The sequence below is a fragment of the Vulpes vulpes genome, chromosome 2 (assembly GCF_048418805.1).
Source record: "Vulpes vulpes isolate BD-2025 chromosome 2, VulVul3, whole genome shotgun sequence".
Lineage (NCBI taxonomy): Eukaryota > Metazoa > Chordata > Mammalia > Carnivora > Canidae > Vulpes > Vulpes vulpes.
In genome coordinates, this window is record NC_132781.1 from 12005235 (window position 1) to 12066182 (window position 60948).

Genomic DNA, 60948 nt, shown 5'->3' on the forward strand with positions numbered 1-60948 from the left:
GAAAATTGCTTCTGGGCCAGAGGATGCAGAGGGAGGCAGTCATCAAGGGCCTCAAAAGTAGACATCCAACAACCCCCCAATGAGGGTGTGTACCCCATCTCAATGCCGTGTTTGCCCCTCTTTTCACGATCATCGCTAAAGGAAAACATACAGCAGTCGGTTACAAGCCAGCGGGCCTCAGCCTCGGTGGCACCCTGAAGCCCCCCAGGGAGTCCCACCTCCCCCCCCCATTAGGTCCGAATCTCTGCCGGTGGGCGCCCCGGCATCAGGTTTTAGAGTTCCCCCGGGACTGCTGAGGCGGTGCCGGGCATGAAAGGCCAGCTGGAAGCTCTGTTCCTTCATTAAGGAAAAAAATAAAAATAAAAAAAAATGGAAGTGGCCAGAGCCTCACTCCAGGCAGAGGAACAGAAAGCAGGAAAGAACTGGCTTCTCTTTGTGATCTTGCTCCAAACCTCTTTTTCTCTCGCTGACGGATTCTCCCGGCAACCTCCTCCAAGCAACCAGCCAAGAGACGCTGCCCTGGATTTGCAGTTCTCGGCTACAGAACAAAGAATTCTTTGGAGTTGAAGAAGAGGCTCTTGAGCTCTCTGGCCCCTGGGCTACCCAGATCTAGAGCGAGCGTCCGGGCTGCGCCGTCTAGAACACAGCGGGCCTCGGAGCTGGCCTGGCAGGCTGGGGGCCTCCAAAGGCGGCATCTCAGCCACCTCCAGCCACCCCGAGTGATAGATCCGTGAAAGAGAAGCTCCAGGAGATAAAAGCCAGCCTCTCCCCCCATAGGGCCCCTGCGCCCTGTTAGGGTCCCAGGCAGTGAACCTCAGACCCCAGCCCCACCCTCCCTCCACTGGAGAGAAACCTGCTGGAATGGGACCGGGCAGCGGGAATATTTCTGCTTGTCAATGCCAAGGTCTCTCAGGGCTCCCGCTCCCCAACTTCGGTCCCTGGGGATGCTCACTGAAGCAGGCAGAAAGCCAGTTTCTCTGAAGTGGTCCTGAAGCCCCCTGTGCTGGGGAGTCTGGAGGATAGGAAGTGAGCGCCAGCAATGCACTTGGGTCATGGGAACGGGGTGAGGGGTGGAGGGGGCATTTCGCTCCACCTTTCCACTCTCTCCAGGCTCGGTGGCAGGAAAGACTGAGCGACAGTCCAGAAAAAGTTGACCCCTCCGAGCCTTAGTTTGGGACACTTCTAATCATCCTTCTCATTCCTGCAGTTCTAATGGCTTGCTCTTAGCTGGGTCCTCTGCACTTGCCTCTCTGCATGTTCACTCCTCTCCGGGGTCCATCTGTCTGGACCCTACATCTTCTCCCATCTTACTTGCTCTTTCGGGATCCTTACCTTCTGCTCATGCCCTGGTCCTTCCACTGGTGGTTCCCTCTGATGACTTCCCAGGCCCAAGGCCCACGGATGTTTCTACTTCTCCCTCCCAGTATCTCAACTGCCCTGGATTTTTGGCCCCACACGTTGCAGTTGTGGCTGAAGGGGTTCAGAAGTTGCATATATGCACGCAGGTCTGGCACAGTGTTCAAACTGTTCCTTCTCTTTCTCCCACTCAGCTATTGCTCTAGAGAGTTGGTGGCATTGGATGTATCTGGGAGCCCAGTGCCGTGTGGTTCAGCAGTGGCTGGGGAGGGCCATGGAGGGAGGGAGATTCCAGAGAGGACAAATCAGCTCCTAGGCATTGGTTTGAGGCCTGATGAAAGTGGCCATCCCTGACCTCCTTGGGCTGCCTTCTTTGAAGACCACCACCACCCTTGGAGTAGAAAGAGACATTGAGATGTCCCTTCTTTGTCTTTCCATAGAAGCAGCACAACCAGAAACCAGGATGTCCCCGTCTTCCCAGCAGGGCAGGGAAATTAAAATAAGGAGGCAATTTTTCCTCAGTCCTTTGGGTTAGTTTGCAAGGGAGCCGGTAGCCTGGTTGTCCAGTTTTAAGAACGGATAACCCTGGAAGAAAACACCAACTAAGAAAACAAAACACCTAAGGAAGTCAGGCAAAGGAAAGACTTAAATTCATATTTTAAAAAAGCGGGCCGCAACACTTTATATGTATTAGAAGACAAATCGAGTTAAAGAAAAAAAAAAAGAAAAGAAAAGAAAGAAAGAAAAGCTAAAGGAGTTTGGGAAGCTATGCTCCTCCCTGAGCCAAATCCTCAGCCAGATGGATAGACTGTGTGAGTGCTCCCCCTGGATCTTTGGCCCACGCCCTTGACAGAGGAGACAGGGCCCTGTGATCCACACAGCTCACCAGAGTCACACGGTGTGGGGTGAGGAAGTCCCCCAAGGGAGGGACTACAGGATAAACAAATATATACACGTTTGCAACTAAGGAAGGTGACTTTGGTGGTGGTTGGCGGTGGGGGGCTGAGGGGTGGGCAGAGGGACATGGAGGCTGTGCCATCTGCCATCTTGGAATTCCCAATGGGAGTCTAACCATGTGCTCAGACAGCCACCTACAAAGCTTTCTTGTACCCTACAAAGCAGGGTACAAGAAACTAATTTTTTAATGTTTCCCAAAAGCTTTGAAGGAAGGGAAAACCAGAAATTATTGATTTCCTGATTTTTATTTTGTCATTTAGTATTGTATTTATTTGACAGTTGAGTATTGTTTTTCTTTTACTGATTCCTTATATTCAATTTGTGGTTTAGTATTGTTTCTCTTTTGAATTAAATGTGGCAGGGCGAGGATGGGGGCACAGTCATAGTCTGGCCCTCATTATCGCTCTGTGTCACCCCCAGACTGCTGGGCAGAGTGTGATCTCCAGCCCACTGAGAGGAGAAGGGCAGCTGCAGGAGCCCGGTCCCCCCACCAGGGAACCGAAGGATCGGAAGAGAGACACAGCCTGGAGAGTGTGCAGGGAGAGTGCCAAGGCTCTCAGACCAGAGCTCAGTACAACCCCCAGAGGGTAACAGAGAGGAGAACAGAGAGCCAACATTGGGGGGGGACATGGACTCAGGGGACCCTGAGGTGCTCTTCTGTGTCTTCAGTGTGGTTTTTATGCCAACACCACCTCCTGAGTACCCTCACCCCGCTCTCTACCTCCAGGTCCTAATGTGCTGGAAGCATTGAAGCCAGCTGGTGCCGCAGAGAAGACATGAGGGAAAGCCCCCGAGGTGGGTGTCAGAAAACCCAGGTCTCACACAATGACACACTTGTGTCCAGGCACACTGGGTATGAGGCTTTGTACTGGGAATTTTTATTTAGGCCCTCACGTAATCCTCAAAGCATTCCTGTGAGGTTGGAATGGTTCCTCTCTCACAGAGTAAAGGAATTGCGTCGGCCCAAATTAAGGGAAGGGAGGAAATAAACATTTATTAAGTACCTCCTGTGTACCAGGCTTTACATACGTAGTTTTGACAGCAGTCTTGTTTTTGCTTTGTTTTCTTCTAAAATTTTATCGACGAGGAATGGAGGCAGAGAAGACGAGCACATTATACAAGGTAAGTGGGGAAGGTGAGTTCAAATTCAAGCCTATCGAGCCTCAAAACTCACTTTCTTCTTTCTCCCTACTTATCAAATAATTTACTCAGGGTCACCCAGCTTGTAGGATAACAAAAATAACCAGTAAAGGAGCCAACCTTCACTGGGCACTTTCTTTATGCTCAGGGTGACATGGGACCTGCTCTAGATCGAATGTCTGTGACCCTCCAAATTCATATGTTGAAACATAACCCTCAAGATGATGGCAGGAGGTGGGGGCTTTGGGAAGCAATTAGGTCATGAGGTTGGAGCCCTCATGAATGGGATTAGTGCCTTATAAAAGCAAAAGCATTCATAACTGCCCTTGCCCCTTCCATCATTGTGAGGTGACAGCTAGAACCTGTCATCTCTGAACCAGAAAGTGGGTTCTTGTCAGACACTGAATCTGCCAGTGCCTTGATCTTGGACTTCCAACCTCCAGAAAAATGGAAGAGAAGTGATTGTTGCTTATAGGACACCCAGGCTGTGGTATTTCATCAGCAGTCTGAACGGATGAAGACATATCATGTCACGTATTCCTCACACTAACCCTCTGAAGAAGGTTGTCATATTCATTCCCATGTTACAGATGAAGAAACTGAGAATCACAGAGAAGTTACCCATGGCCACCGAGGTAGCAGTGGCAGATCAGTTTTCTTAAGCTTGACCCTCCCACCCTCTTTGCCACCCCTGGCCATCGCCTCATAGGTGCCCTTCCTTGTCTGCTCCTCCAAGTTCTTTGGGGCTAAGCGACAATGGTGATGGGAAGTTGCCTGACGAGGTAAGAAATGTGCAGGGGGTCCGCCATCTTGTCACTATGACCGGGACAAAGCGCCATCCTGTCTCATGTGTATCAATTCCCAAGGGCTATTGTAATACAATCTCACAAATGTGGTGGCTTGAAACAAGAACTTAATTTCTCACAGTTCTGGAGTCCAAAAGTCCAAAATCGGGGTGTCAGTGGACCACGTTCCCTCTTCTCCAAAAGCTCAAGGTGAAGATTCATCTTCATCTCTTCCAGCCTCCAGGGTGATCCCGACATCCCTTGGCTTGTGGCTGCATCAGTCCAATCTCTGTCCCTGCCTTCACACAATGTTCTTCCCTATGTCTCTGTGTGTCCAAATCTCTCCTTCTTGTTATTTAGACCCTGGTCATTGGATACAGGCACCACCCTAAATCCAGGATGATTTCATCTCAACATCCTTAACTAATTACATCTGTAAAGACCCTATTTCCAAAGAAAGCCACTTCCTAATTTCCTGGGCAGTTATGAATTGGTAGTGGGGGACATTTTGCCAGTTACCACACCAGGGTTGTTGAGATAGGCCCCTGTCCCTTTAAAGATTGTGGTCAGAATCATGTACTTGTGGGCATCGGGTAGGCACAAGAAAACCCACTCAAATAAATAAATAAATCTTTTAAAAGAAGATAAGAAAAGCTTAAGCACTATTTTATACAGTCTAGGCTCCTGCTTCCCAAAGTGTAGCTCAGGGACCAGAAGCATCATCATCACAAAATCCCCACTGGTTCATATGCACATTCAAGAAGCACTGGGGATGGGCCGCCTGGGTAGCTCAGCAGTTGAGTGTCTGCCTTTGGCTCAGGGCGTGATCTGGGATCCAGGATCGAGTCCCACAGGGGATTCCCTGCATGGAGTCTGCTTCTCTCTCTGCCTGTGTCTCTGCCTCTCTCTGTGTGTCTCTCATGAATAAATAAGATCTTTAAAAAAAAAATACTGGGGATGTTGTGATACTGTAAATCCTGATTTGGTAGGTCTGGGGAGGGCCTGAGATTCTGCATTTCTAACTAGATCCCTATGGACCTGTTACTGCTGAAGTCCGTGGATCACACTTGGAGAAAAAGGGTCTGTTTCCATCCACTGAAACATAGGAGCAGGTTGCAGCATGCCCCCTCCCTTCTCACCTGAGGGAGCAGGGCTCACTCTCCCCAACCTGTATTCCACAGCCTCTTACCTACTACACCGCCAGGCTCCACCATCAAGCCCCACCCACCTCTTCAAGTTTAGATCCTCTCCATTGCCTCCCCCACACTTTCACTGACACATTCTCATGACATTTGCTCTTCCTTTTCCCCACGACTTCCTTATGAAACAACCCTAAACAACCCTTCCTTATGAAACAATTAGGCATGGCCTCAGATTTCTCTCTCTCTATGCTAACCAGATTGTCAAAAATTACTAACAACCTCTTAACAACTATTGATCTTTTCTTAGTCTTCTTCTTTGACTCTCTATCCCATTAAATGTTAAAATGTCATTGGCCAAACCTACACAGCTTAGCATGAAATTTTTACCCTGGCTTACCCTGATTGCCTCCCACATCTCAGGCCTGTCTCCTTCATCCCAATTCTTCATCTCTTCCCAAAACTGTATGTCTACTTGCAAGTTCAACTGATATGCAAAACTAAAACTTTAGCCCCAATTTCTCTCCAAATTTTGGATTTAGAGCCACGCATTTCTGATTCCTGAAACTCAAAGTCTCAAAAGAAACTCATTATTTTCCCATTTAATTCAGTGAAACTCAATAAGCAAGAGTGGCCAGGTACCATGCCATGAAAAACCCCCATTTCCATGTGGGGTTCCCAAGAGCAAGCCCTCCGGAGCCGGTTGGTGTGCTGGCAAACCAGCTTTCCTAAAAAGAAAGCCCTTATTTGTCGCATTTGCCAATCTTCATGATGTGAATATTCCATGACGGCTGATATCAAGCTTCTAACATAACATTACTAAACACGGAGTTGGGATGAGAGGCACAGAATCAGCTCTCCTGAGCTGGTATGAGCCAGCTCCAACACACCACTGCATGACCTCCACATACATACTGGCTTTTCTCCCAGTCACCCACTCTCAGATCATAGAAGCATGCTTGACATTCTTCTCTCCCATTCACCCTCATATCTAGTAAATCAGCAAATGTCATGATTTGCAAATGAGGCCCTAAAATTCTTTGAAGGTAAATGTAATCAGTTAAGAAAAAGAATTAACAGCAGGTAGAAAAAGAATAGCAAGATGGTAGAGACTTAAACCCAATCATGCTGATAATTATATGAAACATAAATGGTCCAAACACTGTAAGGGGCAGAGATTAGCATCAAAGTGGATTCTAGAATTATTTGTTGTCTATAAGAAACACACTATAAATATAAAAACATAGATGAAAGGTAAAAGGATAGAAAAAGATATAACACATAAGAAAGCTAGCTATATGGATATCAGACAAAAGTAACTTGAGGACAAGGAATATTATCAGGGCTAAAGAGAGACATTTCTTAATGGTTTAAAGGTCAATTCATCAAGGCACATCAATCAAAATGTGCATAAAATAACAAAATTAAGGCAGAAATCAAAGAAATCCACAACTGTAAGTAAAAATTTTAAGCCTCTTTCTCAGAATTGGTAGAGCAAGTTGTCAGAAATTCAGTAATGATGTAGAAGACTTGAATAATGCTACCAACCATATTGACCTAATTGACATTAATAGAACACTCTACCAGGCATCAGTGGGATACACATTATTTTCAAATGCACATGGAGCATTCATCATGGTAGACCAAGGTGATGTTTACAGCATCTAGAATAGTGGCATTGGGCACTTGATAGTAGGACCCAGCTCTGCCAGCTTCTCACTAATTCTCATTAAAAACAACAGAGAAGATAAATAAAATATTAAAAAAAAAAAAAAAAAACGGGCAGCCCAGGTGGCTCAGCGGTTTAGTGCTGCCTTCAGCCCAGGGTGTGATCCTAGAGACCTGGGATCGAGTCCCAAGTCGGGCTCCCTTCATGGAGTCTGCTTCTCCCTCTGCCTGTGTCTCTGCCTCTGTGTGTGTGTGTGTGTGTGTGTGTGTGTGTCTCATGAATAAATAAATGAAATCTTTCAAAAAAATAAAATTAAAAACAGAGAAAGAAAGGGTATCTGACTGGCTCAGTCAGGAGAGCATGTGACCTTTGATCTCAGGGTTCTGAGTCCAAGCTCCACATTACAGAGAGTACTAAAAAAATAAACTTAAAAATTGAATAAAGTAAAAAATAAAAACCAACTAATGTAAATCATCCTATTAATACAATAAAGAGGAAAAATCAGATAGTCGAATCAACAGATGAGAAAAAAGTATTTGACAAGTAAAACTTACATTCATGCTAAAAACTGTGAGGAAACAGATATACAAGGGAGCATCTTCAATCTGTTATAGAGTATCTACAACAACTCTGCCACTAGCATCAAATCTAATGATGACTGAACACTTTCTACTTAAGATTGGAAATGTGCAAGGATATCTGACCTTTATTTAACACCTTTAACATATGCAGGTCCTAGTCAGTGCACAAAATGATTGTGTACATAGAAAATCTTCATGAAACTGTTTTTTGAAAGAAGACAAAAATGAATGAATTTAGCAAAAGCATATGGTACAAGGTCAAAATAAAAAAATCAAGTACATATCTATATACTACCAAAGAACAATTTGAAAATATCACTTAAAAATACCATTTATGATAGCATTTTAAAAACCCATAAAATACTTAGGAACAAATTTAGCAAAATATATCCAAAGTATGTACACTGAGAATGACAAAATAATTACATTAAAGAAAAGCTAAATTAATGGTAAGTTATGCTGCATTCATGGGTTGGAAGACTCAGTGTGGTTAAGATGTTAGTTTTACCCAAAATTGATCTATGGATTCAGCTCAGTCCCAGTAAAAATTCCAAGGCTTTTTGGTAAAAATTGACAAGCTGATTATAAAATTTGTAGAGAAATGGAAAGGTCCTAAACTAGCCAAGAACATTGTTTTAATGATTATTAAAGGTGAAAAACTTAGGAGGATTTATACTACCTGATTCCAAGACTTATTATAAGGCTACAGTAATCAAGACAGTGTGGTATAGCATAGAAAAAGATTAACTCATTAACAGAACACTCTAGAGAGTCCAGAAATAGATTCATACGTATGTAATTGATTGATTTCTAATGAGAATCGTGGGATAATTCAACAGGGAAGGAATAGCCTTTTCAAAAATGATGCTAGAAAAACTGGATACCCACATGAGAAAAAAATGAACCTTATATCTTACCTTATATCACAGATAAAAATCAACCTAACATCAATCACAGAGCTAAACTTTATAAAAGCTAAAATCATTTAAAAAAAATTGGAGGAGAAATAGGGGGGAAAAAAACCTTTTTGATCCTAGTAGAGATGAACATTTTTTTAGAAAAAGCATACAACACATTATCAAGAAAGAAGAAATTAATAAATTGGACTTCATCAAAATTTTTAAAATTTGCTCTTCAAAAATACCATTAAAAAGTTGGAAAAGAAAGCCAAGGTAGAAAACATTCCAAGTACAAGCATCTGATACAGGACTTGTATCCAGAATACACAAAGAACACATAACTCAATCATATGAAAACAACTGACTCAATTTTAAAAATAGGTAAAAGATGAAATCAGCTATTTCTCCCAAAAGAAGACCTACTGATGCTCAGTGGGCACACAAAAAGGTGATCAGTGTCATTAGTCATCAGAGAAATGCAATGAGCAGCACTACACAGGCACTAGAAGGTTCAGGATGAAAAAGACTTATTCCAAACGTCAAAGAAGATGTGAATCACCTGGAACTCTCATACATTTTCTTTTTTTTTTCCTCTCATATATTTTCATACATTTTTAATGGAAATATTAAATGATAAAACCACTTTGGAAAACAGTCTGGCAGTTTTTTATACAGTTAAAAAATATATTTTACATTCAACTCTATGATTTCACTTCCTACTGCAGAGAAGCGTAGACATACATTCGTAGACCCGTAAGCAGATGCCCCTAGTAGACTTGTTCACAATGTCCCCATGTTGAAAACAACATGAGCGCCCATCAACAGGTGAACAGATAAACAAGTTGGTACAACCCCACAATGGATGAATGTTCAGCAATTAAAAGGAACAAACCATTCACCCACAACTAACAGGGATGAATCCCCAAAACTTGACCGAGCAGAAGAAGCTAAACACAAAAGAGTACATATTGTATGATGCATTTATATGGAATTCTGGAATTCTCACCTGTGGACAATTTTGCCTTTCAGGGGACATTTGGAAATAGCTGGAAACATTTTTGGTTTGCCACAAGTTGGCATATGCTACTGGCATCTAGTCGGTAGAGGCTGGAGAAGCTGCAGTGCACAGGTCAGCCCCACAGCAAAGCATGACCTGACCCAAAATGTCCTTGGTGCCAAGGTTGCAAGTCCTTGGCTATGTTCATCTATAGCGACAGACAGCAGATCGGTGATTGGCATTGGCTGGGAGGGGTGGGAGAGGTTGCCCGAAAAGAAGTGAAGAAAGTGATTTATATCTTGATTGTGGTCAAACGAAGCAGTATGTCTTACGGAAATTATTCCTCAGGAAATTGATTTTTTTAGAAAAGCAACTCTGAACGCCACCTTGAAGTACTTTCTTGTCCTTCCCAACCATCAGGTAACAAAAAGTGCATGGTTCTTACTGGGAATGACCAGCCATTTATTTGCACATATGCCATTTGCATGGTGCCCGATGCAAAGAGATATATGATGAGCATTAATAACATTCACCCCAACCCCACACTCTTTATGCTTTCATCTCTACACCCATCGCTGTTTTTTTCTTTTTTTTTTTAACTAGTCCATATTTCTTTCCTTTTTTTTTTAAGATTTTATTTATTATTTAATCACGAGAGAGAGAGTGAGAGAGAGAGAGAGAGGCAGAGACACAGGCAGAGGGAGAAGCAGGCTCCATGCAGGGGCCCGATGTGGGACTCAATCGCAGGACCCCGGGATCACGACCCGAGCCAAAGGCAGATGCTCAACCGCTGAGCCACCCAGGTGCCCTCATCGGTGTTTTCCATAAAGCAAAAGGCTCCTTGACCTTTTAGCAGAGGGTACGGTCTTTTGGAACAAAAGAGCTCATCCTCTGCGGTGATGATGGCATTAATTACAATCTTGGAGACTTTGTCAGCGGTGTCCCTGAACTGGCTGTTTCTGTTTCAAATCAAGCACGGCGGGAACATTTACACCAGGGCAATTGGCAAATTCTACAAATCAGGGCTTGTTCCCCAGGGAGCTGGTGGTTGGACTGCTGGCCAGCACACCACTGCCTCTGACTCAGAAAGAAAGGAAATTCATACCGAATAGAGAATGCACATGGGTGTGAACATGGACATTGTGGTTTGGGATTTATGATTTTTCCTCTTATGTCATAAACACAGTTGCAACTGCCCTGGAGACCCATCTTCCCGTAAAACAAGGGGGTGGGGTAGGGGTGCGGGGAGCCTGGATATGTCCCATACAGTGGGTTATTACTTATTTATTTATTTGAGAGAGAGAGAGAGCACAGCATGGGGAGGGGCCAGAGGGGGGTGCAGACACTGGCTGAGCAGGGAGCCTCAACCCAGGGCCCTGAGGTCATGAAGGAAGCAGAAGTCAGACCTTACCTGCTTCACCCACTGAGCCACCCAGGCGCCCCCATACAGCAGTTTAAAAGAAAATCATAACCGGCAGCATTGGGGGCATAGGTGAAGCACAAAGAAATGTTTATTTTTAAAATCTGTTCTTCGTATTGGAGATAAAGCTGAAAGAGGGTCCACGGTTGGGTGAGATCTGAGGCCGTGACCTCAGAGGAAGAGCAGAGGAGGCCTCGTTTCAAGGAGGTTCTGGCCACATCTTTGGATAGTTATGCCTTCCGGTGGTCGGTGATCCCGCAAGGAGCCTGTGCCTGGAGCTGGAGGAGCCAGAAGTGCTCCAGGGGGAGCTGAAGCCCCCTGTGCGACTTCTGGCACTTTGCTCCTTGACTGGTTTTCCCAGCAAGGAAGGCCAGGGAGGAGAGAGGGTCTCTGGTGAGTTGTAGCTCTGTCCTGAGCCCGCCTCTGGCTTTCTGGGTGCTGGCCTGGCCCGAGAGAGAGACACGGGTGGGGGGGGGGGGACGAGCTCCCCTCTGGCATGAGGAGCAAGGGGACTGACCCAATGGCCCAAGCACAGTTTGGTCAGTATCAGCAAAACTGAGGCCTTGGAGGTGGGAGCCAGAGAGTCCTGGGGTTTGAAGGCTCTCCTACAATTTATTTAAACCACCTTTAAAATGTGGGGTTTGGGGATCCCCGGGTGGCTCAGCGGTTTAGCACCGCCTTCAGCCCAGGGCATTATCCTGGAGTACCAGGATCAAGTCCCACATTGGGCTCCCTGCAGGGAGCCTGCTTCTCCCCCTGCCTGTGTCTCTGCCTCTCTCTCTCTGCGTCTCTCGTGAATAAATAAATAAAAAATCTTAAAAAAAAAAATAAAGAAAAAAATAAAATCTGGGCTTTTTTCAAGGACCAGTATGGGGTCAGTACAAGATACTGGTCCATGTCCCTGGGCTGGGAAGTCAGGCCTGGAAAACAAGGCCTTCTCTGAGCCCCTTCTGAGGGCAGGTGCTGGCCACGGGCAATAAGGAAGAGCAGTGAGAGCCCACCTGCCCCCGCCCTGCTCCCAGCATCCTGGAGCTGGGCCCAGAATCTAGGCCGGCCTCTCCCCACCTCTGAAAGAACCCTGGGATCCTATGGGTCCCATGGAACCCGGGACAGGGTCCTCAGCAGCTTGGCACCCCCACCCCGAGCAGTGCTCTCCTGCATGGGACAGGGTGGGTGGGGGGCAGACCTGTCTCTCTGCTGCCATCGCCCTCTGATAGTGGGATTTTTAAAACTTGATCAAAAAAATAAATTTAAAAAAAAAAAAAAAGAAAAGCAAGCAAGCACAAAAGCGGGGGATGGGGGGTGTGGGGGGAACCCTAGGTAGAAATCAATGAAGCCTTTAAATCTTCCACACTGAAAAAGTCTGCATTTCTCTGTTGTCTTTGGGAACCCGCTGAATGGCTGGGAAACTGTTTTTAATAAACAAGAGTTCAAACGCTGAGGCTCCGTAGCCAGCAGTCACGCCTTAAACTCTAAACTTTACATGAAAACTCTCCCAGTCCCTTTGAACTCGCCTTCCCTCTCCGGCGGAGCATTCCAGTGTTTATGCATTTTTTGAGATTGCTGGCAGGATTGCTTTGAATACTTTCCCTCTTTAGCAACCTCCTCCCTTCAGAACCCATTAATGCCCCACTCAGCAACATCAAGGTATTGCTTTGAAGTCCCTTCTGGCTACGGCCGCTCACACTCTTTGGTTACTGTGCAATCAAATAATTAAATGGATTCTCAGGGAAAAAAAAAATCATTCTTTTCCTTGGTAATTAAACACTCCAGGTTGGACAGGAGTGCTGGGTTGCCAAGGGAGTGAGGATCTATAAAGACTCGGAGCCCAGAATTCTTTGCTTGTGACCCCCAGGGGAGAAAAATAATAACAGGAGACTCAGCTCAGGGCTCACTTCCCTTCTGTGCGGGCAGCTTCCCTGGGCCCAGGGCTCTCTGGTCTCAGGACCTCCCTTCTGTGAGTGGGGGTAGGGAGCATCCCCCCCCAGGAGAGTTCCTTTTTTGGGGGGGATGGAGGGGATGGCCAGGGTTGTGGGGGGCATCTCTTGACCAAAATAAGCCTGTGAGAGATTGCAGCTGCTGGAGGGCAGGGACGGGTTCATCCCTGGGGGGGACTATGTCCCTAATATGGTTGGGGGTGGGGGGGAGGTGGGGGGAAGGGGAGGGGCAGGAAAGGGAGGAGAAAGAGAGATGGAGGAAGAGATTGGGAAAGGCTAGGGGAGATGGGAGGGGGAAAGGAGGAGAAACAGGGGTGGAGGGTGGGGGAGAGGTGAGGAGGAAGTAGAGAGGGAGAAGAGAGAATTCAGAGGGACTGAGTAGGGAAGGAGAGGGGAGGTCTGCTCCCATGGCTGTTGGGGCTCCTGGGTTGCAGTCTCTCGGGCCTCCACCAAGGTTAGCTTCTCTCAGATTAAAGGGCCCCCAGCCTCAGCTGGGGTACAGCTCAGCCCTGGAAAACCCCAGGGTACCCGTCGCCACTTGCTCCATTTCGTGGCCCCCACTGTCCCTCCTTCTTACCCACCTTCTTGCATCTCCCAGGATTGCCCTTCCATCATTCTCCTGATGGGTCCCCAGGACCCTACAAGTCCCAGCCTGGACGTGGCCCTCCTCTGTGCAGCCCAAGCTGAGGCGGTCCTCCTCTGGGTCCCCATACAAGCTCTATTCTCACACTGAATTTTAATGTCTCATCCCGGTGCTGCTCCAGCTTGGGGGCCATGTCTTAATCGGCTGTATCCCCCACCCCCACCCCTGACACAGGCACATGGTACCTCTCAGTAAGGGTTGGTGGTGAGGATGTTCAGCAGAGGACAGTGAAACTGAGCTTGAGTCCCAAGAGTCATGTTACATTAAGGCCATTATATAACCTGAGCCCTTGGTTGCTAGCATCTCAACATGGCTTTCTCCATAACTTGAACTTGAGGCATCTCTTCATCATTCCATCTGTTTCTCAAAGCCACCAGTTTCTCCTCTTGAATTTCTCTCCCCCCATTTCAGGCCATGTAATACCCACACCTAAAACCCTGGGAACAGGGGCTCTCTGACATCCATATTGGCCTTGAGAACAGATCCTCCCTCCTCCAGGACAGGAGCTGTATTATTAGTCAAAATTCTTTTGGTTGAGTGTGACAAAAACCCAAGTCAAATTGACTTAAGAAAAAAACAAATGACAGGATTTGCTGACTCACATGGTGGGGCTCATGGGCAGTTGAATCTGAGGATGTGAGGGATGCTGACAAAACTTGATCTTTCTCTCTGCCCCCACCCCTTCATCTTGTGGCTCTGAATTTCTTCGTTGGCTTCAATGGCAGGTAAGTATTCTCCACTTCTTGGCCTCCAGAAGCATCAAGATTTTGACCATTTTAGAAGCCCCAAAAGAAAGAGAGCTCTCCATTCTCCAAATTCCTGGCACAAGTCCCTATGGCTTATTGGACCAACTTAAGTTGTCTCATTGGGCCAACTTAAGTCACATGTCCATTCCTGAGCCACTCATGGTGGCCAAAGTGATGGACTATATGAATTGGCCATGTCAAGCGCCATTTTTGTAGCTGAGTGCTGTTCCCCAAAGGAAAACCAAGGTGCTGGTATCAGGAGATGAGGACATGGATGCTGGGCTGAATAAAATAACAGGTAACCACTGCCAGAACAAACCTCACTGGCGTCATTTATGGAGATTCTTGGAAGGAGGTGACTGGCAAAACACTGTGTGTTAGAGGCAAAAGGGTGGAGATAAACCAGGACAAGAAACAAGACCTCATCAGATGTACAAAGGTGGGAGGCAGGACCAGTGGAACCCGAGGAGCTGCAGAGAAATCAAGCTGCTGTGATCAAGGAGCAGGGCCTCCCATCAGGTAAGGGGCAGGGCAGGGCAGGGCAGGAACTCCAGGCTATTCTTTCTGGGTCTGGAGCATATCCTACAATTCTTAGAGAATCAGGAGCCTGTGTGGGGCCTCACCTGTCTCCCTGCCTCCAAGTAGGAGAGGTTGTGCTATGCCTCTTGTTGGAAAAGGAGGTTCAGGGGGAGGGATCAAGGCAGATCAGTACAGTGACCAGGGCAGTTTGCAGAAACGGCCACTAAGTTTGCTGGAAACAATGAAAGTACTCACATATGTCATGATTTACCCTGAAAAATTAGGAGACGCTCAGAACACTTCACTGAGCAAGAGAGCATGCCATATATTAGAAGGAAATACACCAAAATATTATCAACTGGTATCCCTGGGTGGTGGGATTATAGGTGGGTTTCTTTGTCTTTTGTGTAATTCTGTGCATTTTTCCATTTTTTTTCTCATGACTATTTCTGTCGAGGTGGGGGATACAAATTAAAAGGAAAAACCTCTAAGCTGCTCATATCAAACACTCCACAAGCCAACATTTTCCTACCATAATCCACTCTTCCATTTAATTCATTTTCTTACTGTCTCTCTGTCTCTCACCCTGGGGACGTGGCTGTCCCTCAGTCTGGATAATTGGCCTCCGGCCGACTGGGAAGCAGGTGGCCCAAGCAGCCCTGTCCCCCAAAGTGAGGTTGGGAGGGGTCTCTGCTTATCAAGGAGAGGCTGGATCCCACTGAGCCTGGCGAGTGAACTGGGCTCAGATGGAAGGCAGCTGTGCCCCTCCCCCAGCGCTCGCCCCTCCCCCTTCCTTCACCCCCTGAGCTTTTTTGGGCTGGATGAATGAACAACAAAGGCCTGTGGCCATCTCAGGCATGCCAAGAAGTGGGTGTCATCTGGAGGACGCTGCAGCCCAAACCTTTTATGTTGACAAACCATGTTGATCAGAAGACTAATTGCTTCTTGCTGTCTTCAGCCCACCAAATACTTGACAATGACTCACAAATCATTTATACAATTGATTATCGCAAGAGATTTTACCCTCTTGGAAACAGACACCCAGGTGCCCACTGCCTGGTCGAGGATGGGAGCCCAGGCTCAGTTAGCCAATGAAGGGTCCCTGCCAAGATACAAACCCTCCCCTCAAAGTCCATAAGAACTACCCCCTCATCAACACCACCACCACCGACCGTCTGGGAGCTGATCCCTTATCTTGGGATCACAAGCCTGTGCCACACTCAGAAAGCCAGGGAGGAAGAGGTTTGAACAGCTCACATCATCAGGATGCAGCCTCCAGGCCAGAAGAGGCCCAGAAGCCATGGAAGGTGTATTGGCTTTATACTCTCCACCTAGAAATCTTTGGAGGTGGAAATTCCGTAACATCTCCCAGTGACCTATTTTGGGGTTTTATAGCCTGGTAGCCAAGATAGTGTTTGGAGAAACAGTTACATCTCCTGCTTTTCATACTGTTTTATTGTGGACACAGGAGTAAAAGGCTCAGGTTCAGGCTTTTTCTTCAGGTGGATAAAGAAAATGCAGGACAGCAACCTGGATTTTCTGGTTTGACCCGGGCTGAGTAGAAATGAAACTGGAGGTGTGTGGAGTAGCCAGGATGGAGTGTGGCCAGGATACCTGGCTTAGTCTGCACAGCTCTGTGAAGGGACGTGGGCAGGGAGGATGCACTTACGTGGGATGTAGCGATGAAGTGACTGGCAGACAGGGCAAGAACAGAGATCTCTTGCATGGTCACAGTGCATTTCTCGTTGAGGCGGTTCCCGAAGCTTTTCTCGTTGAAAGATTTGTGTTTTTCTTTTCCTGTTAGGACAGACAAAATGATAGGAGTCACAATTTTATCAGCCAGGAGACAGACACCACTCAAGTATTTGTTATGGGTTGAGTGGTGTCCTCCCCGCAAAAAATCTATGGTGAAGTCCTAACACCCAGGACCTCGGAATGTGACCGTATTTGGAAATGAGGTCTTTGCAGATGTAAGTTGAGGTCAGCTGGGGCCCTGTCCAGTATGAGTGGTGCTCTTATAAAAAGGGGATGTTTGGACACAGTCACAGAAAAGTATAAAGGAAAGACTGTGTGATAAGATTCAGGGAAAACAGAAGGTGGGAGATGCTGCTGCAAGGCCAGGAATGCCCAGGCCACCCGAAGCCAGAAGGGGCCAGAAACGCTCCTTGCCCTACCGGTTTCAGAAGGAGCATGGCCCTGCTAAAACCTTGCTATCGGACTTCCAGCAACCAGAATTGAGACCATAAATTTTTGTTGTTCAAAGCCACCCAGTTTGTGGTGCTTGGTTCTAGCAGCCCTATACAACTTTTTAACAGAGAGTAAATTCCTACAAGGTGCTTAGAAATTTGTTTAAGGAGTTAACAAGTGGAATAGTTTGAGCCTTTGGTCATGACTTCCCCCGCCCTGCAGAGCTCTCCGGCCCAAGGAGGGTTTACAGAGATGCTGCTGGGGTCACAGCTCCGTGTTCAGGAAGCAGCCACAGCCACTGTGTATCCAGGAGCTAGTGGTGGGACACCGCAATGGGGAATCTGGATGTCTCTCCCAGCTCCACATCTCTCAGGACCCAGGATGCTGGGAACAGATGTCTATGTGGCGCCGTAAAGCCCTGTGACTCTGTGACTTTGCTTGTTAGCAAACAAAACCCAAAAGGAAGACGCCTCTCTCTCATAGTTGAGCAAATCTTAAATGATAGAACCCATCCGAATCTGGACACCAAGCAGTCCAGACAACTAGAGTTTGGCTTTCCAATCTCTGTAGTATAAGAAAGCACATGAGAAGCAAAGAGGAAGGGAGGTTGATGGGCAATCCAAAGCACCTACCGCCACTGGAGTTGCCAGATTAAATTTCCAGATGCCCAGTTAAGTTTGAACTTCAGATAAACAGACATGTTTCTAGTATAAGTATACCCCAACTACTGCATAGGACATACTTATCCTAAAAAACTATTCATCATTTATATGAAATTCAAGTTTAACTGAGTGTCCTGTATTTTAATTTGCTAAATGGGGCAACTCTTAACCGCAACACTGTTCATGATTGGTTTCCAGTCTTTTCTCATTGAGATCATTGGGAGACGGTGGAAGAGAAAGCCAACCTCAATGTCTGTGACCATCAGATCCTCCCCAGACCCTCTCCATGTACCATGTCTGATACAAACAGCAGAAAAGGCTGATGGGCTCCCAACAACAGAATTTTGTTCAAAGTTGAGTTTGGGAAAATGGAGCAAAGTCCATTTTCAAACCCAAAATGGTGGGTTAAGGAGGGTAGTGTGTGGTCACAGGATATCCGGGGAAGTCTTACCCGGCATTTTCTATATCACTCAGGGTGACTTTTTTCTGTAAAGCTCTTTTTTTTTCTTTTAAAAATTTTATTTTTATTATTTTTTAAAAATTTTATTTATTTACTCATGAGTGACACAGGGAGAGAGAGGCAGAGACACGGGCAGAGGGAGAAGCAGGTTCCACGCAGGGAGCCCGATGTGACACTCGATCCCGGGTCTCCAAGATCACGCCCTGGGCTGAAGGCGGCGCTAAACTGCTGTGCCACCCGGGCCACCCTAAAAATTTTATTTTTAAGTAATCTCTACATCCAAGGTGGGGCTTGCACTCAAAACCCTGAGATCAAGTGTTGCATGTTCGACCAACCGAGCCAGCTAGGCACCCCGATCCATAAAGCTCCTGACATCAAAGTCTGAGCCACAGACTCAGGGGAGGAAGAAGAAAAAATAGAAGTGACCATAGGCTGAGCACCAGAGAAAGTCAGGATCCTCCTGGATTCTGGAGGGGAGGCCAAGGGAGGGTGGGAGGAGCAGGGGTGTGCCACACTGGGGCTTGTGTATCCCAGGTGAGAAGAAGGAAGGAAATGGCTGGGGAGAGTCCGTGGATGGTGGGGATCAGCAGGTGATCATAGTGGCTGACGTGTATGAGGCCTTTATCACGGGTCAGACTCGCCACCAGGCATCAACACCATGAAGGATGCTTGGAACTCTCCTCAGTTTACAAAGAGGCAAAGCCAGGTAGAGGGACGTTCATTGCTCAAGGCTACCCAGCTTGAGAATGGAGATCATACCAGAAAGGCAGACTTGGCTCCAACTGAGGAGAGTCTTGACTGTCCGGGCCTGAGATTTAAGTGGATGGCGTAAACACGGCTCTAGTGCCAACCGTGAGCCAAGCACTGGAGTGAGACAAGCCAGTGTCTCAGACAGTCTGGCAGGATGTGGCCAAAACCCTAAAAAAGGACCTTTGATCCAGAAATTCTACATGGAAAACCTTCATCCTAATAATTAAGGACTCTTTAGCTATGAATACCGAGAGAGTGTTTAGCTAGAAAGATTCATTACAATGTGACTTATAATTACAGAATTTGTAAAGTGTAGAAACGTCCCAACCATAAATGATTAAATAAATGCAGCCGTACGTTTAAGTCATGTTGTGGAACAATACAGGAAAATATTATTGATATGGAAATATGCCAATGACATGTTACTGAGTGAAAACTATAGATTACAGAATAACGTGCACCATATGGTCCTATGCGTGTGTGTGCACGCACATGTGCGCATGCGTGTTTTAATAGTGATTATTTTCATTATAGATGATACTAAAATTGCTTTTGGCAATTTCTATTTTCTTTTTTGCTTCAATTCAATCAATATTGAGTGCGTACTAGCTGCCAAGCATCATGCTGGCTGTTATATACATAAGGGTGAATAGAAGCATATTTACTCCCTGCCTCATGGATGAATAAATAAATGGGCAACAAAATCATTATTGTATCGTTATAAACGAGAATGTGCAGTGAACAGATGAAGGAACTTCTGTGACGGGGAGGATCAGGCGAGGGCATACATGGACCTGATGGTCAGGGAAGACCTCTGATATTTAATTTCGAGACCTGAAGGCTGAAAGGCAGACAGCCTCAGGAAGGGTGGAGGGGTGGGGGGGGCTGTGCCCAGCAGAGGGAACAGCATATGCCATGGCTCTGAGCAACAGAGCACATTAGGGGAATTTAAAGATTGGTGTAGATGAAGCCCAGGGAATTTATGTTTCCAGAACTGGGTATTATCCAGGTGGAGGACCCCTTCCTGGGACAAGCCATAGAGTACAGTAGAGGCTCACTCTCATATCAGATTTTTAGTAAATCTGGTTGATGAAGTGAAATAATGATGCTAAGGAAGGTGTGAATCACTCTTTTGAATCATCTACATGATTTGGGGAGTTTCCATACAACCAAAGTATTTATCAAAGGGTAAAAAAAAAAAAAGGGAATACTTTTCTTTACCAAGAATAACAATCAGGAAAACAACGACAATAAATCTTACTGAATTATCCAGATAGACTGGAATATTTTCTTTGGGGTAATTGTCAATTTCTTTCTTATGGACAGCACGGTTACGATCCTAACATATTTTGGGGTAGAGGGAAGAGTAGAACAGGATCCTGTTTCCAAAATCCCAGATTTCAAGTTTCTCTACGTGTACCGTCAACCCCAGGTAAGTCCACACAGAATTTCTGGGGATTGTATAAAGTCATAGATTTAATAAAAATTTAAAGATGCTCTGGGGCCAAGGCTCTGCTCTAGCTCAAAACCCCCAATCTCACAGCCTACCGACCCATTTGCCCACCACCCTCCTGGTTTTGTGCCAGGGGCAAGGGAAGCAGGATGCCGGAGCCCAGATGTTGCAGCAGGAATGGGAGGTGCGGAATTTCCAAATGAGGAGCTAATAACAGAGGTGGTAAGGGCGGAGCCCAAGTACCTGGAGACCCCAAGCGAGATCCTGAGCCCCCGCACCTCCCTCTGCCATCACAGCAACCCTGGAAAGTACGCACATTTATTATCCCCACTTGGTGGATGCAGAAGCCGTGGCCCCCCAGGCTGAGCCCCAGGTGGACTCAGCTCCACGGTCTACGCTTCACCTCCGATTAGCTGGTTAACCACTGATCCGAGAAATAAGGCCCGAGCACGAGGAAGCACCAGGGAGTGAGCACTAAGTGGGTGGATCCAGCTGGAAGCTGAAGTTCAGAAAGGGGAAGATCCAGGAGCATCTGAGCCAGTGCAACTCTTCCGGGAGAGGCTGGACTGGCACAGGTCCTGCCCTGTCGGTGGGTCTGGGGAGGGCGGCTGCTGCAGCGGGGGCTGAGGGGTTCTGAAGAGCTGGCTCTTAAATGATTTGGGGGCACGGAACAAAGAGCAGAAAACTCAAACCATATTTTAGCTTTTTGAGTCAGAGATCCCTGTAAGAACCTCATAAAACTGGGGCACCTGAGTGGCTCAGCAGTTGAGCGTCTGCCTTTGGCTCAAGTCGTGATCCTGGGGTCATGGGATCGAGTCCCACATCGGGCTCCCCATAGGGAGCCTGCTTCTCCCTCTCCCTCTGCCTATGTCTCTCTCTCTCTCTGTGTCTCTCATGAATAAGTAAAAATCCTTTTTTAAAAATCTAATAAAACTAACGACATTTTTCTCAGGTAAAGACACAGGTGATTCCACAAAGTTGAGGGTTTAGCAACCCCAGGTGCCCATCCAGGCCAGGTGAGGAGCACCTGATTGTTAAAATGCGAGAGGCAGAGAGAAACAGGCCCTCTTGGAAGACACAAGTGGTCGGCGCCCACGGTGCCCTGGAGCATGGTGGCCCCGGGACTTGAGCCCACGGTGGTCGGAGTCCCAGCCTTGTTCTACCTCCCTATGCTCCTGGGATGAATCAATAGACCTGAAGATTAAAGCCTAAATGCCCCACCCACACCACCCACAGCAGGTTAAATCTCTTTGTCCTTTCAGATTGGAAAGAATCTTCCAATTTGGAAGTGGGTTGAGCCCCCATTCCAGCCCAGAGGGGTGGGTGCAGCAAGCCGCAGCACTAGGACCAAGATCAAGGACTCCTGCCGCCCGCTGTCCTGTTCCCTCGCGCCCTGGCCTGCCCGGCCGGCCGCCCAGTGCCTCCTCACCCTGCGTGGCCAGGGCCCTGGCCTTACTTATCTTGCCCTTGTCAGCCCCACGGGTTCCAACAGCGACAGAAAGCCAACCAGATTTGCCGCAGACCGAACCCCAGGAAAACTGCACGCGTGAGAAGCCAAGTCCAACGGACCCTTTGTTTCTAAAATGGGCTCACGATAGGACCCCACTAGATGGACAGACCTGCTCTCCCAGATGGGAAACACAGCCCGGCCTCCGGGGGCTCAGCGCACTGGGAGGGGACCCGTTTGTTGAGCGAACGACCGCCAGCCGACTTCCGTGGCCACACCAGGTCAACGGTCCAGCAAACCACGCAGTTTTCTTGCTCAACCACCTGTTTTTTTCCTTATCACCTTTCTGGCCCAGACCCTCGCCGAAGGCATCAGCAGAGATCACATAGCCACAGACACAGTGGCTGCTTATCACCAAGCTCAAGGCTCCTCAGCTCCACTGGACACTCCCGATCTACCCACTGTTTTCTGGAAATTTTCTCCCGGTGCTCCTAGGAGTAACGCGCATCTCCGCTCCTTATCTCCTGGACTTACCTCGCCAGGTGAGTCTTGCCTGCGAGGGAGAGGCTGCAGAGAAGTGGTCTAGGGAAGGGGACATGCGAGGATGTGGTCTAGGGTCTGCTGGAGGACAAGAAAACCCTCAGCCGGTAACCAGGGGATTTTGAAGAGAGAGCTCTTGAAAACGTCAGGGCAGGGCCGGGTTGGGTGAGAGGAGGTGGAGGTGGGTCAGAGAGAGGCTCAGGCAAGGTGTGAAATCAAGCACAGGTGTTCACACACAGGGGGCAGCCTCTGCCCTGCTCCCACCGCGGGGACTGAGAGACGAGGCCAACGTTTTGAAAAATATAAAATTTTAATAAAGGCTACATCTCTTAATTACAATAATTATTGTACCAAGTAATTTTCCTTAAATGAACTCTTTATAATGCATAATTTACAGTATAAGTAGAACAAAATGCCATGGCAAAAGTCATTGAGTACAAGACTTGTAATAAAAAGGCATAAAATATATTTATACATAAACCCCTTTCAAAAAACAAGGGAAAGTTGGAGCCCTCAATATAGGGCGACACACGGAGCGGGGCGCCGTGCAGGTACAGGTACTGTACTGATTTCAAGTCAAGCACTAGAGATAGTGGATTAATACTCTTCTGTCGTACAATATATACAGACGTATAGTACAGGTAACAATGGCAAACAGAATGTACAGATTAACTTAACACAAAAACCCGAACGTCAAAATGAAGGTGTCTGGAGGAAAGGGTGCTGCTAGGTCTTCCCACAACTGTCCGCTTCTTTGCAGGGTAAGGGGGTGGTGGTGGTTTCCAGAATGGTGGTGGTCCAAAGACTAATTTAAAAATGAAATCAACCAACCAACCCTCCAAGGAACTGTTGTTTCGATACAAGCACGAGTTGAACTACAAGGTTCTAGGGGGCCTCAGGCACTGGGCGCTGGGCCTTGGTGGGGAGTTAAGAGAAGTTACTGAGTTAATCTGGGGTCCCCCAAACGAGGCTTCCCCCCCTCCCACCCTCACGATGGATCCAATCCCACACGATGGCCCCAAATGGCGGTGATGTTGCAACATAAATCAATCCTCAAGACCTTTAAGACAAAACAGAGCAGCATAGGGGAAAAAAAAAAAATGCACCAATTTCTGCGTGTGTTAATGGTAGGGCACCATTTAAACAAGTCTATCCTTACTCGGAGAAATGCAGGGCCAAGCATAATAATTTCCCTCTTAACGAAGAAATCATTAACGCGCCCCTCGCTCCACTCCCAAGTTGGGATAGATAGGACAATTAAAACTTCCCCTCCTCTCCCCCTTCCGTGTTTAAAGCAGCATATCCATAAACTGGGGGCTGGGGGGAATCAATTGTTCAATAAATAGCAGTAAGGACTCCTGTTCAGGTAAGCTATACACAGTTTCTCTTAGTTTATGGATTTCAGATCCCTAGGCAGTCATATATTATGTATGGCAGTCTCTCAAATACAGTCAGCATCATCAATAGCCAAGAGTGGTCATGTTTTTAATAAATAGTTCAGGCTTTTCTTATCTCAGTACCCAGCTCGTGAATAATGAAAACCAACCTCCCCCCTCCCCGCCCTCCCCGCGTGGCCAGTGGCCAAGTCTTCCCTAGACTCTGTCTTCTTCATTGGTTTCGTTTTCCTTCAAAAGGTCTCGTCGCGGTCGGTCATGGCCCAGGCTGGTGGCGCGGGCAGTGGCCCCGCGTCCGCCGGGGCCCAACCCCCGAGGCTCAGTCGATCCTCTCCACCTTCCCCAGAATCCTGCCTTCGTACATGGGGAGCACCGCCTCATCGTCCCAGATCTCCTCAAACACCGCTCCGCAGGCAAACTCGTCGCTTGCTTTCTTGAAGTAATACCTTAAAAGGAGAACCCAAAGAGCGTCTTGGTTAGCCGGCGTCTCCTGCTTTGCTTCACGGGAAGGTGATGCCACCGCTGAGCACTCGGGGGTCCGGAGGGTGCTGCCGCTGCAGGTGTGCGTGTGACCCGCTGCTGCCCGCGTCTCATGGACCACGGTCGATGGGGCCGGCCCGGGGGCGTGATCGGGGCGGGGGGGGGGGGGGGCGGTTGTCACCTGGGAGGTGCCCCAGGGAACGGCAGGTGGGGCAGCCTCCCACCTGCACCCTTCGGCCCAGAGCGCTGCTGCCACCCTCCTCGTGCGCTGGGCAGAGCGCACCCTGCGGCGGACAGCTGCCGGCTTCGTTCTCCCCCTTTGGGGAGGGGTGCAGGCGGGAGGGGCAAAGCACGCCTGGTCCCTTTGCAGCAGCAGCAGCAGCCAAGCAGGGGCGCCCCCTCAAAGAGGCCCCACACCCAGCCACCCCAAACCTGCAGAAGTCCGTGGAAGGCTGACACCTCCTGTCCTCTCCACCCTCCAGCACCCACAGGCCACTCCCCTCAGTGGCCACTGCGGGCGGCGGCCAGCCCCACCTTGCTTCCTTGGTCCCCTCTTCTGTGTCCCTCCTGCCCCCACCCACAGCCCACCGCATCCCTCCAGGGTCAAACACCAAAGACTCTTCTATTATGCCGGTTGATTATAAAGGTTCCTTTTACCCCCTCAACCCCTTTCTTTCTTCTAAGGCTAATTGTGTGGACGCAAATGACCGGCCTCTCTCAGGAGAGCCACGTTCAGAAAACTGTCGTCCCCAGCCCCTTGTGTCCCTGGGCCTGGCCAGGGAGACCCCTCAGACCGATTAAACGTGCCCCTGCAAGTGGTCACCTCCAGCCAAGAAGGGCCCCTCGGGGAGGGAGGGTCACGGTCCTCTGGGGGGTGGGGGACAGCTCTTTAAAAAAAGTGGACTTGGGTCTCAGGGTTACAGTTGTTTTTTGTTCCTGTCTTTTCATTTAAAAGAAAAAGGAGGAAAAAAAAAAGAATTCCCCTCGGTTAGAGAGCTCAACTTCTTTGCTCTGTGATGAAAGCAAGCCAAATACTTTCACAGGAGATAAGGCTAAATAAAGTGAACCAGCTGGGTTTAGTCAAGGTTCCTGGTTGTTAGCGGTCCCAGCTGGGCCACAGCGCCGGGGCGAGCGGCAGGCTGGGCCCGGGCAGCGCGCAGGACGCTTCCTATGGAGCGGGGCGCTTGGGAGAGCCCGGGGGTGGGGGGTACTGCACAGAGGGGCCCCGCACGGTGGAGGGGGGAAGGCCACGGTTCTGATGCCACCCTCCACCGTGTCCCCTGGTCCCCAGCGCGGACCCCTTGGCTCTACCGAGTGGGGCTTTCGTGGCACCTCTGAGCCAACACGCAGTGACCTTTTACACAACTGTAACCTCTTCCAGGGAGGGGAGAGGCCACATTCCCCAGGCCCCGGCCCCAGGACTTCAAACGCACTTGTGCTGCCCTCGTCTTCTCCAAGAAACGGGCTTTTCCACTGCAACATGCTTTATGTGGCAAACTTTGCTTTCTTCTGACATCTGGCACCAATAGCGTCTGGCACGTCTGGAGAGACTGTTCTCCTTTTGAACCTCTGCCATGTTGAGATTACTCAGTGCAGCCCAGGTCCCCCCACTCGGCGGCCCCATCCTCGCCGGGCTTTTTATTGGGAGGGTGGGGGGTGGGCGCTGCAGGACGGGAGCACCACCCCTGCTGGGAAGGCCAGGCAGGGCACCCGGTGCCTCCACAAGCCAGGAGGGCAAGGGGTCCAGCTCCGGCCGGAGAGCCAGGCCAGGGAGATAAGGCGGCCGGGAAGGGTCTGGCCACAGCCTGATCCAATCAGTAAAGAATTTGAGAGTCAACCATTTGTGCAAGTCTTTGTGCATTAAAAGGGAGGCCGGGGCTTCAAAGCCAGGCTTATTAAGTGCGCCTTAGAAAAAAAAAAAAAAAATCAGAGCCAGATGTGGCCGGAGTGGCTGAGCGCGAAGCCTCCCCTGTAGCCTCTGCTCGGCGCTCCGTGGCCCTGCTCCCCTGAAGGTCACCTGCAGTTCCACTCAAAGTCCAGCCGAGTCAGAGCTGAGATCAAAATGAATCCCTGGAGGGGCACACTTGTGTAATTAGTTTCACCTTGTGTCTGTTCAAGATAAAAAAAAAAAAAAAAAAAAAAAGAGGAAGAAGAGGAAGAAGCAGCAGCCAGGCCTGCTCCCCAATCCCTTGGATACATTTTCCTGAATTGTCTCTGCCCTGGTGTCAGATGGAAAGATCTAGAGCCCAGCTCCACACCCAGCTCCTCAGTCCCTTACAGGATCCTCAGCCCCGAACCCCATCGTTTCCCAGCAAAAGGAATCCCTCTGGGCCCCTGCCCCAAGCAGCTGCCAGGGCCAGGGGCTCCGGAAGCTGGTGCCCTCCTGGCCGGGGGCTGAGTGCCAAGCAGCTTCTCCACGCCCACCTCCGGCTCCTGGTGGGATGGGCTGGCACCTCCTGAGCACATACTGGACCCCTCCCTGAAGCGTGTGCCCAGCACCTTGATGCCCCTGGCCTGCCCACGTATTCCCTTGGGACGATGGCCACGGAGAAGGGGCAGTGACGACTCTAGATGAACGGAGGTGGGGTCATCACCCACCCCCCCATTAAGGAGAAGGGAACCCAGGAATGGGCCCTGCTCTTGAGTCCTCTCTGGGGCCCTCGAAGGCCCCCAGAAGGGGAAGGGGGGCTGGAGGGAGGTGAGTGCCCATCCTCCTCTGCTACGGATAGAAGAGCTCTCCGGCTTCACGCGAGCCGTTCACCACTGCGAGGCAGTTCTGTGGGCAGGAGGGCTGTGGGCGAGGGAGGAGAGGCGGTCTCTGCTTCCGGGCGGTGGCCTCTGCCCTTCCCCACGCTGGCTGTGTGGACGATCTCTCCTACACCCGAGCTTCCTCATCGTCTGTCTGTCCCTCCCCGACACATATACCGCCCTCTCCCTTTCGGGAAGGGCCTCCGCAAGATGGCCCCAGCCCAGCTCTCCTGGCCGAGCCCCCTGTGCCCTCAGAGTCTCGTTCACCTGGTAGAAAAAGCCCATCCAGGTCCCCACAGAGCCCTCCCAGGGCCTCCCTGCTGCTGCTGCTGTGTTATTTCTGTCAGTGGTGAGGGGAGAGAGGAAATGAGAAGGAGCACAAGCGCCAGGCAGCCCCACGGCTGCCCCGAGCGCCTCCTGAGCCCCTCCCGGGTCCGCCAGGCCAGCGACGCGACTCTGGCTCTTGCTTCTGAGCAAACAAACTCTGGAGCAGAGAGAAGCCGCAGGGCTCTTACCTATAATTTCCCTTTTTGCTGAGCTGCTCTTTAAAGTGGCCCAGGGTCAAGCTCTGAGCCTTCAGCATCCTCCTGTATGGAATTTCTTCTCCACAGAAAAAGTATGTGACGACCAACTCGCTGGCCTGGAGCGCGTGGACCCCCGCCAGCTTCTTTGGCTCTTTGTGACTGAGAAATAAGACGGAATGCAACAAGTTTTAGCATTTGCAGGCAGCAAGTGCACACACGACACACATACGCACAAGCACGGGCTCTCGAACATGTTCTCTGCAGGGAAAGGGCTGCAGCTAGATGCTCAAAGGGGCCTGGGTGCAGGGCCCCCCTATCACAGGGGCCACCGCCTCGGTGGCACACAGCCCCCAGGCACCCAGGAAGGGACAATGTCCTTCGGGCTGTACACGGCTGCTACTGTCCCCCTCGCGACCACCAAATGGGGGGCGGGAAGACGGGTGCGGAATAGTCTCTTTCAGGATGGCACAACCAGGGTGCCTGCCAGTGAATACGAGGCGGGAAGCTGTCACAGAGAACGTGGGTTCACTCAGCCCAACTGGGGAATGCTGCAGAGGCAAACCCAGAGCGGCTCCCGATGCCAGAGCCCACTGGGAGGGTCGGCCCTATCATTCTGACCTCCCTCATTTATTCTTCGAATGTGCAGAGTGGCTTTAAAAAAAAAAAAAAAAAAAAAGCTGCAGGCCTGGATAGCTGGTACACCTAAGGTCAACCAACGAGAAGGGTGGTGGCTCATTCACGGGCTGCAAACATGGCTCACTGCCCAAGATGAACAAGCTAAGGAAGAAAACTTCAATTATTTAGACCACGTTAGACTCCCATGGCCGATTTCTTTCTGAACGCACCCTCCCATAATTAAAAGAAGCCAGGCTACTTGGTCGGCTTTGCAGGAGCGTAAACTTATGGGAAGAATCATGGAACAACTGGGGAAGACACTCCATTCCCCCCAAGCAGAACAATAACTGTCCTCTATCTCTGCGATGGTGGAGAATCATCTTCCGGCTCCCTGCGACGAGACATTTCTGACCCAGCAGCATGCAAGCTGAGGGCAACTTTTGCATCCGGGCCTGGGGACCCCTCCAATCCATGTCTCCGTTCTGCTCAGTGTGTGCCCAGGCACCCCGAGCCACCCGTCACTTCAGGGAGCAACGCCTGTGTACGAGTCACAACATGTTGCCCAGTACAGGCAGGGTTTTCAAGGTCCTAATTTATGGCCACATCTGCATTCACCAGCCCGTGTTGCTACTATTAAAACCAAGGTAGATTTTATATGCTAGAAAAAGTTCTCCAAAATCTCAACGCCAGGGAGTCAAGACCCTGAAACACACGCCCCCTCGGGGGCCCTCAGCCACGTCAGGTGAGGACACTCACTCTTCTGAAGCCAGGCCTGGGTTGGAGAAGGGCGTGGCTCCTGTCTGACCAGTGGCCGAGTGGTTCCTGTCCCTCTGCTGACTGGCTGCACAGCACCTGAGGACAGAGTTGGAGCAGAGGACCGAGAATGAGCCTGCTGTCGCCGGGCAAGCGGGGAGCAGACGGGAAAGCCGTCCTCTGCAGGCCCGAGCTGTAGGCCGGACTTCCATCCCCAGGGAACAGCCATCCTGAGCCCCCGGGGAGCCCAGAATGGGGCAGGATAACACCAGCCCAGACAAAGGGCTGAGGCTCTAGATTCTCCATCAGCCGTGGCTTCTTACGTGCCAGCCCTGTGTGATGGTGATGGGGGCATTTGTCAGGGATGGGATTCGTAAGGAACTACCGCAATTCATCCTCTTTCTGGGCCTGACCTGCCTAACGGACAGATGCTGGCCAGCTCTTCAGAGCAAACAGAAGTTAAAGGAACAATTTCTAGCAGGTGGGAAGGAGACCGGTATGTGGCCAGAAGCCATCCCTTCTCCCTGAGGAGCAACTGAGATGCAGGCCAAGAGGGCCCCTTCCCTTGTGCCACAGGCCAGGGCTCCCCCTCCAGACCCAACCTCTGCCTTCGCATCTGTGCTGTGCTGCTGCTACTCACCGCTGCTTTGGGGGCTTGGACACCTCGGCCAGCCGGCGGCAGGCCTCCTCCAGCTGTGCCAGTGTGTTGGGCGGGGTCAGGGGAGGCATGGCGGGGTCCTGGGTGAACGGGTGGGCTCGGGGGGCGGCACGGGGGTGCCCGTTGCTACCCCCCAGCAGGTGGTGCCGGCCAGCTCGCTCTGCTGGGGACGCACGGGCCGACTCCAAGGGGTAAGCCTTCTTTGTGCTTTGGGCACTGAACATGGAGCGACAGAGAAAGCAGAAGGAAAGAAACTGGGTTAGAAAAACTGGAAAATGTGACCTCAGTAGAAACTTCTCTATCCTGCCTTCAAAGAGAAGAGAAAAAAAATGACCCTACCATCACACGGACAGGGGGTGTTGCCAAAACATGGCATTTTTGTGGTCTGCTCAGTCCACCGTTTAATATTAAGATGGCAGGAGCAAACAGTCACATTTGCTTTCGGCCGACTGCAAAAATAGCCAACCCCACAATACCTCCGTGGCGACTGCCCGTGACCCTGGCCGCGGCGGCGGTGGTGTTTACCTAGGGGGCTTGGGCTTGCTCTGCCGCTCACTCTCCAGCATCCACTGCCAGACATCCTGCGACCTGTCTCCTTCCTCCCCGGGAAGTTGCAGGACCCCAGCTCCGCCTGGGGCCCCTCCTTCCCTGGCGGGCAGGGCCAGGCCCGGCTCCACGCTTTTCCCATTTCGTTTGGGCAGGGTACTGCCTCTGCTGCTGCTGCAGGGAACCAAGACCCACACCCGTCCCAGAGGCCCCGTTACATCTCTGGGACTCCTCCAATCGGCCGGTTCAGCGAGTGGCGGGGTGACACGGAAGACCCATGCACCTGCTCCCCCTGCCCCGCCCCACCGTGCACCTCCCTCCTGGAAGCTAAGTGCCTGTGACCTCTGGCCCCCACCTCACACCTGCCCCAGCTCTGGGTGGGGTGGGGGAGAGAGAGAGAGAGAGAGAGACCCCCACAGGGACACTCCAGTCTGCCCAGCACTTACCCGAATTGCTCCGCCTGCACGGGCTCCAGAGCCTTGGGGTGGCTCCTACACTTTGAATAGCAGTAATACTCGGTGCCCCCGGGGCAGAAGCAGCGCACCCTCTGTGCCGCCTCTGCCTCGATCTCCTCCTTGGTCTTGGGGAGGGCGTGGTGGTGGATGTAGTGGTGGTGGACATGCTTCGTCGTCTGCTTGGTCACGAAGCCCTTGGCTCCAAGGAGGGGGCAACCGGCCTGCGAGGCTGCCACAGGGGGCAACTTGCCCCCGGGCGGGAGCAGGGGGTGGTACTGCTGGTGGTGGTGGTGGTGGTCGGGGGAACGGGAGCGGGGGCTGTAGCGGCCCACACCCGGCGACTGGCAGCCCGGGGTCTTGAGGACCCTGGACAGGTGGTCGTCCAGAATGGTCTGCGGGTCCTCCTCATAGCTGCCGGAGGGCAGGAGGGAGAGGGGGTGCGGGGTGGGCCCCCCATCCCTGGAGCTCAGCGCTAGCTCGGAGGCCTCCTTCTCTTCATCCTGGAGGGGCGGGCAGCAGAAGGGGGCGCCGGCCGGTAAGCAGGAGGGCCTGGCCCGGGGCGCCGGGGGTGGGGGTGCGGGTCACGGGGAGGGGCGGCGCCCCGGAGCGCAGGTGGCAGGGCGGGGCGCGGGCCGGCGGCACTACCTCTCGGATCTGCTGCAGGCGCTCCTCCAGGCTGTGGCGGCTCTCCAGCTCCAGCTTCAGCTTCTCCAGCCTGGAGATGAGCTCGGCCGCGAAGGTGGCGGGCTCCACGGGGGTCATCTCCTTGGGCAGGCGGTGCGTTCTCTACGGGGCACGGGGAGGGAAGACACGACGCCGCGTTCAGCGGGCCAGCACGGGGCACCCGCCGGAGCTTCCCGGGCCCGACGGCCACGGCCACGGCCGCGCGGGCGGAGAGCGGCGGGCGCGGCGCCCGGGCTGCTCGGGAGCTTTATGCGCCGGCGCCGCGGCCTCATGGAGAGCCATGGTCCCCACCAGCGTTTGCCTTGGGCAGGAGCAGTTGGTCGCACTCCGAGAGGCCCCGCTTGTTCTCTCTGTAGTACAACCAGCCCATCAGTAGCTACTCTGAAGTAGAAAATCTTCAAAGACTGTTGTCAAACATCAAAAAAAAAAAAAAAAAAAAGAAAAAGAAAAAGAAAAAAAAGGCAGCCCTCTGAGGTGGGAGGGGAGAGGCACCAGCTCAACTCAAGGAATAAAAAAAGTAGAGCCTAAACAGAAAGGGAGCTGGAAATTTAAAAAAAAATAATAATAATAAGATTGGAAGGGAGGTGGGGGTGGGGGAAGAAAAGGGGAAAAAAGGGAGTCACACGGCCGGATCAGAAGAAGTGGTAATTTATTTCGTGGCCACACACTGCGCACCTTTGAGGTGGTGTTGTCTCAACACTGTCCTAGATCTCCCCGGCTCTCTCCACCCCTCCTCCCCGGCTCTTTGTACAGAAAATGAAGGAAGATGCTGCGGGCTAGCAGCAGAGCACCGCTGAGCTTGGCTGCCTGAAGCTCGTCTATCAAGGGAACGGGGAACATCTCCAAATCAAGTACAGAATATAAAAAGGCATCGAGGGTGCCTGCCAAAAGCAGCAAACAGAGGACTCCCACCGCCCCGGCGCTCTGTCCTCCTGTCCCCCCGCCACCTCCTCCCCTCGGCTGTCTGCTTCCTCCTTCCTCAATTTCCCTCTTGCTCTGCCCTCCCCTCTAGGGTTGGGGGGTTGGGGGGTGGCAGAAAGCCGACCCGTGAAGGCCCGCACTCCCCCTGCGGCTGGGCTGGCCTCCCCCTGGCCCCCGGGGCCCACTTAGCCTCGGAAGTGCAGGGGCACGGAGGGAGGAGAGAAGGTCCACCCCCCCCAACACACCCCCCAGAGGAGCCGGCCGCTCTCACACCAGCTCGGCGCGGCCCCCATCAAAGCACTGCCCTATGGAGAAAGTCGATTTGCACACCCCAGGACAGGATCATCTAATTTACAAGCTTGTGCAGTAGAACTTTTATTCAAGCACATACTCCACTTCCCGGCACCCCCACAGCCCTGCCAAAAAAAGTCTATCATCCACACTGTTGTATTTGTTGGGGTGATGTTATGGAGGAAGGCGGATGCTGAAGGCCCCAGGAAAGCATGGTGACAGGCTCGATTTTAGGACCCAGGTAAGTCTGCCCTGGACGGTGTCAGGGGCTCTCAGCAGGGAGCTGCTCTAGCAACAACCACCCATGCACTAACGCAACATGGGATTAGCAGGTCGACGTGTTAATTTTCTGAATGTGGCATCACTGATGGACTAATTGAATACTCGGGAGCTGGCAGGAAGGATTCAGGAAGAGACGCCACTCGAAGCTGGGCACGTTCTTCCCCTCCCTATTCAACAGGCTTCTTGCAGTCTTGGGTATCAGGGTATTGCAAGAAGCGGAGCTCCTACAACGCAGGCAAGGAGGCTCTGCTGAGTTTTATGGGGGCCACACACTGGCTGCCCTCCCAAGACTTGGAAACGTAAGGGGAGGTACCAAGAAAGGCCCTCCATGCCATGCTGGCCTCTTGTCAATCACAGGGAGAAGCTGTTCGTGAGATCCTAACCTCCAAACCCTTCCTCCATTCAGCATTCATTAGGTGCAGATGCAACAGCAGGGATGAAGCCAAGTTCTGGGGTTGGAAACAGGCAAGACGGGACAGCTGCCCTCCAGGGCCTCAGAAGTCATCCAGAGAAATGTCCAGGGATATAATTTCCCTTCTGCAGGAGGCAGAGCTTCCTTCAGCCTCCTCATTCACCGACTCAATTGAGTCTTAGTAAGCACCTGTTACGTGCGGGCCACTGTTCCAGTCTCTGCAGATGGGGCATCTAACAGAAAAGCCTCGCTGCCCTCAGGAGGCTTCTGTTCCAGTGGGAAGCCAACTAGAAACATGGTTTAATTCCCACCATTTCTTGGTTTCTGGAAAAGAACCGCTCTGGTTTCTCATGCAGAATTTTTTTTCAAACTGAGAAAATGTAGAGATTCAAGGTCATCTTGAGCTTCACTCTGCCCGGCATCAGACCCCAAGGAACCATGGAACACCTCTTGCCTACTTCCCCCTTCCTTCCCTTCACCCTGGCAGACCCAGCCAATGCTCCTCCTCTTACCGGAGACCTAACCCCCCCCCTCCACCTCCCACCCCTTTTCTTCAAGACTCAACATGGCTGAAAATATCCGCCTTTCCCCTCCAGGCTATACTCACCGGGAAATGAGGTAGAGACACTTGGCCATTGGCCTTCACACTGCGATGCATTTCTCTCTGGAGCTGTTTCTTACTCCCCACACGGTAAGGAGGGATTCCATCTCTGAGGGAAGGGCAAAGACAGAACCCACAGGCTCGTGAGGACGCTTCCAGCACATGGGCTAACTCACAAGCTATCCTGAGATCCCACCAATGGACAGGACCATCACATGCCTCCCTGCAAGTGTATCCCAGTCCTGGGCCCCATGGCTCTTCCCAAGGGGAATGATCAATCCAAGATCAACCTGCCAAACCCCCTGCCCATCACCTCTGTAAACTGGGGCTCCCTCTCAGATTCAGGGTGGACAACTTGGAGCTTTGCAAGCTCCCCTCACAAGCTCTGCCTTAGAACAGGTTACACTCTAGCCAGCCCAAAATGAAGACTCCCCTATTTCATCTCACAGGGGCCCAAGCAGGACAATCTGAGGCCCCTTTGGTCCTCCTTCCAGTCCGCTGTACTGCCTCAGATCAGGGCCTTGTGGAGCACACCAGGGAAAAATACTGTAGGAAGAGGGACCACAGCCAGAGAGCCGAGCCAGGCAGTAATGAAAGTGTGCCTAATTCTCCAACAGTCAAGCCCCTGATTGCTTCCAAAAGTCTTCCTTCTATAAATCACCACCACAGGACTATCTTTGGGTGCCTTTCCTCCCTCAGCTCCAAACCCTGCCACCCCCAGACTAAGGAATTCCCAAGGACACGTGACCAACATGGGCATAAAGACAAAGCCCCAACTACATGGCACTCTGTACAATTTCAAATATTTGCATACCTACTATGTGCCAGACCCTGTTCCAGGCACTGGGCAAGACAGCAGTGAAGGCAGGGGGTAAAAATGGAGACGACCACCCTCACAGGGCTTCCATTCTAACGGGCAGTAGGCAATAAGCAGAAAATGTAAAAGCCAAGTCTACAGCGTGTTAGAAAGTGCCAAGCGCTAGGACAAAATACAGGGCAGGACATGGGAAGAAAGGATGGTGTGGGAGGTGAGGAGCTCCAGTTTTTCAAGGGTGGAGTGGGGGAGGGAGTACCAACAAAGTCCTCGCTGTGATGGTGACCTTTGAGCAAACACCTGAAGGCAGGATGAACCCTCCTCCTTCATCATACTTAATTTAAAAAAAAAAAAAAAAAGAGGAAGTGGTTGAGGTAAGAAAAGCCTCCACCCCAGCTAGTCTTCACTAAAACAGGACCTGAGGTTGCTATGATCTTTTTTTTTTTTTTTTTTTTTTTTTTTTTTTAAAGAATTTTGTGCTTGAAAGCAGTTCAATGGTCAAGGTGTCACTATTTCCCACTGGTGCCCCTTCTGGAGGTCCCTTATTGACAAAAGCCTCAGGGTTCCAACATTCCTATGCTGAATCATACTTGGAGGCTGTAAATATTGAAATTAGGTACTTGGTTATTTCCTTCTTCCTGGTGTTTTGTTCATCACAGGGCAGAGGGAAGAAAAACATCTTTGGCTCATATGCCTAAAAATACCTGGGAGTAGCTGGGGGTAACTGGTTGACCTCTAGGTCCTCATCTGTAATGCCCTAGAATTCCAAGTGGCTGCATTTTCCAGAAATCTGTTGACCTAGGCCAGATCACAGGGCCACTATGGGGCTGATACAGATCATGGCAGGTCACTACATCCAGGAGGCATGTCAGCCAAACCTTGGCTAGGAATTAGACATAAAGGATCTAACTGTATGGAGGATACAGGGGGAGAAAAGGGATCAATATCTAAAGCAGGGGAGCGCCTGGGTGGCTCAGTCGGTTAAGCACCTGACTTTTGGTTTCGGCTCAGATCGTGATCCTGTGAGTTGTAGGATCAAGCCCTGCATCGGGCTGCTCTGCTTGAAAGATTCTCTGTCTCCCCCCCCCCCCCTGTTCCTGTGTTCTCTCTCTAAAAATAAATAAACCTTTTAAAAAACATATCTACAGCAGGAACATATACACACATGGGTGAGTCCTGTCCCACAGAAAGGCCCAGAGGACCAGACGCAGCACAGCAGTTGGAAGAGTGCAGGCTGAGCCTCCCAGACAGCCTCCTGCTCCCTTGACTGGACCCTCAAAGGCCAAGTAGGATAGAAGGTTCCAAGTCTAGAAACTTACTGAACCACCTGGAGCATATTTAACCAAAACTCAATGTTTTCACCTTGGGATCACTGATAAGATGGCTGGCTTGACCAGTAACCAGATTCCACAGCAGGGGATTGATTCCAAAACAAGGCTGCCCACCCCTGGGTATGTGGACATATAATCCAACTTCATCCTGAATTCACCAAGTTTTACAGATGGTCCGAGAGCCTCTGCAGCTCTCCTGGGAATCAGTCAGTAGGAGTTAGGCCCAGGACCAAGATTTGAGCCACTGCTGGACTCCAGAACAGGTGTCCTGAACTCAGCAACCCACCCTCCCACCCCATCTAGAGGAGCCAAACTTCCTAATAGTCCATTTCCTAAAGTCCTGTGAAGTCACATGATCTACTGAAGCAGGGAAGATGTGGGGAACATTCTGGAACATACTACCCCACCACTTGGTACTCCCTGGCCATGGGGCACGCCAGGTGGTTCCTAAGGCACAGTGAAGATCCCCTTATATTTTCTCTTGCCTTATATTCCTTGTGGGGTGAGGGTGACCATGGGGGTGCCCCCAGATTGGGCCGCACACTGAACCAACTTCCATTGCCCTAGGACTGCCCCAGGACAATGTCCATGCCCTTCTCCTGACCAGCAACACCTCCACGGACTTTAAAAGGGTGCGTGGCCTCTGCTCCAGGCTTCTGCCTGACAATCTTGGGGGGTAGGAGTCAAGTACCCCATGGACTTCACTATGACACATGCAAGGCTTCAAGAGTCCTAGAGGGGGTCCCCATCACCTCTAAGACTGTCTTCAGGTATCCCCTAGAAGCCTCTGCTCTTCCCCTCTCCACCCTGATGGAAATCAGTTTTTATGCCCCTTGCTTTTTCCATACAAAGCAGAAGAAGAGAATTAGGGGAAGTATATAAAGAGAGTGGAAGAGGGGGAAGCAGGTCCCTGGCCAATGGAAGGCAAGAGGAACAAATGATTTCAGCACCACCACCAGGGCAGGTGATGGTGCCAACTGCAGAAGAGGAAACCTGTGACCAGGGCAGAGAAGAGACATTTCAACCTGCAGAGGCTCAAAAAGGCTTATTAACAGGTGCCTTCTTGGAAACAGGGCTTCACCCTCTCCACCCCAAGAATCTTCTTCCGAACAGCCACACGTGCCAGAAGAAAGCGGCTCTTCTTCGTACTCAGGCTCTAGAAGTTTATGGTCTGTCTCCTGGATGCTCAGCACAGTGAGGGCCAGAGTGCCCGAGTTTTGGTCCCTATACCATCACCTTTTAATTATAAGCATTTTAGCTAACGAGCCCACTGCTGAGCCCAGCTGTTTCTGGGGAGCACTGGTTTTGAAGCATGGACTCCACTTAGCTGCCATTTAAGCCAAGCCAATTAGCTTAGCCTTTGGACTCCGCTGTGCCCAGCCTAACCTGAGCACCGTCCTCCTGAGGTTTAGCAGTAACCGACTCACTCACACACGTGTCCACTCCCATTCCCATCTGGCAACCACTCAGGAGGCAGCCTCTGATCAAAAGCCTGGTTTTGCAAGATAAGATTTGAACTGCACTTGGGTGCCTTCCCTGGTGCCCAGAGTAAACCCATGAATAAGATAGAAGGAAATACAACTAAATAAGCAAAGGAACCCGTGCCACCCTTCCCATGGACCGAGAGGGAGGCACCTTGCGCTGGCTTTGTGAAACCTGGAGCGGAAGAGACCTCTATGTCAGGCAGATCCTGACCATAAGAGCAACTTTGCACAAAAATAGAAGACTGAGAGCCACCCCATCCCCCGCCCCCTCTGTGTCGTAGAGGTAGCTTCCGCTTCCGTGCTTCCTGGCTGCCCCGAACACAGAAGCCACACTGGGGTGGCGAAGAAGAACCCGTTGCTTGCCACGTTTTCCACCCCTGGCTGCAGCCTCCTGGGCCCGACGACCCTCTGCGCCCCACACTCCAAGGGACAGGGCTTTAGGGCTTTGCTGGAGTCTGGCAGCTAACTGCCCCCCCCCCACCCTCCCCACCCCCAGCCAAAAAATAGAAAGCTATTTCTTCTGTGAATGCAGGCTTCAGAGTAACAGGCTCATAAAACGGCCTTCTCAGAGGCCTACTATGAAGGCCCAGATCCCCGGCCACCTTTAACAGGGCTTTTGACTTAGCGGGAAACACGAGTCCGCGGCGGGCTTTGGGAGAAGGCAAGGACGGCTTCAGCCCCCGCCAGCTGTCCCCCGGGCCCCCGGCGCAGGGCTCCCTGAAACAGCCAAGTGCAGGCCGGCCCCGCTCAACTTCTACTCCGGCCTCTTGCAAAGGCCCCCGGGATTTAATTGGTCCCGTCGCAAATGAGACGATTGCTTCCCGGGCTTGTGTCTAATGAACTCCAACCTTCTGGAGTCTATTGAAGGCTCCTGTGACCCCCTCTCCCCCGCCCCGGCCGGGTCCCCTCCCCAGCCCCTGGCAGCCCCCCCTGGCAGCCCGCGCTGGCCATTGTGACAGGGAGAAGCAGCCAGGGCTCTTTTCATGCTTTATGGGGCGCTCCTATTCACTTGTTCAAGGAAATTTCAAAGGGGCCTGCTACCCTCTTATCCCGCTAAGCTTCCCCAGAAGAACAATGGGCTGAAAGCGGTTCAGTTCAGCTTTTCATCCCCCACACACTTTATTTCTCGCCTGCTCCGCGCTCTCATCTGTGCGAGGCCCACAATTGGCAGAGCTCTGAAGAGGGGTCTAATCCCAGCCCTGGGAATCCCGGGTGACCCGCCCGACACCCGGCAGATCACACACACCCAGGGACGGCCAGCCAGAGAGTGGCTTGCACAGCCCGGGCGCTCAGGACACGCCAGGCCTGTGGGGCAGGAGAGCAGGAGGGCCCAGGGACCCCCCGCCCCCAAGCACCTGGCAGCCTGAGACCCACGGGGACCACCCCCGGCATCCCAGGGGCTCTCATCCCAGAGACCTCTTTGTCCCCCACAGTGGGCAGCAGGAGGCAAACTGCCCTGTCAACTCCTGAGAGAGGGGGATCCTACACAGATGAGAAATTCGCCCCAAGGTGACAAGAACATGCCCATGTGGGTCCAGCTGCGGTGGTTTCATGGGACAATCACTTGCCCACTTGGTTGGGAGAAGGCTCAGATCAGACACAACACTGAGGCCCCAGGTCTCCCAGCCTTCTGGGAACCTTCCCTCAGTCTTGACGTCCTGGTTTACTCACCACCAACCCAAGACAGCTAACAACGCTGAGGTCCTGCCTACTTGGGATCCCAAAGAGAAAGGTGCGCATGAAGAGGCTCGCCCTTATCTGTCTCTAGACCCAAGTGGACTTTACTGGCTACAGCTAGGTAGCCTGGCTACCTAGAAGAGCTGACTGGCAAAGGTTACTCCTCTGATCCTGGACAGGGCCTAGGCGGTACTCCAAGTCCACAAGTGCCTTAGCTGAAGCGGGAAGGCTGAGAATGTTAAAGTCACCTCTAAAAAAAAAGAAAATTAAGAAAGTTCTTTTAAGAAGGGAATAATGAAGAGGGGGTGGAGGGGGAGAGCAGGGGAGAAGTTGGAACCTATTCTCTCCTACCCCTCCCCCAAACCATTAAAAAAGAAAGCAGCCTGGTTCTCTAATAAATGAAAGAAACTCAAAGTGGCTCAAAGGTCTCATCATCAACTGGTCCTACTGACACCTCATGCTGGAAATTCTCCAAGGGCCTCGGACGCGAGCTCCATCCTGCTGCACCAGCCTTGGGTCCTACTGTCCCCCTACTGTGAAAGTCACAGGTGACTGCCTCCCTTTCTGACTGGGTCTTGTGAGGCTCAGGCATGATGGAGACGACACCCAAGTCGGCTCATCACAACCCCAAAGCAACACCTCAATGGTGGGGAGTGAAATGCGGGCAAGGGCAGAAAGCCAGCCGAAAAGTCTCTAAAAACACCAAACATAAGCCTTACAGTGTCAACTACATTTGACTTGGGAGATTCACTCAATGCCCTCATTCCAACCCAACTTTCTCTCCTTTTACTCAATAGGCTAAGACTCCTCCCTCACGCAATCCACAAATGAAAGCTGAAGGAGTGATGTTGCTAGAAGCAAGCACACAGACGGGAGCGAGATAGGACAGCAGGCAGAATGACCAAGAGAAAAAAAGAACAACCATTTTCAAAAAGTGGGGGCGCTGCCAGCATGTATGTGGGGGGGGGCAGAGAGCCTGACATGGCCTCGTACCCTACATAGTAGGAAAACAGATCTTGATACCAATGGTTGAGATCAAGCAATAAATTATGCCTGATACCATTCAATAAAAATAGAACAAAAACGTGTTATTTTAAGGACTGTGACCATCAAAAGGTCATTTTTCTCAAGTATGTGGAGTCAGGATAAGAAACTAGCTTCCGTGGAAGCCCTCATTTCTCCATGCTGGATGAAAGATGTGTGTCCCTTATTCTAATTTCACTAATGCCAAAATGCTCTTCTTTTATTAAAATGGAACCTGTCACCTTGTGGATCTCTCTCCCTTTACTAACAGGGAATCAGAGGTAACGTGAGGAAAACCAATAGTGGATTCCCAAACCAACTTCATCAACTTCCCTTCCAACTGGCTCCATGCCACAGGCCAAAAAACAGGACACCGGCCAGCAGAAACCAGATCATTTCAAACAAACTGGAAGAAGAGATGGTCCAGTTTTAGGATGGTAAAATGAACAAACTCTACATATGTCCTAATACACGGCTCAGTGGGTTTGCCTTTCAAAACTGTCCCCTTATCAAAAGAGATCCCGACTTGTGGGAAGGCTTCAAAGACCATTTCTGGAATGGTTAGTTCTCCAGTGGAAGTTGGGTGAGCTCTTGGAAGTTTTGCCCAACCCCAGGCTCCACCTCCCTTGAACCTCCCGAATCAGAATCTCGAAGGATGGCAAGAGATGGGGATACCCAGCTCAACACACACACACACACACACACACACACAGCCTGCAAGGAGACACAGAGAATGGCTTTTCTCCACTCAGAGATCACCACTGCGTGACTTTGAATGACTTTTGATGCAAACTGTGACCCCACCGGATGGCCTGCTGACCTCATCAGACCTACCACGCAGATGACTTGGATTGTTTTCAGAAAGCGAAGGAACAAACCGAGGTGGATGGCGGGGATGCACGAAATAGGTGAAGAGCATTAAGAGGTACAAGCCTCCAGGAACACAGTAAGGAAGTCGCAGAGATGAAGAGTACAGCATGGGCACTATCACCGGTCGCTCTGTAACAACACTGTGTGGTGACAGGTGGGGACTATGCTTATTGTGCTGAGCACTGAGTAATGTGCAGAAATGTGGATTCACTATGCTGCACACCTGAATCGAATAGAACACTGTGTCAACTATCCTTCAATATCCTTCAATAATAAATTCTTTCTTCTCTCTCTCTTTTTTTTTAAGATTTTCTTTATTCACGAGATATACAGAGACAGGGAGAGAAAGGCAGAGACACAGGCAGAGGGAGAAGCGGGCTCCCTGCAGGGATCCCGACGTGGGACTAGATCTCAGGACTCTAGGATCACGCCCTGGGCCAAAGACAGGTGCCAAACCACTGGGCCACCCAGGGATCCCCACCCCCAGCTTTTTTTTTTTAAAAAGGAACAAACTCTTAATATGCCGGATGCATTCATCGTCAAAAGATCCAAGATCAGGTGACTCTGGAGAGAAGCCCCACTCAGGGGTAGAACCTGACACGGACAAGGCACCTGCCAACACTTAGTGAACTGAACAACGTCCAGCGAACACATCCATGAGGGGACAGCACATATGGTGGACCCTGAGAGACCTCTGGCTTTCTGAGTCTCACCTTCAATGCTTTTTCCTTCAGAAAACAGTGAACACACCCACACACAAACCCTGCTCCCCGCTGCTGGTTCTGCAGACTGGACACCGGGTTCCAAGAGCAGCCCAGCACTTCTACCCAGGGAAGAAAGGCAAAAGGACAGCCAGAAGATGGGTTTCTTTCTTTCTTTTTCCTTTTTTTTTTTTTTTTTAAAGATTTTTATCTATTTATTCATGAGAGACACAGAGGGAGAGGCAGAGACACAGGCAGAGGGAGAAGCAGGCTCCATGCAGGGAGCCCGATGCGGGACTCGATCCAGGGACTCCAGGATCACACCCTGAGCCGAAGGCAGATGCTTAACTGCTGAGCCACCCAGGTGTTCCAGAAGATGGGCTTTTAAACTCAAGATGATCATCTCAACGTTCTACCGTATTTTAGTTTTCTAGCAACTTGAGGGGCCTTCAAGGCTCAAGGCTTAACACAGCCCCTCCCCCACTCCACCCTTCCCCCCCACACACACACACCAGCACCCGGCACCTGCACACTCCCCGCCTACCACGCAAGTGTCCACACACACAGAGACGGGGTTTGCAAAGGCAGCTGAGGCCGGCTGAGGACTGTGCCGCTGGCCCGGCGGGCCACGCTGCCAACCACGTCCACGGTGAGGCCAGCAGGATACTTACACGCTGCTGTCCGTCATGGACATGGAGTCATCCGTCAGCGCATCGCTGGAGATCTCACTATCATTGGCGCTGGTAGCTGGCGCGAACACATAGCCAGAACCTACGTGGTATGGATTAACGGGATCGCTCCTCTTGAAGGACCTGTGGGAAAAGTACAAGGTCAGCGCATCACGGCTTCGCACCAGACACCCCCGTAACCAGGCAACCCCGGGACGCACCAGCCCGCCACGTGCTCAAGCCAACCTGCTCCCCGGGCTGGTTGCACATCCGGGCAGACAGCAGGGGCCACTTAGGGAGGACAGGTGAGCCACCAGCCAGCCCTGGGGAGAAAGCGGGCTGGGTTCGTCTGCTGCCAAGGGCAGGTCTGCCAGGAACAGAGGAAGCCTTGAGCAGCCCCGGGGATCCTACAAAGTACTAAACACACCCTCCGAAAGAGGAAGGCACAGGACTCTGCGCTAGGGGGGAGGCTATCACATGAAAGAGGAGAAAACGTCTGTAGAGGGGAAGGGTCTTCTCCCTCCCACGGCCACGTCCAAGCCTGCACTGGAAGAACACAGTTTTCGGGCCCCAAGATGTCTTACGCATCCAAGGTCCCCATCCCGGGCCTGTTAGCATAGCTCCGAGATTCAAGCAGCCAAGGACCTAGCACAGCCCACTCATCTCAACCCTGGGCCCAGCACACTGGGCGGATGGGATGGAAAAGCTCAAGACAACATTCAGGACTTCCACCCCCCACACCCCACCCCAGGAGCCGGGCCCTGCTGTGCCCTCCCCCACCCTGCCCCCACCAGCAGCCAGGCTAAGACCAAGACCACAGGATTAAAATGAGCAGCACAGCTGTTTCAAAGGCAGGTCCGGGCCCCTCCTCTGGTGTCTCCTGCCCTTTGTTTCAGTGGCCTCTGCCTCCCCACCCTGCCCTCTTGATCTCCTCTCAGAACAACCAGTGTGTCTGTCCCCTGCTGGGTTGCATTCCTCGGGTCATCGGTGAGGGACATAAGTGAGGGGAGAAGGAGGAAGGAGCCACAGTGGGCAGCAGGCTGCAGGAAGGGGCCTGCAAAAGGCCCCCTTGACAGACCCCGGCACCCTCCATTGGGCCCACCAAGTCTAAGCCAACAGCAAAGGAATCAACTGGGGAAGAAGGGGATGGCCCAGAGGAGAGAAGTGACTCCATCAGGCCATTGCTCAGATCTCTATAAGGATGGCCTGGGGGGATGGCAGATGAAAGGGACTCTTGAAAGGTCAAAGCAGTCCCTGTGTGCCATCACCCAGCTCCTGTTCACCTCCTATGTGTGTGGCACCATTGCAGGCTCTGGATTGGCCCCACCAGAGTCCCTGGTCTCCTGGCACCAGTGGCCTGGTCCCCATTAAGAGGGGGTGCCCCGGGGGGAGGCAGACACAGTGTTGGCACAGGCTCACAAAGAGGGGCACACGTTCACACACATCACACCATCCTGTGCTCGCAGCCCCCGAGGGGAGGAGGAGCTCTGGGCCCACCTCACCAGCCTGCCTGGGGTCAGAGCCAGGCGTCACTTGCGTGACACTGATTTGTTTGGCTCTCAACCAAACTCTTTTTGCCTAATACAAAGACCAGCTTCGAGGGTTTGAAAAGTTCTGGCGGCATGCATGACCCAGGCTGTGCCACCACATTGGACTGAGGGAGGGTGGGGTGCGGGCAGGAGCTGTGGCCACAGTCTGGTGTCAGAGCCTCGGTGGGGGCGGCTGCGATGGGAAAGATGGTTAACAGGCGGGCCCTGTTGCTAAGGCCATGTCCAGAGTCCAAACATTCTAGAGCCAGAATGAACCAAAGGCAGCATCTTTAGTTTAGAAATGTGAATAAAAACCGAGTTGCCAAAAAAAAAAAAAAAACCGAGTTGCCAAAGACTGAGCGCTTAGTAGAGGTGCGCTGTTTGGCGCACACAGTAGGTGCTCAAGGAGTATCTACTGCTCAGTCACCTTACAGCCTCACAACCAGGGCAGGGGGCCCAAAGCCCTAGGTAGGGGCCAAAAGCCTCATTGGAGGCCACTTGGCTGGGGATGTGGCCACAGTGAACCCACATCCAGACTCCTAGAGGGCTCAGTGTCAGTGGGAACCATGATTCTGCTCTATCAAGCTGGAATGGAACATAAGGCCACATCTTGGAAACAGTACGTGGATGCAGAACTGACCAGAAAGTGCAAATGAGGAATGGCATACTTGAACCCGCTATCTTGGACCGGGTGACCCTGAGCTGTCACTGAGACACAGACTCTGTCCTCCCATCGGTAGAGGACAAGAAGTCTCCCCACCTCCCAGGATATGTGGCGATGATTACATGAGGACGGTAAGGCCCTCCATGCCTCAGCTGCGGTCCCGTGTCCTCAATATGGCATTTGGAGACACCAAGGCTGGAGAGAGAGGACGAGTGGGAGCAAAGGAAAGGCAGTTGACTTTTCTTGGAGGAGGGATGATTGAGTAAGAGTTTCCTAGTTGATAAGGGAAGTCAAAAGAGAGGAGAGGATGGCTGTGTCTGGCACTGCCAGTAAAGGCAGGACAAGAGGAAATGGACTTTTAAGTCCATAGAAAGCACTTTCCTACTTGGTCCAACTAGAGCCCTGGAGTGTATGGGGCTATGGACTCATCCAAGTGCTTAAAACAACCCAAAGTTCCCTCCTCCCTCAAGTGCTTGGACAGGGCTACTGCCTCAAAGCAGGGCAGACGAGGACACCTCTTCAGGGTCCCCTTCTAGCTTTCAGAAACCCAGTGGTAGGAAAGTGCTCTAAGCCCTGGATAGGGAACAAGAATCAAGAGGCCGAGAGCTGGTGCTGACTTGGCTCCCGGCCAGCAGGTGACCACAGTCGAGTCACCACCTCCATGGACGTAGGGCAAAAATACATGGTTCAAACGTGGCCATCAGCATGAAGTTCTTACGTTCTCTAAAGAACCAGGGCACTGTGATTTGGGGAGATATTAGTAATACCCCCCAAAACCAGCTGCCGAGGAGAACAGAGCCTGTCGTGGCCCTTCTTTCTTCTGCGGAATTTAGCATGACTCGTAGTCACGCGGCGCTGGTGTGTCTACATGATGAATGCCTGTCCTGTGCAACCAGACTGTAAGCTCCATGAGGGCAAGGACCAGATCGGTCTTCTCTGCATGCGTCTCCCCAGCTGGCTCCCCAGCTCATGGAGCATGGCAGAAATTCTAGCCTTTGCTGAACTTCCTTAAAAGACCTGAGGGCCATCTGATGGGGTTGCTGAAAAGTATTTTAGTCTAAGAGGCATTAGTGCAAGATCAAAAGAGCCCACAGAGCCCTAAAGAGCATTCAGACACTCTCTATGACTCCACCCCTCTGTCCCTGTGGCATTAACTCAGTGACAATGTCCTGAAGTCAACCTCTACAGGGAGCAAATGACTCAATAGAAATCCCTCCTCCCTCCCCAAATCCCATGTGTGCTCACGGCTTTGCACTCCTTGGAGTAGATCACAAAACACACGGATCCCAAAATAAACTTGTCCTCCCTCACTTCCAAAATAGAGGGCTCCTGTGCGACCAGTAATTAAACATGGACTATACTGCCCTTAGCTCACTTGACTGCAGGAAAGTATTTGGATTTTCCTGCAATCATAACGGGGGGCACACAAAGCCAAGGAAGGAGCAGGGTTGTGGAGGACAGAAACTTAATTTTTAAGAACGCAGAATGTTGTCAAAATTGCCACATGATTTTAAGAAAGTGGATTAGAGTTCTTTTCTTGAATCTTGAAAGAAAGAGAAAAAAGAAAAGAAAAGAAAAGAAAAGAAAAGAAAAGAAAAGAAAAGAAAAGAAAAAGAAGAAAGAAAAGAAAGAAAGAAACTCGACCATGCTACAGTAATTGTACCCAGATGCTTTGATTATTTCTCGGGGCTGCTGTGCTCTCACAGTTACTGCAAGGATTTTAAATTCCTACAGAGAGCGGAGGCCTATGGTACAGATTTTGCACTGGGAGTGCATCCACCGACCTCCGCTCGAAGCTTGCGTGTGCAAAGGGCTTTCAGCTGTCAGGTAGCACAGTCTCCTGGGACCTTAAGGGAAGGGAAATTGTTTGCTGGCTCTTTTTTTTTTTCTCCCCAGCTTACTCTTATCTCTTATCTGGATGCCAGTGCTGTGGCCCCTGCCCCCTCCCCATACAGCAGGGCAAAGCTGCCATCCAGGCGTCACAACAGACCTGACCTTTGGGGCCTCCTTCTGGGTCTCCTCTCAAAACAATGCAACTTAAAAAAGTATTTGCTTCGAAAGCTGTGCGTTTAGGGCTTTCCACAAGCCCTCTGACCATGTACTCACCAAGTCACCGCCCAAAGGGCAGTTTGCTAAGGCAAGAGCAGGGGGAGCTCAGGGAGGGGCCTAGCACTGGGTGGCTGAGCCATTGCGGAGAGGCGGACTTCTACAAGTGTGTCTCAGCAAACTGCCTTCATCAGAGATTCCAGCCTCTAACTGGAGGCTACTGCTTCCAGCATATCTTTCCTATGGCATCATTTTCTTTGATAATTGAAGCCAAGCTTGATTCCAGTGGCTTCGCACAAAAACGGGCCTCATCAGCGAGTTCTTTCAGAGAACAGGAAGCACTTGGAGCCAGCAGAGGGCCATCTGCTAGGCCTGACTTATTTTTAAGGGAGGCCAGAGGAGAGGGTCCAATGGGAGACAGAGGAGACCCGGCTGGCACAGGATGGCCCCAGCACCAGGGCAGACGGGGAAGGACACAAGGGAGCACTCTGTGAGCCCAACACTGTGTCCTTCCCAAAATAAATGCTGGGCTGAGCTCCTAATCCCACAGCCCCTCTACACACACCTCAACACCGTGTGTGTGTGTGTGTGTGTGTGTGTGTGTGTGCGCGCGCGAGTGTCTGCGCAGTGGGGCTTTTACACGTGCTTCCACCAACCGGTCACTCTTGCTCAAAGTTATTTATAGAGACCATCAAAAGCCCAGGCAGCCCACTCAAGCACTCACAAACCAGAGTCCTTCCCTCCGAGAATAATTCCTGCTCTTCCGTTCCAACTATTTATATTAAACCTGACACCAAATCAGTGAGGACACAAACAAGTCATTAGAAAGGAGGCCTCCGCTGAGTGACCAAGGTAAACACAGGGCTTGGAAGACGAGCCAGCGCTCTTGGCACCCAGCTGCCAAGGCTGCTCCTCAACAGCGAAGGCAGGCGGACCCCTCAGCAGGGCTCGAGTTGTCGGTTTCATTCATGTCACTGGCTTCTGAAGCCCATCCCATCTGCCACGTACCTTGCTTGATGAGTGAGCCTACTGGAAGGGGAGGCGGGCTTGGAGGAGTTGGACAGGATCCCTACATCCCAAGAACTGGCTGAAAAGACAGACTTCAGGGGGGGTGGGGTTGGGGGTGGGGGCTACTCTCCAGCTTTACAGTGAATCTAGAAGCCCAGAGTCACTCTCTGAAAGCGGTATCCTAGCCTGGTCACCCTTTTCACAAATCCACTCCTTATCATGATTCAATGATTCGAATGCTAATGCTTTGCGAGAGTTGGGAACTTTTCCCTTTACAAAGGGCTTTCTGGTCTATTATCTTGATCACAAGAGCAATGTAGAACATGAACAGAAGGGATGGTGCCCTATCATTGTACAGGAGGACATCTGGGAACCCTCAGGTAGTGATGAGTGGACAGGGCTGGAAGCTGGGCCTTGGAATAATTTGGGACACCTCCCAATACGCTATAGGTACACCTGAAGAGCTTGCGTGTCAAAATGAAATGGGATAGGTCTTAAGTTATCTGTGATGATGCTCAGTTAAGACGTGTGGGCTTCAGGGAGTCCAGGTAAAACACTTCATTTCAACCCAACAGTGGGAGGGAACACACACAGAGCGTAGCAACTCCAGGGGCAGGTGAAAAGGTGTTAACTATAGATCAAACGTGCCCACAGCTCACAACCAGGAAGGCAAGCACTGGAAACACAAGGGATCTTTGGTCCCTGCTCCCAGGATCTCAAGAGCTTCACAAGAGTCATCTCTAGAAAGTTTAATCCTGGTAAAATCCCAGGGGAGGCCTTTGGAAGGAGGGGCACTCACAGGCTGGCTCTCTCCTGCCCACCCACAAAGGGGAGGGGTCGCAGCAGGGTCCTGCCTGGGAGCACTTTCTTCCGGGTGCCATCCCAAACCACACACAAACCACACCTGGTGCTGTTAACAGAAGGGACGCTCAGGTCCTGATGCTGGGAAGACACAGAAGCTCCACTGTCGGAAAGCCCCTGGAGAAGCAGCCTTACCACAGGACTTAAGTAGTCTCCGCTACAGCTGCCAAAACCGGAGAGCAAGGAGACCAGCACAGATTTACCAGAATGTGCATCTAATGCACCGGGGCGGTAGCAGCAGGTGCCGCCGGGTGACTGCCCAGGCACAGAGGCCCGATCTAGTATCTTCCCCAGAACAATCTGAAACCATCAGCTTAAAGATGCTGAAACAACTCCTTTCACGTGATCCTATGCTTCCTCTCAAAAGCCAATCCAGTTCCACTTAGGTGTAGACCAGATGTCTGAGATCGGGTAAAGCAGCTCCGGGGGCTGCAGGAGCGCCCTCTGGTGGTCAGAGCCTAAGCTCTTCGCTCCCAGTGAAAAAGTCCACTCTCTCCGCCACCTCTCAATCACCTTCAATCACCCCTCGATCAGGCTCAGACCCGACTCCCCTGCCCCTCTAGCTACTGCCGGACACTGGACACCCTACCCTACAGGGAGACGGCAATCTCCACAGAGGCAGCCATCAGAGTGCATCCCCGGTCCCAAACACGCGAAGGAAAACACAGGAGGGGCAGCAAGCTAAGCCATGCAGACAGCAATCAAGTGCCCCCCTCTCCACTGCATGCCAACAACAAGGATCTAGAAAAGAGAGCTTCATTTTGGGTATCTGGAAGGGGAGGGAGGGAGAGACACTGAAAAACTCATTCTAGCAGGAGGTCTGAAATTGCTGCCAAAGGTCAAGAATCTTAAGGCTTGGCCATTCCGTAAAGGGCTGTTGATCTTTGAAGCCTCAAAAAGGGAAAGTACTCCAGGGCCCCGTCCCCTCTGTACACGACTCTTCTCCGCCAGCACTAAGCCGCACAACCGTCCATGGAGGTCTGACCCCGGGCTGCAAGCATTTAAAACCTAGATTAATATACCAGCAGAGCCTAAAGCTCAGAGGTCCTATATTCAGGAAAGTCACAGGACCTCCCCCAGTTAGGAGGGTTCCGTGCCGGGTAAATACGGAATTCTACAAAGAGAACCACCACCTCAGCGGTTAGGCCAATTGCTGCCTCTTATCTTAACAGAGGAGTTCAAAAGATCCCACTTACCCCCACGTCCAATGGGTGCGCACGATATTCCTGCCTCCACAACCCAGCTGCCTCCCCAGCCACATTAATTCCTCTCTCCTGATTAGTGGTGAATGACCCCTCCAAAACCGGTGCTTAGTGTATTCGGTGACTCAGAGGCATCAAAAGCTGCTATCCTTCCTCTCTCTCTCTCTCTCTCTCTCTCTCTCTCAGCCTTCTAAGACTGGTCCAGGCTAATAAGTAACCCGCATTAATGAATACTGCTTGCCACTGTTTGAAGTGAGTCCTGGAAGACTGCAGGTTTAGATTTAGCTGTGTCTGCAGCACTTCTCCCCACTTTAAACAACGACAAGCCAAGATCAAAGGCTCCGTGGCCAGCGGTCCTAGCTCTCAACAGACCTTTGTCAGCCTCTGCAGCACATCCATCCCACCATCTGCCCCCCCACTTAACTCGAAACATCTGCCGAGTCCACCCAGCCCTACCGCCCCCCCCGCCCCGCCACCCGACCCCCTCCCCAGGCGGCCCAAGTCTTACCTGTATCCATTTTCGACAGTCTCCGTGGACCTCACATTCGCCGTCGCCCTCAGGGTTTTGCTGGACAGGCCAACCACGGTGGGTGACAGTTTGCACTTAAAGTCCGCACAAGCCCACTCCTCTTCCTCATTCAAGGTGGGGAGATAGCCACACACGACCTTGAGGCTGCCCAGTCCCCCGTTACTCATGTAAGCTGTGTTTTCTCCCCCACTCCTCACATATTCGAGGTATATATCAGAAGTCAAAAACATCTGGTAGGCATTTTCTTCCATCACCGACTGGATCTCAGTCTGTGCCTGGTCAAACATGATGGAATCAATCTGCTGCTTCTTGATGCCATCTCTTATGTAGGTTTTGGTGGCAGGCTTCAGCTGCTTGGAGACAATGCTGTTGTTCTCGATGTACCTTTTGTAGATCGCTTTGGCTACTCGTAAAGTTTTGGTATCCTTCAGGTTCATCTGCCTGAATCCGTTGCAGGCAAACCAGAAGTCTAAGGTATCCACGCATTTGTCCCTCTCCAGGAAAGTGCGGAAGAGATAAGCACCATCTTGATCGCCCAACAAGGAGTGCAAGGACTTGGTCCACCGGGTCAGAGGGGAGTCCGGGGACGCCCGCCCCTCGGGCTCCCCCAACCCATCCTCATTGCGCCTGGCGTTGGAGGACACGGGCATGGGTTTGGTGACCTGGCCCTTTCCTAGCCCGGGCTGGCACGGCGGGGTCTCCCCTTCCTCCCCCGGAACCGGGGGTCGGGGGGCATCCTCGTGGAAGCTGCTGCTGGGGTCTGGGAGGCGAGTCACCAACACAGCACTGCTCATGGTGAGGGAGTTCTTCGCGACGGAGTTTGTTTGTTCCCTTCCCCCAGTTCCTCTCAGCAATCAGCGTGGTCTCTCTTTCTCTCTCAAGTCAGCAGGGGCTCATCTGAGCCTCCTTTCTGGAAAGAAAAGGAAGGGGGGAGGTAGGGAGAGAGAAAGGGGTATTGATCTAATCAAAACCAGATCTACCCAACATCAAAGCAAGAAAGTAAACAGGCTTTTCAACTCCTCAAATTCAAATCAAGCAACCCAGCTATCTGCGAGGTGCTCATCTAAAGTATCAGACGCTGCTTTTTCAAAGGCGAAATCTGAGCTCCCTGCACAATTGGGGGGGGGGAGGGGCGGGGAAGGTGAGCGGGGAGCGCGGAGGGTGGGAGGTGGGGGCGGAGGGGCTTGGTCTGGAAGGTGTAAGACTGAACCTTCCAAAGCCCGGTCGGCCGGGGCGCACGCAGGGCAGCCTGGGCTCGGCCCCGCTCCCCTCCGCTCCCCTCCCCTCCCCCACGACAGCATCAGCTCCAAAGACGCGCACCCGGGGCCGCCGGGCGCTGTGCAGGTGAAACCAATTTCGGCAAATTTCCCCACTCGGCTCTCGGCACAGATAACTCGAGCTCCAAACGTGCCCTTCCCGGCATCTGGTTCCCATTCCCCCCACCCGCCCTCTCCCTCGGCGCTCCCCCTTCCCTCTCCCTAAAAATTCAGGAGAGCCGCGGCCGAGCGCGGCGCCCGCCCAGCGAGGGGCGGGATGGGATCCCGGCGGGCGCCCCCCTCCGCCCAGATGTGAACGTCCGCGGCGCCCCCGCCCCCCGCCCCCCGCCGAGGATCCGGCTCGGTCTACACCGCGGCGGCCCCCGGCCCCCGGCCCCAGAAACCCACCCGCTCAGACCAGACTTTGATCTTCAAACTTTGCGAGGGAGGCTGAGCAGCCTCGGGACCCGCCGCCCCCGCCCCCGCCCCCGGCTCACCTCCCGGGCCGCAAGCCCTGCGGAACCGGGTCGGAAACCGCCTCACGCTACCACTGCCTGTGCCAAGAATCCCAAACTCTGCTGACCTCGACCCCGTCTTTTCTCCAAAAGAGAAAAAGTCCTGTCTAGCCAACAAGCAGGGCGCTCTCCCCAGCACGGGAAGGAGCCGGCCCGGCGGGCAGGGGCGCGGGGCGCGGGCAGGGGCGCGGGCGCGGGCGCGGGGGGAAGGCGGGGCGGCCCCGTTACCTGCAAGACGAAGGCGGCCGAGGCCCGGCTCTCATCTCCGCCGAGCGCCCGGCCCGCCCCCCGGCCCGAATCCAACCGAACGCGCCCGGGGCCCCGGGGCGGGGGCCTCTGGGGAGCCGCACCCCGACCCGGCCGGTCCCCCGCGCCGCCGCTCCAGAGGCGCCGCAGCAAAGGCGCGGAAAGCGGCCGCCGGGTCCAGCAATGGCGACGCGCGGAGTCCCTGCCTCTCGGCACAGGGGCCGGGGCCGGGGCCGGGGCCGGGGCCGGGGCCGGGGCGCGGGCCCGGCGGGGAGGAGGACGCGGGCGGCGCGGGCGCCCCGGGCTCGGGCCGCTCCTGCGCGCAGACTGAGCCTGGCCCGGCGCTCGGGGCCCCTAAGCGCGGCCGGGCGGCCGGGAGGGGCGGGGGAGGAGGGGGCGGGGAGGGGGCGAGGGGCGGGGGGCGGGAGGAGGAGGGGGCGGGGGAGAGGCGGGGGAGAGGCGGGAGGGCGCGCGGGGGGCGCCGCCGCCCTTTCATCCCACCTTCCGCGGCTCTCCCCGCACTCGCGCCCCGGCTCGCGTCCGTGAGGACCGCAGCGTCGCGGCCCCGGGGGGCGGGGGCGGGGGGCGCGGGGCGGGGAGGGGGGCGAGACCTGCCCCCGCCGCCCCCGCCGCCCCCGCCGCCGCCGCCCGCAGAAGTCTCTCCGCCCGGGCCCCGCCGCCCCGCTGCGGAGGGGGGCCCCGGGCTCCGGGCGCGCGGGGCGGCCGGGCCAAGCCCCCCGGAGCGCCGGGCGCCGCGCCCGCCCGGAGCGCGCCCCGAAATAGCCGGGCCGCCGACTTCAAAGGCCGCCGGCACTTCAAAGCGCGCGGGCCGCCCGGCCGCCGCGGCCTCGGCACTCACCAGGCTTCGGCGCGCGCGCTCCGCGGCGAGACCTCGCAGGCGCCCCGGGCAGGGCCCCGGCCCCGGCCCCCGGCTCGGCTGGCGGCGGCAGCCCCGGGCCCCCCCGGGCCGGTCGCGGCGTCGGGGAGCATCGGGAGGCGCGCGGCGGGGGAGGGCGGCGCGGGGAGACGACGACCCCGGGGCTGGAGCGGGAGGCTCCGGGAGGGCGGGCGGCGCGCTCCGCCGCCCCTTTTATGCAAAAGACCCGAGCGGGCCCCCGCCCCGCCGCGCCGCCCCCGGCCCCTGCGGCCCCCGCCCGGCCCGGCTCCCGACGCGGGTCCTGTTTCCAGCAGGCGCTCCGCGCACCAAATGTCCTCCGGGCGCTTCCAACAAAAACTGCGCCGCGGATTTAACTGTGCACTTCAAAGGCGCGAGCCGAGCGCACGGTCCTGAAAGGGAGGTACGCGCCGGCCGCGCCCCGGGCCGCCCCCCGCGCCCCCGCGCCCCTCCCCGGGCCGCCGGCTCGCCGCGCCCCGCCCGGCCCGCCCGGACCCCCGCCCGCCCCCGGCGCCCGCGACGCGGCCCGCGCGACCTCGGCCCCGGCCCCGGCCCCGGCCCCGGCCCCGGCCCCGGCCCGGGGGGCGCTTTCTTTGAAGCGGCTCGTTGGGGGCCGCGCCCGCACCCCACCTTCTACTGCAGGGCTCTCGGCGGGGGAGACGGGCGCCTGGGACGCCGGGCGGCCCCCGGGGCCATGGCTGCGAGCGGCTATTTTTATTTCCCGGCGCTCGGGCTGTTACCGAGTTGCCAGGACCTTATCAAAGCGCGGCCGGCTCCAGCCGACTCCCCCGGGCCGGCCCGGCAGCCAGTGATCCCGCCGCGCCAATCACAGCCGCGCTCGGCCGGCCCGCGCCGCCCGCCTTAAAGGGACAGCGCCCCGCGCCCGCCCGGCCCGGCCCGCCCCCGCCGCGCGCCCGGCCCCGGCCTTAACCCTTCCCGCGTCCTCCGCCGCCCCCTGCCAGGCCCCCGCCGCCCCCGGGGGCGCTCCCAGCCGGAGTTCCAACTCGGTCTTTCAAGTTCTCCGGCCTCTCTGCCCCGGCTCCCGCCCCCCGCGCCCCCCACCCCGCTGCCTGCCCTCGCCCTCCCCAGCTCTGCAAAGCAACAGTTTATCGTAGCGTTCTGGCCACCGCCAGAACTGCAAGCAAGCAGATTTCTTTTCTTTCTTTCTTTTTTTTTTTTTTTTTAATTCTTTCTTTCTATCATCAAACACTTTTGCACCTCTAGTCAAGTTTCCCTGGGATTTGGGGCTCTTAGGAAGGGAGCTCCAGGCCTGGGACCCACCGGCCGAGTGTCAGAGGGCGAAGACCGTCCTGCACGCAGAAGGCATGTGTGTGCCCTTGCGCGCGTGCATCTAAGTGTGGGTTAGGACCACGGGGCGTTTGTGGACGTGTGAAGACCGGGGTGTGAATCTGCCAGCACAGGCCTGAGCACTGCAGATGGGCTCTGACACCTCGTTAGGGAGCCTGCCTCAGTTCCCTGAAGATTTAACTACACATTCCCAACCTGGCCACCAGACCCCTTTCTGTGCCCGTAGAGAACATCTGTAACAACTGCATTCCCAACACGCTATTGCAAGCATCCCCCATCCTCCCATATGTTACATATTAAACAGACATGGAATGTCTTTTTTCTCCTTGATCCGCGGTTTTAATGTATTGAAAACTCTTCACCCACCCTCTCCTTTGAATGTCGCCTCCCCACATGCCGCCAGTCATGTTTATGAAGCACAACCTTCTCTTCTCACTTAACGTAACAAGCAAATGTGCCACAAGCCTAGAACATCTCTTGCCACGACATGGCCCCTCATATGATACGCTATCAACGTTTCCTCCTCCTGAGAAACTTAAAGGTGTCAGTCAGATTGTTTCCATAAGCAAAAAAAAGCTTTCCGAAAGCTTGGGGTCTCCAGCTCTACTCACTTTTTCTTTATTTACTTGCTTGTTGAACTTAATGGATGACGACGCTTTTCAATGCAGAGGTGCCTCTAAGCCTCTCATTAGGCCTTCAGGACGTTGAAACATGCAAAAGATGTGTCTATTTAGGTTTCCGTAGGAAAAAGAGAAGGAAGTCACAGCACCCAGGATCTACTGGGAAAGGGCAAGCAGCAGGGGCTGTGCTCTACAGGGGCTGTGTTCCCAACCCCCCCCCCCCCCACACACACACACACTCTTTAGGGCTGTGACAAGGGACTGTAATCCTTTGCAGCTCAGGCTGCCTCACCTGAATGGTGAGGTGGGTGGCATCTCACTTCCCAATACCTGCCTGCCTGTGTCCATGTTCTTCCACTCCAGGTTCACCTCCCCAGGCAGCCTGGCTGGCAGCAAGCCCACAGTCCAGGCTATGAAATATGGACACCTCGGGGCAAACTGGGAGGGCCGGTGCTAAGAGTGTGGCAGGATGACTCATCTTTGCCTTGGGACAACTGCTGGGTGTGAGGAAACTGGAAGCCAGTCCACTTCAGGTCGGCTCCATCTAAGAGCCTGGCCTTCCGGAATGCTGGTATGTGGGACCCATGGCCAAGGACACACCCACCCCCTTCTGCGACCCCATGAGAGCCCAGAGCAAAGCTGTCCCTGTGGTTCCAGGGAGGCTTTAGGCCACAGAGGGTGTTATTACAGGAACAGAAGTGTATACTGAGGGGAATAAATTGCCACAGAAGTGTCTACAATACAAACAACAGCAGCGTGCATGTGTGTGTGCGTGCACACATGTGTACATACACACACACACACACAATGTGGGGGAGGGGAGATGGAAAAATTAAAACATCCAAATCATAATAAACAATGATCAGAAAGAGGAGACTTTAAAAAAGGAAGTGGAAACTTGGTCTTCATGGGTGGTTTCCTTCACTGCCCCCCAGCCAGCCCGAATCATCGCAGGCTTGGCTTTAACCAAAGACTCTCTTTCTGCTCCCTCATGATCCCAGGACTCCAGCAGCAGGAAGGAGGAAAGGGTGACGGGGACACAGACATGGGGCCTACTTTGGTTTAGATCTTCTCATTAATGACCCCCCTGTGAACCTGATTTCCAGAACAGGTGCTTGGTCACCTTGGGCCAATGGCTCCCCCTCCAACCCACCCCTGCCCTTTCCCCTTCCCCCTGGACTTCGGATCTGGTGGTACAGTTCCCATCCAGCAGGAGGCGGGGCCAAGTGCTGAGAAGCCAGGAGCCCTCTCAAGCCTCCAGGTCTTTGACTACTTGTTGATAATATTTCTGGAAGAGAATCCAAAGTCCTCTGCTTATACCCAGCCCCTTTCTCAAGATAGCACAGTTTTCCATTTTTCCCTTCTCCCTGGCAGCAGTGATATCATGTGACTTGTTGTAATCCTGCACGGTTGCCTGGAAACTGGGAAGCAAGGTGATGGATTTCTGCACATGCTCACTCTCCCCCCTCCTTTAAAGAAAAAACCCTACAGAGGATAAACAGCCTACTTTGCCTAAGTGCAGACAAGTTTAATAAAGCAGAGAGTATAATTCTTTTCTGGAATTACGCATCAGGTTGAAATCCTAGAATCCCTGACAACGAAGACTCGGGATTCCCTGAGAAGCATCTGGCCAGATCTCCAAACTTTTATCAGCATCCCCCACCCCCAGAACCCCTCTGGAGTGGAAATCAGACCAGCTGTGACTTAAAAGAAGTTGAGACCCAGGACGTGGTTTTCTAAGATTCTGTGACTTTGTCTTTTCTTTCTTTGGAAAAGTGCCACCTCAGACAATGTACCTTTGTTTAAGGAGGGAGGTGGAGAGACACACAGGTAACCTTTCCTAAGACTAAAGGTCACCCAGTTGCTCTGATCCCCTTGTGTCCACCTGTAGAAGGGAGGAAACAGCCCTCAGAATCCTGTTGTGAGGCTAAGTAATATGGCAAATGTCCAGCAAGATCCCTGACACACAGTAGGCGCTCCAACCCGTTCCCTCAATAGTCTGTTGACCCATTCTGGGAAGATATCCTCCAAGTCCAAAGCACAGTTGCCCTCCTGCTGGGAGACGTGGGGAGGAGGGGAGCCTGGAGGCTGCAGGAAAGGGGTCATCCTACAGAGGTGAGCCAGCCCTGCCATCCTCCCTGCAGAGAGGAGCAGGCTGGAGGGGAAGGGACTGTGCCTTTGACCATCTCCCAAAAAGCAGTCCTCTCCTGTACCCAAAAAGACACATCCACATTTTCTAGCCAGGGGACTCTAAAGTGTTCTCTGCTCCAATCCGCCTTTTAAAAGATGGGGGGCTTAAGCTAGGAGGTGAGGAGATGTCACAAAATCACTCCGTCCAAGCTGAGCTAGAACCTCCGAAGGGTTCCAACTCCTGGTCCATCCTCTTTTCCTCCTCCGGGTAAGGAGACCCAGGGTAGGGCTGCCTAAGAGGGGGGCCTGGGCTCCTCAAATCCCCGACTTCCACTGCGGAACTAGTAAACACGATTGAGGGATGCTTTCCTATTAGAATCACCCAGGGCTTCAGCCTGAAGTTCCACGGAAACACACTTTCGTCCACCCCTGATCAGGGACCGCCTTGACCTTGGAACTGGGCTGGCCGCAAGTCTTTCTCGGTGGCAGGCGTTTCCATGGGCATCTCAGTGGGGCTGGTGCGCCCAAGTGGGGAGCCACTTTCACAGAGCACGAGAAGAGGAAGAGAAGAGGAAAAAGCCGGCTCTACTTCCACCAGCCCTCCTTCCCCCCCCCTCCAGCCATCCCCCCTTAGCAGAGGGAGGACTGGAATGTCAGGTGGAAATTTCGAAGCCACAAGAGAAAAGGGGAGGTTTCTCTAAAAAAGCCTATTCGTAGACGTGTTGGGGAAACTTATTTGTTAATCACATGAATGATAACACGTCATCTAAGTGTTAAATTTAAAACAGAGCTAATAGTGTAGAACTTCCTAATCTGATTTCCTTTCAAGCGCTTTTAATATTTGTTATAAATGGAGCTACAGACGGCCGGGCCTTTGGCGTGTTGCCATTCATCATCTCGGAGCTTGGCTTTTGAGAGCGGGCCCGAGCTTGTAGCCAGAAGAGACCACCGATTTTAAAACAAATCCAGAAAGAGGTCCCGACTTTTGGCATTTGCCTCTCGGTGGTGTCAGGCAGACGGGCTCGTGGAAAAGGTTGTTCTCGGGAAAAGGGGGTGGGGGGGGGAGAAGTAGGAGAACCGCTGGAGTAGCCCGCCCGGCCCGGCGGCAACACGTGAATCTTTGCTAATAAATAGGTCTGCGCTGCCAAGCTCTCTCCATAGACACTGTTTTCCGCTCCTGATGTTTCATCCGGCTCCTTTGAAACAGCTTCTGGAAAGTGAGGTTTTGCCAAGCTTGGAATGGATTCCTTTCTTCGTTCACGTCAGTTTCTCCGTTTGCTGGGAGCCTTCCCACAAGCTGATCGAGTGCTTTCTTGGCCTTTGGGGGGGGTGGGGAGTGGCCAGGATGCCAGGTGGAGTCGCAGGCTGCTCCAGAACACCTGGAGAGGTTCTGGATATCACCTCCCCGTGAAAGAACCTTCTTCACTCCATCAAGTCCTCAACATGCTGCTTTATTATGTAACCGGGTGCCGGAGGCCCCGCCGGCTTCAGAGCGCTCAGATGGCATGGGGGCAGACGTCTTTCAAGAGGAGTCTACACCTGCTGTCTACACGTCCTCCTCTCCCATCGTCTCCTCAACCCATGATAGTCTTGCCCCCTCGAAAATCATTTTCAGCAGGATAAGAGCCGTCCTAATTAGTAGATCCCGCGGGGCCACTGTGCTCGGGCCCTGGCTTGACTTACTGCAGCCTTCTCCTCTCTGCAGTTCAGGTGTCTCTCTTACCTGACAGGACTTTCTTACCCTGGACACCTCCATCTCCTGCTGCTCTGCAGGCCACCCCTCTGCAGGCTGCTCTTCCTCTGGATTCCTTCCCCCCCCGCCCAAAATGTCTTCTGGGTGATCTCCTCCCCCATCCATAGGTCCAAGCCCCATCTCTAAAAACAGGGGCCTCCCAGACACTACCTCCCTCATCATCTTCACCTTGGATGGGGGCAGGCATAGGTGTCTCGAATTTTGCATCTTCATACAGAACCTACTCTGTCCCTGATGAAACCAGCCATCCTCCTGGTGGGTAGTGACATCACCAGCCCCAGTGCCTCCGTTAGAAACCTGGACCATCTGGATCCTTCTTCTCCCTCATCCATCTCTGTTCAGTCACCCAGATCTGTTGAATCTGCCTCCTGAAAATCTCTTAAATACCACCTTTCCCCCATATCCACAACCACTGACCACGGCTCCAGCTCTCGTCATTTCTTGCCAAAAACAGCAAAACATTCTGTTCTCTCAGCCTGCAGTAGAGGCCCCTGCCCCTGGGCCCCCCAACATGTTGCTGCCATAGAAAGCATTCTGCATTCCCAAATCGACCGTATCGTTCCCGGCTTCAAATCCTCTCTTGCCCACATCTACCCTCCAGGACAAGGCCCGAAGCCTGTTGTGCGGTGCCCGAGGTGGTTGGTCCTGTCCCATCTCCAGCTCTACTTCCTGCTGGCTCCCCATGCCCCTGCCAAGGGCAATCCCTCATGGTGGCTCCTTCTACTCTGTGCCTTTGTGCTTGAGATCCCCTCAGCCCTCAGGCCACCCTCTTCGGCTTCTTCACTTCACCCCTGCCTTATCAGCCCCAGACTGGGAGATGCTCCTCTCCTCCATGGTGCCATGGCACCTGGGCCTCACCTCTAGCAAAACACCACAGCTGATCTACTTCTCTGTCTCACCCACTCAACCATGGACTCTGAAGAAGCGGTCATGTTTTTTGATACCTGCATCCTCAGCCGAGTCCATGGCTGAACCACGTTATGGTCACGGGTGATATGTGAAACGCTGGCCAACTGGTATCAGATAGGCATGGGCAACCAGCACAGATGCCAGCCGGCGTCCTGTGGCTGGGTCACAGAATCCTCCCCCCAGAGTCAAGCCTTTAGCTGCTGTGTCATGGGGAGTCGTGATTGGCATCCTCAAAGTGGACCTGGGTGAGCCGTGTCCTGGCACTCCGCCCCTTGTCATTCCTTCCCTTTGGGGCTTACTGGCTCTCTTCTAATGAACAAAACATGGCAGACAGGACAGGATATCCCTCCCTGAGATCGGATTATAAAAAACATGGTGACCTCTATCTTAGGTGCTTTCTTACGATGGTGAGGCAGCCCTATGGAGGGGAGAGGCCCATGTGGCAAGGGACAAAGCCTGCCACCAACCAACCGAGTGACCTTGGAAGTTGATTCCTACCCATCCAAGCCTTGAGAGGTATGTAGGACTAGGGGATGCTCCCCTGCAACTGTGTGGACCACCGTGAGCCAGAGGCACAGCTAAGCCATGCCCAGATTCTGGACCCACTGGTTAAAAGGCATCCTTCTGGAAGGTGGTGCAAAACCAGACTTGATGGTGAGACGTTTGCTCTGTGGGCTACCATCGATAACGCTGAGGACCAAGTTGCCATACGTAAGGGTCACTCCAGGAAACTTTTCCACACTTACGTACAACAGCGGATTGAGGGGGAATGGCGACAAGCATACACTGGCAATAATTATAACGTGATTGAAGTTCTTCCAAGGTTACTGGATGTTTCTGTAAAAACATATCAGATTTCTCCAAATAGGTTATGAAACGCAAAACCAAAATCGTTTTAAGATTTTACTGAGTTACAGGCTGGTGACATTTGATCACACTCAAAAACAATATTTACTTTGCTTCCACCTTTCCCCAAGTTATTGGGGACTTTTTCTCCTAATGGAGAGACAGAAGTTACTCATCTAGAAGGTCAATACGAATATTATTTGTTAGTGATTGGTTCAGATTTGGAAGAAGGAAGCCAACCTTCCTCTTGGAGCGGTAGGCAACCTGGGAGGAAAGTTGCTAAGGAGAATATCTTTGGGATTAAAATGTGATGCCCAAAGAAGCAGGGGCTGGGGCTCATTCTTTGAATGATATTTGTAAAAAAAAGAAAGAAAAAAAATCTTCAGAATGCCTATCATGGAACTTAGATACA

At 52.5% G+C, this 60948-nt stretch overlaps 1 protein-coding gene across 2 annotated transcripts; it reads right to left on the reverse strand.

Moving 5' to 3' along the window:
• Positions 1 to 22578: 22578 nt before the first annotated feature.
• AXIN2 (axin 2) lies at positions 22579 to 53725 on the reverse strand. Of its 2 annotated transcripts, XM_072746770.1 has the most exons (11): positions 53601 to 53725; positions 50038 to 50968; positions 42223 to 42363; positions 33658 to 33760; positions 31106 to 31246; positions 30452 to 30960; positions 29985 to 30179; positions 29442 to 29675; positions 28805 to 28900; positions 27425 to 27592; positions 22579 to 24127 (listed from the first exon to the last, which is right to left on the reverse strand). In XM_072746770.1, the coding sequence occupies exons 2-11, from the start codon at positions 50850 to 50852 to the stop codon at positions 24001 to 24003; spliced, it is 2529 nt and encodes an 842-aa protein (XP_072602871.1). In that variant the 5' UTR covers positions 50853 to 50968; positions 53601 to 53725; the 3' UTR covers positions 22579 to 24000. The 2 variants fall into 2 exon arrangements, with proteins under 2 accessions (XP_072602871.1, XP_025855416.1); XM_025999631.2 differs by lacking the exons at positions 29985 to 30179; positions 53601 to 53725.
• Positions 53726 to 60948: the final 7223 nt, after the last annotated feature.

Excerpts from the sequence above, each read along its gene's own strand:
- AXIN2 (XM_072746770.1), bottom strand. The coding sequence starts at position 50,852 with ATGAGCAGTGCTGTGTTGGTGACTCGCCTCCCAGACCCCAGCAGCAGC. Across the intron at positions 31,247-33,657 it reads TGTCTCTACCTCATTTCCCG|AGAACGCACCGCCTGCCCAA; the intron begins GTGAGTATAGCC and ends CGTGCCCCGTAG. Across the intron at positions 30,961-31,105 it reads GCCTGCAGCAGATCCGAGAG|GATGAAGAGAAGGAGGCCTC; the intron begins GTAGTGCCGCCG and ends CCGCCCCTCCAG.